The 72,089-nt window shown below is 37.0% G+C and overlaps 4 protein-coding genes and 1 long non-coding RNA gene across 10 annotated transcripts in view; 4 read left to right on the top strand and 1 right to left on the bottom strand.

The window, feature by feature from the left end:
* LOC130053687 (uncharacterized) overlaps window positions 1-78 on the top strand; it is a 1,021-nt gene extending 943 nt beyond the window's left edge. The window contains exon 2 of the mRNA XM_056161088.1: window positions 1-78. This exon is cut by the window's left edge and continues 498 nt beyond it. Within this exon, the coding sequence (XP_056017063.1) occupies window positions 1-78 (78 nt within the window).
* Window positions 79-4,392: 4,314 nt separating this feature from the next.
* Window positions 4,393-7,116, top strand: LOC130053020 (uncharacterized). Its single transcript, XR_008801455.1, has 3 exons — window positions 4,393-4,689; window positions 5,014-5,828; window positions 6,782-7,116. It is a non-coding gene; the product is annotated as an uncharacterized LOC130053020 (long non-coding RNA).
* A 3,203-nt stretch (window positions 7,117-10,319) lies between these two features.
* On the bottom strand, window positions 10,320-13,610 carry LOC130053688 (uncharacterized protein K02A2.6-like). Its single transcript, XM_056161089.1, has one exon. It carries the CDS (start codon window positions 13,608-13,610, stop codon window positions 10,320-10,322), a length of 3,291 nt encoding a protein of 1,096 aa, XP_056017064.1.
* A 1,008-nt stretch (window positions 13,611-14,618) lies between these two features.
* LOC130046534 (uncharacterized) lies at window positions 14,619-43,616 on the top strand. 6 transcript variants are annotated; one of them, XR_008801446.1, is made up of 5 exons: window positions 14,619-15,280; window positions 18,822-18,953; window positions 25,515-25,650; window positions 32,767-32,959; window positions 43,396-43,616. XR_008801446.1 is itself a non-coding variant. In XM_056159443.1 (4 exons), exons 2-4 carry the CDS (start codon window positions 18,919-18,921, stop codon window positions 43,576-43,578), a joined length of 354 nt encoding a protein of 117 aa, XP_056015418.1. In that variant the 5' UTR covers window positions 14,619-15,280; window positions 18,822-18,918; the 3' UTR covers window positions 43,579-43,616. The 6 variants fall into 6 exon arrangements, 2 of the variants coding, with proteins under 2 accessions (XP_056015418.1, XP_056015417.1); XM_056159443.1 differs by lacking the exon at window positions 32,767-32,959; XM_056159442.1 differs by lacking the exon at window positions 32,767-32,959 and having other exon boundaries at window positions 14,625-15,280; window positions 18,822-18,902.
* A 21,570-nt stretch (window positions 43,617-65,186) lies between these two features.
* On the top strand, window positions 65,187-71,852 carry LOC130053007 (uncharacterized). Its single transcript, XM_056159430.1, has 4 exons — window positions 65,187-65,273; window positions 65,824-66,034; window positions 68,518-68,663; window positions 70,732-71,852. The coding sequence occupies exons 1-4, from the start codon at window positions 65,256-65,258 to the stop codon at window positions 71,677-71,679; spliced, it is 1,323 nt and encodes a 440-aa protein (XP_056015405.1). The 5' UTR covers window positions 65,187-65,255; the 3' UTR covers window positions 71,680-71,852.
* Window positions 71,853-72,089: the final 237 nt, after the last annotated feature.

Here is a 72,089-nt window from a genome sequence, read left to right on the forward strand (position 1 = left end):
TTTGCTCGTGACTGTCCCAGTCCTCCCAATAAAAAGAGCAAACCGAAGAGTGACCCAAACGGAAATCCCCCACAGTAGCGAGCCGTATAGTGGAGGGTCAGGACAAAGGCTCAACAGACAACATTAAAAATAAAATTCAAAATGCAGTCAGGGACTGTCCGGTGACATCAGTGGAAATAAATGGACATAGTGTTGACTGTTTATTGGATACAGGAGCAGAGGTGTCAACAGTCTCAGAACTATTTTATAATCAGTTTCTACAGAAAACTAGTATAATGGACACTACCAAGTTTTTACGACTTACTGCCGCGAATCAGGAGCAAATTCCGTATTTAGGATATATAGAAGTGACTCTAAAAATACAAGACAGTGTGTTCAGTAACGTGGGCATGTTAGTTGAAACTGTGACAAAAGACCCAAATGCTATTCAAGTGATATTAGGATGTAATGTGTTAAAGAACATCAGAACTTCAGAACATTCTTGTTCGTTAATGGATAACCCAGTATGGAATAATGTCATGTCTGTCTTAACTTTAGCCGACAAGGAAAACTCTGTAAAAATTGGACTTGTTAAAGTTGCTGGTACAGAGTGTGTTAGAATTCCCGCTAATTCGATGAAAGTTGTCATGGGATATACAAGACAAAACAAGCGGAACGAACCCTACACTGCAGTTGTACAGGCTGTCACTGCAGAAAATGGATCTCTGCCGAGAAACGTCATGGTGATAGACACTCTTGGTATTGTTGGCAATGGAAGAATTCCTGTTAGGATAATAAACATTGGGCATGAAGACGTTTGGATTCAACCATAAAGTCGCATCGGTACGTTACACCTTGTTGATATTTTGAAATCCACAGAGGATGAATATGTTATTGACATTGAGAAATCTGAAATCAACATCCGTAGAGTTTCTACGTCGCCTTATACAGATTCATTTGATGTTGAAAACATTTTATCTGACTTGGATGTGGGACATGAAACATTCACAACAGAACAAAAGGATAAACTACGTGAACTGTTTGTCAAACATCATGATGTTTTCGCCAAAACTGACGAAGACTTAGGATATATACAAACTGTCACTCATCCTATTACCTTGACAGACGATCAACCAGTAAAAATTCCTCATCGTAGGATACCACCAAATCAGATAGTGGAAGTGAAACAACACATAGAAAACTTACTAAATCAAGGAATAATCCGAAAGAGCATCAGTCCTTACGCATCGCCTGTGGTGATAGTTAGAAAAAAGGACAATAGTATCAGACTCTGTGTAGATTATAGAGCTCTCAATACGAAAACGATAAAGGATGCATACCCTTTACCGAGGATAGAAGAAGCATTAGATGTGTTGAATGGAGCCAAATACTTCAGCAGCATAGATCTAATACAAGGATATCATCAAGTGGCCGTCAAAACTGAGGATATTCCAAAGACCGCATTCCGAGTAGGAACTGGAGGACTGTTTGAGTATGTGAGAATGCCGTTCGGTTTGTGTAACAGTCCGGCAATGTTCCAAAGACTGATGGAAGCGTGTCTCGGTGATGAAAACTTTGATATTCTTGTACTGTATTTAGATGACATTTTGGTATTTTCACGGACTATAGAAGAACACATTCTTAGACTGGACAAAGTGTTTACCAAACTTAAGTTACATGGACTTAAAGTGAAAATGTCAAAGTGTCATTTCTTCCAGAAGGAGGTTAGGTTCTTAGGACATATTGTGTCCGAGAACGGTGTTGCAACCGACCCAGATACAACAGCAGTAATCCGATCATGGCCCATTCCAGTCACCGAAAAACAACTACGTTCATTCCTTGGACTGGCTAGTTATTATCGTAAGTTTGTACAGGGATTTGCCAGTATCGCATCTCCTCTCCATTCTTTATTGTCTAAACCGAAAAACACCAAACTGAAATCCGAACAATTTCAAGCACTATGGACTGAAGAGTGTACTCGGGCATTCGAAACATTGAAAGAGAAACTTACGTCTGCACCAGTGTTGGGATTTCCTGATTTCACTCGAGAATTCATCTTGGAGACGGACGCTAGTCTTGAAGGTCTTGGAGCCGTTTTGTCGCAAGAGACACCAAATGGTAAAGTAGTGATTGCCTACGCATCAAGATCACTCAGAAAAGCAGAGAAAAACATGGAGAAATATAGTTCTATGAAACTGGAATTATTAGCACTCAAGTGGTCAGTTAGCGAAAAATTTCGGGACTACCTTCTTGGATCGAAATGTATTGTGTATACTGACAATAATCCGTTAAGTTATATCCACAAAGCCAAGCAGCGTGTCGACGCAACTACAATGCGCTGGATCGGAGAATTGGTTCAGTTCAACTTCTCGGTGAAATACCGTTCTGGAAGGGTCAATCGAAATGCGGATGCTCTGAGTCGACGACCTTTTTCATCGGAGATAGAAAGTGTTGTGGATACACTAAACAGGATTACGCAGAGTACATCATTGGAGGTGTTAAAGGGAAGCATGAACTATATTGGTGAAGAAGCAGCTAACGTTCAGTTGCGTTCCGTGTGTGCGACAGCTACATTACCTGAATTTATCCCAACAGACATTGCGGCACTTCAGGAACATGATCCGGTCTTAAGTAGAGTGCGTTATTGGATGGATCGAGACGATAAACCGTCAGTTTATGAATTGAAACAGGAGCACAAAAGTGTCAGGAAACTACTTAATCAAAGAGACAGACTATTTTTTGAGAACTCTGTGATATTCAGGAAAATTCAGAATGAAACAGGAGAACAGAATCAGCTTTTGCTTCCGGAAGTTCTTAAACAAAAAGTTCTACAGAGTGTTCACAATCATGCGGGACACCAAGGCATTGAAAAGACATATTCATTGCTAAAGAAAAGATGTTTCTGGCCAAGCATGCTACAAGATGTTCAAAAATGGTGCAAGTCCTGTGAGAGATGTTTGATAGGGAAGGCTCCCCTTCCTGCCATTAACCCCCCAGTCAGCAATCTTATGGCATACAAACCCTTAGAAATTCTCGCTATTGATTTCACAGTGTTGGAAAGGTCGTCAGATGGACGTGAAAACGTGTTAATTATGACGGACATATTTATCAAAAAGCAACAAATGTGGCAAAAATCCTTGTTAAAGACTGGTTTGTCAAGTTTGGCGTTCCAGCACGTATACATAGCGACCAGGGACGAAACGTTGAAAGTTCTGTTGTCCGAGAACTGTGTAATTTTTATCATATAGAAAAATCACGCACAACGCCTTATCACCCTGAAGGCAACGGACAATGTGAGCGATTCAATCGCACCATGCATGATCGCTTAAAAACGTTACCACCTGAAAGAAAACAGAGATGGCCGGAGTATCTTCCAGAGTTGGTTTATATATACAACTCCACAGTGTACTCATCTACGGGATACTCTCCACATTTCTTGTTCTTTGGTCGAGAACCTGTCTTACCGGTGGACTTCCTCCTTGGAACCAGGAATTCGTCAAGTAGTGATGCTAACGTACCTGTATCCTTTGATGATTGGTTAGAGAGCCACAAAAAGAGGATGTGTGAAGTCTACGAGTGTTCATCCGCTAACTTGAGGAAATCGGCTGAACAAAGGAACAAACAGAGGAACAAAAAGGCTACAGATTCATTTATTCCGATAGGAACCCGAGTTCTAAGGAACAACAGAGTTCTTGGACGCAACAAGATACAAGACACGTGGTGTTCCACTCCGTATAAAGTTGTGAAATATCTTGGTGATAATGTGTATTCTATTCAACTCGCGGATGGATCTGGTCTAATAAAAAACATCACTAGGAAGGAAATTTTAGACACCGATGAAAAAGTGACCGCTAGTAGTGATGATTCTGAGACGGAGGATTCAGATAGTGATTACATTCCAGAACAAATACAAGAAGTGATCCAGGCTGAGGAGTCGTCGAGTCATCGCAAATCAGACGAAGAGTTCGTTGAACCAAAACAGCCGCGCCGGAGTAAACGAACAACGGCTGGAAAACATTCCAATCCGTTTAAATTACCGCAAAGTGTCGTGTCGTCAAACTCTTGTAATCAGATTTCGGTCCAGAATTCAAACTTTAAGGAACTTAGTGATGCTAATGTGAATCTTGGTGTTACATTAAGCGCAACCCTTAGTGATTCTTGGACTAAACAAAGTCAGAATAGAGACATAGTTTAGAGTGTCTTGTGCAGAAAGAAATATTGTATATATTTTTAAAATTTATTTTGATGTCAATGTTTACATATTTTTAGAGTTGAAGTAAATTTTCCCATTGCTGTGGTAAGCAATGATAAAAAGTTGGGAGATTTGTAAGGGGAGAACATTTTTTATAAATAAAAAAAAAGAAATAAGTTGTATCAGATGGGATTCGAACCAGGTGCCGAGAGATGGTCGCGTGTGATGGACGATAGGCATTAACCTCTGCGCCATTGAGACTCTGCAACTACGTAGATATTTTTGGTATTCTGTGTGTCTGATTATTATTGTAAAATTAATTATAATTGACTTTGAAGAGTATTATATTCTATTAATTTTGGGTAAAAGTATCTCTTGTTGAGTTAAAATAATTTCGTGTAATATTTTTCACACTTATGAAGACGGTCAGTGATTGGTCAGTGTGTGTAATAATAGAACCTGCTATTGGCGGTATTTTTGCACGAGATACAGAACAACAAAGACGTGTCTGATGTTGTGTAAGTTTTTGGTGATATATTTGTCATTTTCAAGTACACAATAATTTGTCAGTGAATATTTTGAGTGCATAGATTCACTATATCGTGTGCAAGGTATTGTAAGAGATTCTTTGCTAAACAATGCTGTTAGGAAGCAGAATTCAATATTTAGCATTTGCTTTAATCAGACATATAGAATTGAGAACTAGTTTGTAGCTTAATGTTTTCTATTTATACTTAATGGGAGAATATAATTGAGTTTTACATACATGTACTTCGGTGACACAACGGTGTTTGAGTTATATGGGTGTTTCAGTATATTTACAGTGTTTATTTTATTAATAGGTCTAAATGTAGGTGATCAGTGTATTACGTTGACCTTGACCTGTCGTGGTGGCCATTTTTTTGGGCCGGATATTGCGTGCCTTGTTTAGGTTTGTGAACTTTGCGTATTTGCAATTGCTATTTGTTCATGTTGCTAATTATGCATGTTTATAATACATGTACTACATATGAATCCTTGCAAAGGAAATATGTTTGTATATATGATTGAGGTCAAGCAAATCTTGTACATTGGTTAAGTCACTAGAACAAATTATAATGTGTTTTTATTTATTTATGTTTATAGGAGCACTGTCATTGATTGATCACATTACACTACAACTGTGAATAAAAGGTGAAAAGAACTTGTGTGTTACAGAGATAAGTCAAAATCATGTGATTTTCAGCTGTTATGTTTCATTAACTTATTGACATTTTACGCACTTTAAGGTATTTATAATTAGATAGGTATTTCTTAGTGGTTTTTCTTTTCTTACAAGTGACTACGCTTGGTGTTTTAGAGATTATTCGGGAAACATGAAATGACGATTTGACACGTGTTTGACTCGTTCTTGTTGTATGTGAGTCTTTTCTTTTCTTATTTATTTATTGGGGGGGGGGGAGGTGGTGGTCTTTTTCTTTATATTTACTGACAGAAATTATGGGATTTGCTGTGTTAGAAATTTTTATTTTTTATTTATTGTTCTTTTTTCTTATATGTACCGACAGGAATTCTGGGATTTGCCGGGTGTATGCTCATTGTAACAGATTACACGGAGTTGTCACGGGGATGGTCCTTTGATTTGTGTTTGGCAGCATCAGTTTATATTTTGATTGAGGTAATTGTTAAAATTTCTGTAATGAACCTGAATAACGAGAAAGGTGGTTGTATTGAATATTACGTTTAGCGTTATCTGTAAATCACGCAGTAACACGATTGAACAACATACACACAAGATAAATTTACGTTAGTTCGCGATTGAGTAAGATTATACATTGTTTTCATGATTGATTTTAATATTTCTTTATTATTTTGCTTATTCTACCAATATGTTACACCAAGATAGTAAATTTAAGAGAGAGAGAGAGAGGGGGAGAGAGAGAGAGCGAGAGAGAGAGAGAGAGAGAGAGAGAGAGAGAGAGAGATCACCGCACTTACCGGCCTCAGATTGTGATCAAGTGAAGTTCGTTGCATTGCTTAAGAAGAATATTCATATAGGTGAACGATATATCATCTCTTATTCCAGACTTTGATAAATAGTGACTGTGACCAGACTCAATGACGGTTAGATCCTGTCTGTGTGTATGCTATATATGGTTGTGTATGTAAGCCATGTTGTCACTAAGATACACTATATACCAACACAATAAATTGATCAATATAAAATGAGTGTAACAGGATCTTTGTGTTCATCGAAAAAGATAAGATAAACCATACATATTCTAACACCTATGGAGAGGTTTATGTCGGCATTATACCTGCTGTCTAATCTTATGTACATATTTTCTATATATATACATGAATGAAATACTATTCATATATAATATCTCACCCCCCCCCCCCACCTAGGAGAAGTAAAATAAGTGTTTATTTGGTATATGCATACATACCAACATACATGCATACCAAGGATAACCCATGAAAGTTCGAAGTCTTGTTTCCAATGGGGTCCTTGGAAGAACGGATGTTTGCGCTAGGGTTCATTTGATAGAAATATAAGAATAGAAACTCTGATACAAATAATAACTGTTTTACAGTTAAAGATTAAATACATTTTTTTCTGTTCAATAGATTATCGCTGTCGTCACTGGGGTCATTGTTAATGCAGTAAGGTCATCAAACCAAAAATCCGGTAAAAGTCCGAAACAGTCCGAGGAGACGGATAACGGCGGGAATGTGTTCACGGGAAATGTTCAGACTGACAACCATTACAAAAGAAACACTCGGGCCGCTGATGATTACAAAAGAAATGCTCAGAGTGACACTGACTCCAAAAGTAACAGCCTACTTAAATCTGCTGAGGTGGCCATCATAGCAAGCACTGAGCTCTTCAAAATACCCAAATGGTGAAATAAAAACTGGTACATATTTCTTGAATAGTTGAGTGCATTGACTTCCAGAACAACCGAAAGAAACGCTTTCATTGGTTAAAAAGATAGTTCGTCACAGATGAACTTTGAGGCAGGCTTATTATATGAATGATTATCAGGGGAGGGGTTATTGATGTGAATAATAATCGGGGAAGGAGTTATTGATGTGAATAATAATCGGGGGGGGGGGGGTGATAGAGTGTTTGATTAGACCCAGACTCCATTCTGACATTCACACTGCGCGGGACAAGGTTAATCTAGTTAGCTTGGCCTCTATAAGGTAAATATTGGGTGATGTTACTCGGAACTTAATCTAAGAAGCCGTTTGTCAGATATACATGTACAATACAAACCTCGCAAGGTTGGGTAGAGTACGGTGATTGGTTAAAATGTTTTACGTTGTAACTGTGTTACTTAAATAAAAAATCAATAAAAAGGATAATAGAACAGAGCGATATATGTGGTCATTGTTATCATGTTTAGGTAGAAAGGAGAATTTGAAGGAAACTAACATTGGCCGGATATAACGTGTTTTGTAGGGAGCCTGCCTTATAATCTTAATGTGCTCAGGAAAAAAAACAAAACAAAAAAAACAAAGAAAAACCGGGGCGGACGTTTGTCCCATTACAAGGACTCCTTTTAATTCCCGAAATTCAACAAAAAAGGTATTTGCTAGCCAAATTTCTTTTTTCTTACAAAATTGAACATTTCACATACAAAGTGGCTTGATACTTCATGAGGTTTCAATCAGACGAAAGCGCCATTTAATGACCAGAATCTGTAGCAGTTCCTCTAGGACAGCTCGTGACGCCTCCTTAAGAGTGAAGAATTGTCGAATTCGGAGTAACACAGCTTATAAACAAACAATAGTAAAAAAAAAAAAAAAATGATTTGTTTGTTTCTTTGTTTTATGTTTCTCTCAGAATTTTTTTTTTTTCACTCATTAATCCCTTACCAACTGTAGTGTAGGTGAAGTACAACATATTTAGACTTAGTTAAAATCACCCCGCATACCCATCTTCACAAGTCAAGGGTTATTGATTCGTTAGTGCGAGGTAACGAATCAATAACCCTTGACTTGTGAAAATGCCCGCATACCCAACAAACTATCTGTAATTCCTTATATCTAAAATGAAAGTAAAAACTCGACATAAACATAAGTATACAGACAACCCAGGGCCGTAAATTACATGGAGGCGGAGGAGGCAGCTGCCTCCTCCAACTTTTGAGCCAAAAAAAATAAAATTTAAAATTCATTAGAATTTATGTTGTTTCCAATAACTAAGAACATGATACCTCCCTTAAAAAGCATTCCAAATCTTTCTTTTAGAATGAGTTAGTCAAGTAACATCTTAGAAGGCCCTAGAATCAAGGATTTTGCACGAAACGTGTTCAGTGTGCACAAAATGCCTAATTTCCTGCCTCCTCCAAATTGAAGGTTAATTTACGGCCCTGCATCCTGACAAGTTCTGGCAGATTTGCCTGCAATAGAGAAATGTTTTGTTTTGATGTTTTCCGCCACACTCAACAATTTTTCAGTTATCTGTTGGCGCCCAGATTTTATTGGTGGAAGAGAAAACCCAGATGCAATATACCTGGTCTCCACCGACCTTCCGAAAGTAAACTGACATGCTGATGTAGCAGGGAATGACATCAACGGTTGTCCGATTGCCCGAGGCAAGTGAAAACCCAGTTCGGACAAGTGAAACTCCATATACGCTTGCCCGATGGGGCAAGTGATATTTTTAGTAGGAAATGTGATTATTATGGTAATTGTGTTAAGCTTGATGAACATAAAATATTAGAAAGTTAAACCCAACTTCATATAGTGTTGTTTTCTTTACCGAATCGTCAGATTATAGCAAAGGCCCATTCTAGTAGATCGTACTGTATCACCAATTGACAGAGAGAGATAATTAAGATAATTAGAATTTATGGTTGACAGGCTTTTTAGAGTCTTAAAATATTTCAGACAACTAAGTTTTTCATTCGGACAAGTAAAACTTTGAGTTCACTTGGGGGCGGGGTCTTCCTCTACTTATGCTACTTTGCTTTGTTGCCATTTCTATTTTTAAAATGATACCGTCATCAACACTATTTCTAATAGTCGTACATACAACGTACATCTAGATGTTGATATCAGAGAAATTATATTCAATTGAATTGATAGCATATTATTCCGTTTACCTGATCAAGTTATAGGGCTAACGGCGGGTGTGGTCGGTCGTCATGGGATGCTTACTCCCCCTAGACATCGGGTCCATGCGCGGATCTAGCCCCCCCCCCCCCCCCCCCCCCCCTAGAATTTGCAAAGATATAAAAAAAAAATTACAGTATAACGATTTATAAGAAAAATGAGTTATATCACGGGTTCGATTTTGTGAAAAGGTCCCCCCCCCCCCCCTGGAAAAAAATTCTGGATGCGCGCCTGGAGTCCCACCTCTAGTCTATTTAGGGGTCCGTGTTTTCCCAACTCTCTATTTTGTATTGCTTATGGGAGTACAAGCATAACCAAATCAAAGAAACGCAATCCCAATATCTGACCATAAATTTGGTACCTGATAGAATTCAATTTCCACTGCGATCGTGAAACAGACAAGAGGTATCAAAGTTGATATCACGTGTAAAAATGCTTTCCCTACAGATCAACATTAAATAAAACAATAAAATTTCAATTATAAATTTGGAAATACATATACCAGATCTAAAGGAATAAAATAACAATGATTTTTAGAATCCCTACATATACGTGAATACAACACTTGTTCCGAAATGTTGCGGTGCCGAAACGTCCGGTACCGAAACCCCGTGATACCGAAATATAGTCATGTTTACACAAGATGGCGCTTGTAAAGTAGTACAGTATAACAGAATGCGTCTTGTCTCTACATCACTTTATTTCAGAATGCCGAGTACATGTTATTAAAGAGTATGCAAACACGTGGTTATCAGTGTGTGCGGTAAACAGGGATAATCTCAGAGTTTGATATATACAATGCATATACGTTACATCCCCCTTCTTTAATTATTCTTATTTTACATTATAAGAGAGTGAAAAAATACTGCAAAATTAACAAAGTGTTATGAATTAAATTAATAATTCAGAGTTATGATAAAAATAAGAACTATCTTTTGTCTTTAAAATATCGGGATATATATTTACACTATATATATATATATATATATATATATATATATATATATATATGAGGATTATTATGCCTCATCACTTTATATAATCACTTATACATTTTGAAGTCCTCGTATCGTTTCGGCAATTTAATTTCTCTGGTAGATTTCTTGGTCGAAGTCAGAGCATAATTGGTCTTATGTGCTGACGGTGGTTTATGATTTTCAATTGTAGTCTTATCTGCTGATGGTGGTGTGTTTTCGGCTGTGCTAACGGTCTTATCTGTCACTACCTCGTTATTTTCGACAAATGGCTTATTTGTGCAACGCAAATGTTTTCTGTTTCGTCGATAGAGGCGACCATCCTCCGTGATCACTTGATACGAGCGGATGTTTACTTTTTCGTTGACCTTTGCCTTCGTCCAATTTTTTTCATGTCCAAAAGGTCGAATTCTCACGGTTTCCCCACTTTTAATCTCTGGTAGGTCTTTCGCTGTGCGATTGTAGTAAAATGCTGATCTATGTTTCCGTTCTCTCAATCGCTCTTTGACATTTGGGGTTAGGGCTGGTTTCAAAAGTTCGGTTTTGATTGGTAGCAGAGTTCTTGTACGGCGTGCCATTAGTCGTTGAACTGCAGAAGTTCCAATATTTTCAGAGGGAGTATTTCTCCAATCTAATAGAGCGAGGAAAGGATCGCTTTTATCTAATTGGCATTTCTTCATTAGGTTTTTTGCAATTCTAACTGCATTTTCAACTTTCCCATTAGATTTTGGGTACAATGGCGATGACGTAGTATGCTTGAACTCATAGTTCTCTGAGAAATAAGCAAATTCCTTGCTATTGTAAGGCGGGCCGTTGTCTGAAATCAAAATTTCAGGAATTCCGTGTCTGGCCATTTGTGCCTTGAGTTTGGTGATGACTTCCTTTGATTTTTTATCATGTAGACGATCAATTTCAAAAAAATCGGAATAGTAATCAACAGTGATGAGATATTGTTTGTCATCAAATTGAAAGAGGTCAGTTCCAATTTTCTGCCATGGTCTATCGGGAATTTCATGCGAAATGAGAGTTTCTTTGCCTTGTTCACCCTGTATGGTAGCGCAGACTGGATATTCCTTGATAAAAGATTCGATATCTTTCATCATGTTTGGCCAATATAGTGATTCTTTGGTTCTACGGTAACATCCTTGAATACCAATGTGGCTGGAGTGTACCTTTTGAAGAATTTCACCTTTCAATGTAGGTGGAATAACAATGCGGTCTCCTTTGAAAATTAAACCATCCTGTGAAGTCAATTCGTCTCTGAATGTGTAGAAGATCTGTATATCGGGTGTCAGTTCATCTTGCTCCGTCCAACCATCTTTGATTGTTTTGTACAGCTTTTGCATTGTTTCATCACGCGAGTTTGCAGATTTGATTTTCTTTAGAGTTTCGGACGAGATGGTGACGTATTCACTCATTGTAACGGACTCTGCATCTTTTTCAGATTTTGCACGGTCGGTAATGGCGAGTACTCTGTCTTCAGAATCATGTCTTTGTATCTGTACAGTTGGCAGATAGGCTCGACTCAGTGTATCAGCAAGATACATTTCAAGACCTCGTTTGTATGTGATCTCGTAATCAAGCTTCTGAAGACGCAAGAGCATTCGTTGAAGACGTTTAGGAGCGGAAACTAAACTTTTCTTGCTGATGATTTCTAGTGGTTTGTGGTCTGATTCCACTTTTACTTTCCGTCCAAGTGTGTAATGCTCAAAGCGTTCCATGGCAAAGAGAACAGCGAGTAGTTCCTTTTCAATCTGTGCGTAGTTGACTTCGGTAGGCGTTAATGCACGGGATGCATATGCAACGGGTTGCTCATTTTGTATGAGACAGGCTCCTAGTCCGCGTTCAGATGCGTCACACTGTACCGTCGTCGGTAGGTTAGGATCAAAGAAACGAAGTATAGGACTCGTAGATAGTAGTTTTTTCAATTCGTCAAATGTTTTGCCATGTACAGCATTGTCCCACACAAATTCCGATTCTGCTTTTAGTAGGTCTCTGAGGGGTGCTGTTATCTCCGAGAGATTTGGCGCGAATTTCTGGACAAAATTTACCATTCCTAGTAAACGTTGTATGTCTGCTTTGCATTTAGGTCTTGGCATTTCAGTGATTGCCTTGATTTTTAAGGGGTCAACTTTGAGTCCATCGCTTGAGATAATGTGTCCTAAATATGACACGGATCGCAATTTTAGTTTCATTTTGTCTTTGTTGATTTTTATCCCTTTCTCCCTGCATCTCTCTAGCAAGGTAGATAATTTTTTGTCGTGATCACGTATGGCCTCGTCATCCGAGTTTCCACAACCGTATACGACTATGTCGTCATGAATCGCTTTGATTCCATGTATACCAGATAGAGCTTCATCCATTCTCCGCTGGAATTCTTCGCTTGCTGGTTTAATACCGAATGGCATGCGGAGCCATCGATATCTACCCCAAGGGGTTCCGAATGTTGTGAGAAAACTACTCTCATCATCGAGAGTAATATGCCAAAAGCCATCCTTGCAGTCTACTACAGAAAAAATTCTGGCTTGGCTTAGTTCTGGCAAAATATCATCTATAGTTGGTGTTGCATAGTGATTTCTCTTTAGCGCTTTGTTCAGAGGTTTGGGATCTATACACAGACGCATTTTCCCACTGGGCTTCCGTACAGCCACCAATGACGATATCCAGTCAGTCGGTTCTGTTACTGGAGCCAAAACGCCTAAATCTGACAGTCTGTCGATTTCAGATTTTAACGGTGCCTTCATTGCAATCGGGACTTTTCTTGTTGGTAGTTTTACTGGCGTAACTGATTTGTCAACATCGAGGTGTAATTTTCCATCCAGTTTATCCAGGCCATTAAATACGTCACTGTATTTTTCAATGATGAAGTTGCTTTGGGAGGCTGACTCAATGGCTGCTATGTTTTCTGTGTTGACAGTTATCATTTTCATTCCTTGTACAGCCTTTGCTCCGAGAATAGGATTAAGATTTCCTTCGACCACAACAATTTCTATGTTGTATTTTTTATTGTTTTTGGGGTTGCGGACGCTTATTCGCCGTTTTCCAAGGGGTTGGCATTCCGACTTGTTAAACATTACCAGAGTCATGTCTGCCTTTTGTAACATCCTGAGATAGGGGTCATTACATACTTCTTTGTAAATTTTCTCGGGTAGAACGTTTACGGTTGATCCGCAATCCAATTGGAATTTCACTGTATCATTTCCAATTTCGATTTCTGCAAAAATCTTTTTCTCAATGGCATTAACATTTTCGATCATGAGGATGAATTCCTCGTCACTGGATTCCTGGTTGACTTGATTTACATGTTCCCGTTTTGATTTCGGCTTTGTCTGCAGACATTTTGATGAAAAATGATTCATTTTATTGCACTTCCTGCATGTTTTCCCCATGCTGGACACAATTCCTTACGGAAGAGGTGCTCTTTACCGCAATATAAACATTCCTTTTGAACTTTTGTTTCTGGGACTTGTTTGAAATCTTTTCTGTGCGCTTGTGTTGTTCTCAGCGGTTTAGTTTTTCGCATGGTTTTGAATTTGACAGCGTGAACTTCCTCCATGGTTTTAAGTTGCGATGTTGACTTTTCGTTTGCTCTGCATATGTCAACGCATTTTCTTAGGTCCAGTTTTGCTTCTTGCAGTAGCTTTTTGCGTGTTCCATTGTCACGGATTCCAAGTACAATTCTGTCTCGGATCATATCGTTTTCTAGAGCATCAAATTTGCAGGTTTTCGCTAGAGATCTGAGAATTGCCACATAAGTGTCAATGTTTTCATTGATTTCTTGGTCTCGTTTGTAGAAAGTGTACCTTTCATAAGTTTCATTGGTCTGTCCAATGCAGAAGGATTCAAATTTTTCTAGAACTTTGTCTGTGTCTTTTTTGTCATCTTCAGAGTCAAACTGAAGACCATCAAAAATATCCAGAGCGTCAGCTCCGATGCAAGTAAGAAAGGTAGCAGTTCTCACCTCCTTGTCTTTTTCCTTGAGAGTAGACGCTGTTTCATAATTGCTCCAAATCCGCTTGAACTTTTTCCAGTTCGTGCACAGGTTTCCTTTAAGATCCAGTTTTCCAGGTATTGGAATGTTTGGATTCACAAAGACAGGAATAGAGGGAGCAGTAGCAGCATTATCTTCGTGATTGCTCATGGTGACAAATATCCAGAGATACACATACAGAAGTTTCACTTAGTACTTTTACTTCTGACACCATGTAAAGTAGTACAGTATAACAGAATGCGTCTTGTCTCTACATCAGTTTATTTCAGAATGCCGAGTACATGTTATTAAAGAGTATGCAAACACGTGGTTATCAGTGTGTGCGGTAAACAGGGATAATCTCAGAGTTTGATATATACAATGCATATACGTTACAGCGCTGAGATAGAACGATGTGACTGTTCCAACAACGAATTCTGTTTTGTCACCCAGCGGCAGTCTCACAGGACGTCATAACACGAGCATCACTAAGGCTAACCCCAAGATACACGTGCGTGCGGCTGATATGGATGAAACCACGTGCGAATCTCCAAGAAAGAAGACGAAACTATCGAACGAATCCGAAAGAAGACATGACAATGACTATGTAACTTCAACTGTGAGTCCTGCAGACCCGGCGATCCGTGAACTGCCACAGAAAACGAGTGAGTGGATAGGGGTACATTTATCGCAGATTCATGTGACTGTTGATGGCTCTGTGACGTCACCTTTATGTGTATTTACTTGTGGATACACGGATTTTTTGAGAAATAATGACACCCACACTCTACCTGAAGTTATTGCAGATATTTACGGATCTCGGGACCCTGAACTAGATGCGAAGTACCACTGCTGTATAAAAGCATGTACGGATGTGTTTACAATGGATGCTGATTCCATATTTAATGTACCTAAACAACAACTTCAGGAATTGATTGTTGAACTTAGAAAACCATTCCGTGAAACAGCTTTCGGAAAGTGGATGAAAAAATGGAAAAAGTTGTAGATAGTTGGAAAGAATGAAACAATTAAAGATTTTATTGCAGATGCTTGTGGAAGGTAAACGTATGTGTTGTGCACAGATACATATTTAATGTAGATATTAAAATTCAAGTTTGTGAACTCTGTCAGATAATGACTCTGGGGCTAGGGATACAGTCAAACTTTTAATATTGCAATTTATAAAAAGTAAAAACCTTTTGAAGAAACAAAACAAAAACAACTGCCTAAGAATCATACAAACAAAACGATTAATACAAGCAAATTGAAGATTCAAGATATTTTATTGACCAATCAAGAGCCCCGGACTGGTATTTTGTAAGAACTTGACATGGGGGCAGGGTTGGGCGGTTAAAACCGCCCTCGGTTTTAACCAGTGGTTTCAACCGTCCCGGTCAATACTCCCCAAGTGGTCAATACTGGTCAATTGTGATTTAAACTGTCCATTTTCCTATTTTTGTACATTTCTTAAAGATAGTTTAAGTCTTTGCATTCAATTGTTGATTAATATTTTTCATTAGATAATCAAATATAATTTCATAAGTTTAACATATTTGGTTTGCTGAAACTGACCACAATATCTTCAGTACCTACCAGAGGGTCACAGTTCTGTAGCATAGCTTGACGATTGGAGACATACTTCTGAATACATGTACCTGGACAGATTAAGAATAAAAGGTAGCTGGACATTACCTGAGCACAGAAAGCAGAGTTGACAGGTGTTAATAAGCATAGGCTGGGACCAGAGATGACCAGTGTGCCTGTTATTGTTATGAAAACATCACCAACCCACCCCCTCAAATGTTTATTCAACAGTTAAAATGAAGATTGATAAAACAATACTTATAGGTAGTTCTTGTTAAACTAAGGAATTTGAACAGAAACTTTGACATCTTCCCCAATCAACAGAGTCATTTGTACATTATTTATTTAATATTGTGACTTATAAGTATATTATAATCTGATAGTGTATGTTATGAATTACAGTATTTACCATAATGGTTACTTAAACATTTCAAATAAATAACACAAACTATATAATGACCAAATAATTTTCAATTGACCAGTTTTAACCAGTATTGACCACCGGCCCGGTCAATACTCATATTGACCACTTTTTTGCCAACCCTGCATGGGGGTCATGTATTACAAGACAGAAGATTCAAGTTTGTATGCATTCTGACCTTTAGGGTCGAAATAGGGGTTTATATTTGACATTTTATGTGGATCAGGTGACTGGTCTAAAACTTGCCATGTTTTCTGAGAACCCTGACTAATCCTAGATTATGCTGTTACTCTAGAATGTTTTAAACACATCATTCAAGGAATCATTATAAAATGTGTCAAAGCAGTACATCTGAAATTTACAGTAATCAATAGTAAAAAAACAAAACAAATAAGCCCCTCAAGTTCAGTGTGTTGATGTACGTATGATAAAAATCAGAATGTTTCTTTGTGTACTCTTACGATAAGGTTACAGCAAAAGCGATTGTTCATTTTCTACTGACCTTACCCTAATTTTGACTTGGATGTTAGAAGATAGAGCTGATCAATTTATAGTTTTGTTCTCGGACGGATTCGATCACCAGATAGCTCACTCGATATAGATTCAGGGGGCCTGGGTTTGAATCCCGGTCTGTTGTGATATAGATTCAGGGGGCCTGGGTTTGAATCCCGGTCTGTTGTGATATAGATTCAGGGGGCCTGGGTTTGAATCCCGGTCTGTTGTGATATAGATTCAGGGGGCCTGGGTTTGAATCCCGGTCTGTTGTGATATAGATTCAGGGGGCCTGGGTTTGAATCCCGGTCTGTTGTGATATAGATTCAGGGGGCCTGGGTTTGAATCCCGGTCTGTTGTGATATAGATTCAGGGGGCCTGGGTTTGAATCCCAGTCTGTTGTGATATAGATTCAGGGGGCCTGGGTTTGAATCCCGGTCTGTTGTGATAGAGATTCAGGGGGCCTGGGTTTGAATCCCGGTCTGTTGTGATATAGATTCAGGGGGCCTGGGTTTGAATCCCGGTCTGTTGTGATATAGATTCAGGGGGCCTGGGTTTGAATCCCGGTCTGTTGTGATAGAGATTCAGGGGGCCTGGGTTTGAATCCCGGTCTGTTGTGATATAGATTCAGGGGGCTGGGTTTGAATCCCGGTCTGTTGTGATATAGATTCAGGGGGCCTGGGTTTGAATCCCGGTCTGTTGTGATATAGATTCAGGGGGCCTGGGTTTGAATCCCGGTCTGTTGTGATATAGATTCAGGGGGCCTGGGTTTGAATCCCGGTCTGTTGTGATATAGATTCAGGGGCCTGGGTTTGAATCCCGGTCTGTTGTGATATAGATTCAGGGGGCCTGGGTTTGAATCCCGGTCTGTTGTGATATATATTCAGGGGGCCTGGGTTTGAATCCCGGTCTGTTGTGATATAGATTCAGGGGGCCTGGGTTTGAATCCCGGTCTGTTGTGATATAGATTCAGGGGGCCTGGGTTTGAATCCCGGTCTGTTGTGATATAGATTCAGGGGGCCTGGGTTTGAATCCCGGTCTGTTGTGATATAGATTCAGGGGGCCTGGGTTTGAATCCCGGTCTGTTGTGATATAGATTCAGGGGGCCTGGGTTTGAATCCCGGTCTGTTGTGATATAGATTCAGGGGGCCTGGGTTTGAATCCCGGTCTGTTGTGATAGAGATTCAGGGGGCCTGGGTTTGAATCCCGGTCTGTTGTGATATAGATTCAGGGGGCCTGGGTTTGAATCCCGGTCTGTTGTGATATAGATTCAGGGGGCCTGGGTTTGAATCCCGGTCTGTTGTGATAGAGATTCAGGGGGCCTGGGTTTGAATCCCGGTCTGTTGTGATAGAGATTCAGGGGGCCTGGGTTTGAATCCCGGTCTGTTGTGATAGAGATTCAGGGGGCCTGGGTTTGAATCCCGGTCTGTTGTGATAGAGATTCAGGGGGCTGGGTTTGAATCCCGGTCTGTTGTGATATAGATTCAGGGGGCCTGGGTTTGAATCCCGGTCTGTTGTGATATAGATTCAGGGGGCCTGGGTTTGAATCCCGGTCTGTTGTGATATAGATTCAGGGGCCTGGGTTTGAATCCCGGTCTGTTGTGATAGAGATTCAGGGGGCCTGGGTTTGAATCCCGGTCTGTTGTGATATAGATTCAGGGGGCCTGGGTTTGAATCCCGGTCTGTTGTGATATAGATTCAGGGGGCCTGGGTTTGAATCCCGGTCTGTTGTGATATAGATTCAGGGGGCCTGGGTTTGAATCCCGGTCTGTTGTGATATAGATTCAGGGGGCTGGGTTTGAATCCCGGTCTGTTGTGATATAGATTCAGGGGGCCTGGGTTTGAATCCCGGTCTGTTGTGATATAGATTCAGGGGGCCTGGGTTTGAATCCCGGTCTGTTGTGATATAGATTCAGGGGGCCTGGGTTTGAATCCCGGTCTGTTGTGATATAGATTCAGGGGGCCTGGGTTTGAATCCCGGTCTGTTGTGATATAGATTCAGGGGGCCTGGGTTTGAATCCCGGTCTGGTCTGTTGTGTTTCCTCCCTTCCTGTTACACATCTGTTTACAAAACGAATGAACGTCTATGTTTGTATTTTGCAGTATCCATGGTCGATTACAAGATTTTTGTGAGCAGTTGTTGTACATGGTTAGAAGTGACAACACAGACGTGACAGAAGGAATGTAACAAGAACTCTTCATGTTGTTTATCAGGATCTTTGATTTAAAAATAAGGTAAGTCATCATCTAAAATTAAACTCATGTTGCTTCTAGTATACATGATTACATAGATATTATCCAGGGCTCGAAGTTAACATATACAGTATGCCCATCAGTCTGTGTCTGGTTAAAAGTCTGGCTAACATTTGTTTTAGTCAGTCTGATGGGACTGGTTAATTTTCTAAAGCATCATTTTGGAAAATATACTTATTAATTTTTATACATTTGGCATGCTTCAATCTGTAGATACCAGATGAATCTGATTCGTAAATATAAATTCCACATTTAAATAGTGTTACAATATTGTCTGAGGCATATTGAGTTAAATTTCATTTTAAGTTAATAACATTAACGAAATATATTTAATTATTTCTGGAAAACTCTGTTGGACTGGTAATTATACCCCCCGCAACAAGTTGAGGGGGGGGGGTATACTGAAATCGGGTTGTCCATCTGTCTATCCGTCCGTCTGTAGACGCAATGGTTTTCGGGCTCTAAAGCATTATCCTTTCCACCTACCGTCACCATATCATATATATAAACTACCCATGGGATGAAGGTGTTCCCTTTCGATTTTGGGGTCAAAAGGTCAAAGGTCAAGCGCACTGGACATCGAAGTAGCAATATGGTTTCCGGGCTCTGAGGCATTATCCTTTCCACCTACCGTCACCATATCATACATATGGACTACCCATGGGATGAAGATGTTCCCTATCGATTTTGGGGTCAAAAGGTCAAAGGTCAAGCGCACTGAACATCGAAGTAGCAATATGGTTCGGTTTGTCATGCCATTTGTTTTTTACACTCAGAAAAGAGGTAGTTTATACCTATTACCAACACCCTTTGGGAGATTGGGGTAAGCGGGGGGTATTCTTAGTGAGCATTGCTCACAGTACCTCTTGTTTTTTCTGGAAAACTCTGTTGGACTGGTAATTTTTTCTGTGGACTGGTTGAAGTTATACCCATCAGTCCGGTTGGACTGGTGACATAAAAAGTTAGCTTCAAGCCCTGTTATCTAATTAACATGATACTATGTCATGCACATACTTTGTCCAGCATGGTTTATATGGTCTGGTGTTCTTGTGAATACTATCTCAGCAGGTGGGAACATATAATGTCCCTATTCCAGATGTTCTATTTTCTTCCTTATGTCCCTATTCCAGATGTTCTATTTTCTTCCTTATGAATGTAGGACAGAACTAATTGATACCCCAGCCATACAGCAAGCATTGTGATACTTGAGCTATAACTGAATTATTCTAAGAATGAATTTAGCTTTAGAGATGCAAAAAACAGTACAATATTAACAGTTTTAAATTAGCCAAATCCAATATATAGTTTCCACTAATCCTGTTGTGAACAATGCAAATTTGATCGTTTTAGCTCACCTGAGCCAAAGCTCAAGTGAGCTTTTCAAATCAAAATTTGTCCATTGTCTGTCGTCGGTGTCGTAAACTTTTCACATTTTTGACTTCTTCTCAAGAATTACTGGGCCAATTTCAACCAAATTTACACAAAGCATTCTTGGGTAAAGGTGAAGGGCTTTCAAGTTTGTTCAAATGAAGGGGCATGTCCCTTTGAAAGTTTCAAAGGGGAGATAATCACAACAATGCAAAAATAGGGTGGATGCGTCATTTAAAAATCTTCTCAAGAACCACTGGACCAGAAAAGCTGAAATTTACATGAAAGCTTCCTGACATAGTGCAGATTCAAGTTTGTTCAAATCATGGCCCCCTGGTGTTGGATGGGGCCGCAATAGGGGATCAAAGTTTTACATACTAATATATAGGATAACTCTTTAAAAATCTTCTTCTCAAGAACCACTGAGCCAGAAAAGCTGATATTTACATGAAAACTTCCTGACATAATGCAGATTCAAGTTTGTTCAAATCATGGCCCCCGGGGGTTGGATGGGGCCACCATAGGGAATCAAAGTTTTACATGTAAAATATAGGAAAAATCTTTAAAAATCTTCTTCACAAGAACCACTGAGCCAGAAAAGCTGAGATTTACATGAAAGCTTCCTGACATAATGCAGATTCAAATTTGTTCAAATCATGGCCCCTGGGGGTTGGATGGGGCCAAAAGAGGGGATCAAAGTTTTACATACTAATATATAAGGAAAATCTTTAAAAATCTTCTTATGAAGAAACACTGAGTCAGAAAAGCTGATATTTACCTGAAAGATTTCTGACATATTTCAGGTTTGAGTTTGTTAAAATCATGGCTTCCAGGGTTTGGATGGGGTCACAAGTGGGGATCAAAGTTTTGGATACAAATATATAGGGAACATTTTTAAATATGAGCCAGGGTGACTCAGGTGAGCGTTATGGCCCTTGGGTCTCTTGTTTAATGTAATATCTTAATTAAGGAGTGAACCAAACCAAAACTTGCAAAAGAAATAAAACTAAGCGGTTGAATTGAAATGAATAATGCCGTGAATTGTTTCAGCATCCTTAGATACACACTGGTAATTCAATTTGCTGATGTAGATGGGGTCATTAGGGCCTCTAATGATTCGATTGGTTAATTGTATATATTGTTTGATGGCCCAATCTTGAGAATTTTTCACTCATATGGAAACGTCATCATTGCCAGTGAAGGGCTGTAAAATTTAGACCTGATGCTCGGCACTTACAGCCTTGGATCAGGGAGGGATCTTTATCATGCCACATCTGCTGTGACATGCGGTTTTGGTTTTTTGTAGTCTCATCAGAAGGACTTCCCCATTTACTCTCATCTTATGACAAGCAAGGGGTACTGAGGACCTATTTCGACCCGGATCCCCACGGGATTCCTAAATAGAGTAAGCTGAGCAGAAATTCCTAAATTGAGTAAACTGAGCAGGGATTCCTACTATAATAAGCTGAACAGGGTTACCTAAATAGAGTATGCTTAGCAATGATACCAAACTAGAGTACGCTAAGCAGCGATTCTTAAATAGAGTAAATTGAGCAGGGATTCCTAAATAGCGTAAGATGAGCACAAATCCCTAATAGAATAAACTGAGCAGAAATTCCTCAATAATATAAGCTGTACAGGTATTCCTAACTAGAGTAAGCTGAACAGAGATTCCTAAACAGAGTGAGCCTTGAGCCAAACAGGGAGTTATAAATAACGTAGGCTGAGCAGGGATTACTAAATAGCGTAAGCTGAGCAGGGTTTCCTAACTAGAGTAAGCTGAGCAGGGATTCCTAAATAGAGTAAGCTGAGCATGGATTCCTGAATAGTGTAAGCTGAGTAGAGATTCCTGAATAATGTAAGCTGAGCAGAGATTCCTAACTAGAATAAGCTGAGCCGAAATTCTAAAATAGAGTAAGCTGAGCAGGGATTCCTAAATAGCGTAAGCTGAGCAGGTATTCCTAAATAGGGTAAACTGAGAAGGGATTCCTATATAGAGTAAGCTGAGCAGGGATTCCTAACTAGAATAAGCTGAGCAGGGATTCCTAACTAGAGGAAGCTGAGCAAGGATTCCTCTACTAGAGTAAGCCAAGAAATGGATTCCTAAATAGAGTAAGTTGAGCAGGGATTCCTAAATAGCATAAGCTGAGTAGGGAGTCCTAAACAGAGTAAGCTGAGACGGGATTCCTAAATAGAGTAAGCCAAGCAGGGAGTTCTAAATAGCGTAAGCTGAGTAGGGATGCTAAATAGCTAAATAGCATAAGAAGAGCAATTATTCCCAAAAAGCGTAGGCCAAGCAGGGAATCCTAAATAGCGTAAGCTGAGCAGGTATTCCTAAATAGACAAAGCTGAGCAGGTATTCCTAAATAGCGTAAGCTGAGCAGGTATTCCTAAATAGACAAAGCTGAGCAGGTATTCCTAAATAGAGTAAGCTGAGCAGGTATTCCTATATAGAGTAAGCTGAGCAAGGATTCATAAATAGAGTTAGCTAAACAGGGATTCCTGACTAGAGTAAGCTGAGCAGGGATTCCAAACTAGAATAAGCTGAACAGGGATTCTTAAATACAGTTGGTTGAGCAGGGATCCTAAATAGGTTAAGCTGATAAGGTATTCTTAAATGGCGTAAGCAGAACAGGTATTGCTAAATATCGTAAGTCAAGCAGGGAGTTCTAAATAGCGTAAGCTGAGCAGGGATTACTAAAAAGCATAAGCTGAGCAAGTATTTCTAACTAGAGTAAGGTGAACAGGGATTCCTGAATGGATAAGCTGAGGAAGGATTCCTGGATAGAGTAAGCAGAGCAGGTATTCCTATGTAATCCAATCAGGGAGTTCTAAATAGCGTAAGCTGAACAGGGATTACTTATTCTCGTAAACATAACAGGCATTCCTAAATAGAGTAAGCCAAGCAGGGAGTTCTAAATAGCGTAAGCTGAGCAGGAATACTACATAACATAAGCAGAGCGGGTATTCCTAAATAAAGTAAGGCAAGTTCCAAATAGCGTAAGCTGAGCAGGTATTCCTTATTAGGGTAAGCTAAGCAGGGATTCCTGAATAGTGTTAACTGAGCAGGGATTCCTGAATAGTGTTGGCTGAGCAGGGATTCCTAAATGGTGTAAGCTGAGCAGGTATTCCTTACTAGAGTAAGCTGAGTGGGGATTCCTAAATAGAGTAAACAGAGCAGGGAGTTTTAAATAGCGTAAGCTTTGCGGGGATTCCTAAATAGAGTAAGCTGAGCAGGTATTCCTAAATAGAGTAAACTGAGCAGGTATTCCTAAATAGAGTAAGCTGAGCAGGGTTTCCTACATGTAACTAGATTAAGCTGAGCAGGGTGATGTCTGTGCTGTAACATATGGACATCCAGGGAATGATTCTGAATCAACAGAAATATTTTTAACATACATCACAAGATTCAATATGGTCAGAAATAAATTTAATTCTATTTTAAGGTGGCTCATTACACCTAGGAAGAGTTTATGTTTTTAATTTTTTTTAATGTGTTTCGCCACATTCAACAATTTTTCAGTTAAATAGTGGCGCCCAGTATTTTGTTGGTGGAAGAGAGAACCCAGATACAATGTACGGTCAGGGAAGAGACCACCGACTTTCTGAAAGTAAACTGGGAAACTTTCTCACTTACTGGCGCGAGCGGAATTAAAAAAAAAGTTTATTAAATCAGCACAAAATGGTTTAATCATGATAGAGATGAAGATATGTAGTCAGTGCATTTGTCAAAAAGACCCAAAAATATGCAATTTTGGAGAGAAAGATATGATTTTCAATTTTTTTTCAGTAAATGACACAAAAGACACTGTATGATTTGAACTCGGGATCTGCGAATCTGCAACCTGATACCTTATCTACCGAGCTTCTTATATATACAAACATTTCATTTAACACAAGTAATTTCGCATAACATTTCAATCACCGTCTTGCGATATAGTGTCAAAAGATGTATAGGCCTTGATGTAGTGAACAATTTAGTTGAAATTAGATCCTTTGATCCGGCCACCTACTATTGCTACACAAAGATTGAGTGGATCAAATGGTCTAATTTTGATTTAGATCGTGTAGGGATATGAAACAAAACCATGCTGTGGTAGGATTTGCTTTAAATGTAATGCTGTAATAAAAGACAAAATTTAACAATTTACTAATTGAACACAATAATTATGAATTGTTAATGATTCGTCTCACCTTAGGAACTTTGTGTGATTCTTGTCAGTTTTAGCTCACCTGAACCGAAGGTTCAAGTGAGCTTTTCTGATCGCTTTTTGTCCGTCGTCTGTCTGTCTGTTTGTCTGTCTGTTAAACTTTTCACATTTTCGACTTCTTCTCCAGAACCACTGGGCCAATTTCAACCAAACATGGCCAAAAGTATCCTTGGGTGAAGGGCTTTCAAGTTTGTTCAAATGAAGGGCCATGTCCCTTTCAAAGGGGGGATAATCACAAAAATGCAAAAATACGGTGGGTTCATTTAAAAATCTTCTTCTCAAGAACCACTGGGCCAGAAGAGCTGAAATTTACCTGAAAGCTTCCTGACATATTGCACATTCAAGTTTGTTCAAATCATGGGCCCCTGGGGTTGGATGGGGCCACAATAGGGGATTAAAGTTTTACATACAAATATATAGGAAAAATCTTTAAAAATCTTCTCAAGAACCACTGAGCCAGAAAAGCTTATATTTACATGAAAACCTTCTGACATTGTGCAGATTCAAGTTTGTTCAAATCATGGCCCCCAGGGGTAGGATGGGGCCACAAGGGGGGATCAAAGTTTTACATACAAATATATAGTTAAAATCTTTTTCTCAATAACCACAGAGTCAGAAAAGCTGATATTTACAAGAAAACTTTCTGACATAGTGCTGATTCAAGTTTGTTCAAATCATGGCCCCTGGGGGGGTAGGATGGGGCCACAAGTGGGGGGGTCAAATTTTTACATACAAATATAGGAAAAAGCTTTAAAAATCTTCTTCTCAAGAACCATTGGGCCAAAGAAGTTGACATTTACATGAAAGCTTTCTGACATAGTGTAGATTCAAGTTTGCAAAGGGTAGTTTGGGCCATAATAGGGACTAAGGTTTTACATGCAAATATATATGGAAAGTCTTTAGATATGGGCCAAGGTGACTCAGGTGAGTGATGTGGCCCATGGGCCTCTTGTTTATTTTTCAGAGAACATGAAAACTTTTGGAGCTCAGATCCAGTGATAACTATTGGAAACCAGAATATCATTTCTGTCCCTGATGCCCTTATCTACCAAGCCGCAAAGAAATTGTCATCAAAAGAGGAAATAGTAGCAGTAGTGAAGGTAAGTTTTTTCTGATTAATTTATATCTGTCTGTCTGACAGTAGTGAAGGCAAGTTTTTCTGAGTAATTTATATGTCTATCTGTCTGACAGTAGTGAAGGCAAGTTTTTCTGAGTAATTTATATCTGTCTGTCTGTCTGACAGTAGTGAATGCAAGTTTTTTCTGATTTATTTTTAGTCTGTCTGTCTGACGATAGTGAAGGCAAGGCTTTGTCAGACTTTAGCTCACATTAGTCCTGAGAGGAAGGCTCAAGTGAGCTTTTCTGATCAAAACTTTCCGTTTTCTGCAGTTGTTGTTGTTGTTGTCGTAAATTATTCACATTGTCATCTTCTTCTTCTAAACCACTTGACCAATTTCAACCAACTAAATTGACACAAATCCTCCTTTGTTCAAACAAGGGGCAACAACCTTTCTAAGGGGATATATTAGCAAAATAGCAAAAATACATTGACAAATTTTAATAAAAATTTTCCAAAACCAATAGGCCAATATCAATTAAACATAGCAGAAATCACCCATGGATGAAGGGGATTAAAGTTTACTCACATGAAGGGTCATGCTCCTTTCAAAGGAGAGATAATTACAAAAATATGGTGTGTCATTTAAAAATCTTTTTCTCAAGAACCACTAGGCCAGACAAGTTCAAATTTACATCACAGCTTCTAGGCATAGTGGAAATTCTAATGTGTAAAAGTCATTCAAAACTTTTGTAAAATCATATAAAATCTTATCAACACCAATATAATGGTTCGACTGTTAGGTTGAGTTCAGCTACATATCTGAGATTGATAACTTTTCGTTATATTCACCTTGATAGGAGTTATGAGATTGATTACTGTTCATTATCTTCACCTTTATAGGAGTTACTTGTATGAGATTGATCACTGTTAGTTATCTTCACTTTTCATAAAGTGTAGATCAAATAAGACAAATTCTAAGAGGAGCTTGGTCTGCTCCATGAAGTTTTTCTAGAGGTATAACGTATATGAGGGATTAAAAACTTCACATTTTACAACTGAAGTGCTATGTATACATGTAGTCAAATCGCAATATTTCAGACTTGATAGGGCGAGAAAAAAAACCACCAGAACTTCAAAATATCAGGGGATTCAAGATGTTGAGGTTAAAGTACATAAAGAAAATGCAGTCAGGACTTCCATTATTATTTCCATAGAATTCAAGATATCGGTGTTCAAGATACTGAAGTTTAACTAGTCTAGTCAATCTAGCAAATCACCTCAAAGTAATTGCAACAGAAACAAACTCGACGGAATTTAATAAACAAAAGCGTGATTAACAACATACAAAAAATCGGACAAAAGCGGACAATGGGAAATATTTAAAATTGAGACTTAAATGTTTTAGTAAATCATCGATATTTTGTGGTGTTTACGGCACGCCGTACACGTAAAGGGAAGTAACTTAACTGTGACAGTCATCGGAATAAAGTTATACATGACGATCTAAAGTGCATGTAATAAAAACGCGATTAAACAGCTAAACAGTTGTATTAAAAAGGTGATTTTAAGACTTTCTATATACATACAATATTGCTCAGCATCTCATATTCTTTGCCGACTTCCATTCCCGGGGAACTTTCGCGAATAAAGCTTCAAAATATTTTGTTTGACCTTCTACTGAATTAATTTTAATTATAAAACACAATATTTACTTTAGAAGTTATGAATAATCAATTATAAATGAAATCTTAAAGAATCAGTGTCAATTTACAAGGGGGAATTACGGTTGTTAAAAAAGAAAGTATGGAAAGCCATTCGGGTTAAAAATTTCAGTTATTTTGTATCTTCATCATCTGAGCAAGCGTTTTGTATTAAAAACTTTTATAAAACTAAGTAAGTAAAGTATATTTGCTTTTCTTTTTCAAATTCAGGTTTGGGGAGTCATTCATGGGTAATAATAATGATAATAAAACATTGATAATATAAATAATAAAAATCAATGTAAGTAAGCACTTGCGCATAATATCATGATTTGATGGAAAATCGAGTAGTTACTCTTTCTAATTAGTCTTGGGCTCACGACCTGCGGAACCACATCTCGTAGCAGCATGCGAACAGCGCGCTAGACCGCCCGGCCATCTATTCAAGACAAAACTTGTTTTCGATGACGATGGAATTCTCGCCACGCTGGCACACGATCATTGAGAATGGAAATGGGATACAGTTATTTATCGTAAATTTTAGAGGATCATACAAAATGCACATTGTGTTTGAAATGTCTATATATAAAACACAGAAATAGCAACGAACTCTGAAATAAACATAACTGCCCTAAGGAACGAAATCAATGTCGGATGAAAATTTAAATTCAATTAGTTAGGGGGAGGGGAATAAAAACTCACGCAAATTTCTGTCATCCGACATCGATTACACTTTAGTGGAAAAGGGAAAAAGACAAGCGACTGTTGAATACCACATAATATTTAAAACATATTAATGAACATTTAATAGATTTAATGTACACTTTCATTTGTGAATAAACAGTAGAAAAGGTATACAGAGTGTTATTTATAATCGTACGTTTCTTTTCTTGTTATTCGATTAGTTTCAACATTTGTCATATTAAGTTTTAAAGGGGGGAGGGTTCTTGGTGAAAACTATGTGAACTTAGTTTTTTGTGAGACATTGAATTTTTGATCTTGCCCCTAAGTAAAGATTATCGTTAAAACCAGACGTCTTTTTAGGAAACGAAGTTTGTCAATCCTTGCCCTTTCTACATGCATTCACAGGATGCGACACAACGTCAAGACTGTTCGGCATCGGAACAGGTCCTGTATAGTCAAAATGTAGACAAATCGCGAAAAAATTCTGTATATGATTAGTTTTTAAATGGAGGCAGGCTACTGACAAACAAGTTGATGGTGAAGGGGTTTCAACTGTTTCGTTTAAAGTCAGCATTCCGCATATGGTCGTTATAACAATCTACTTTGCCAATACAACCTATCATTGGGTCAGATCTGTCTGACTTGTTTCATATAGATTGTTAGGTGGCCGTTTTCGGCAAAATGATATTGAATAAAGGTAACTCCGTTTGCCTTATTAAGATATATAGTTCACGGCAGGTGTAACCGGTCAACAGGGGGTGCTTACTCCTTATAGCCCATAGGCACCTGATCCCACTTCTGGTATATCCAGGGGTCCGTGTTTGCCCACCTCTCTATTTTGTATTGCTTATAGGAGTTACGAGATGGATCACTGTTCGTTATCTTCACCTTCCTATATGAGGATTTCATAGAGAAAAAGATATATTCTGGTGTCGATGTCATATCGACTTTGTACGATGAAATACCATAGAGACACTTATAGGATATTTGCTTTGTGAAGAATTGTCTAACACAATATCATTTTTATAAGTTCAGTCATTGCCACTAACTACTGACTACAGCTGCAGAAAAGGAGCACTGCAAGAATTTGTTAAGTCATAGAGTGGACTAAAGAAATGATTAATTTGGATCCTTCGAATTGGGGCTTATCACTGCTTTCAGCAATTCTTGTATCCGTTAAAACTAAATTACAAGTCGCGCCAGATAAACTTTTGAACGTTTTTCGCTGTAAATGCAAGGCAAATTGTGACACTAGCCGTTGTACTTGTAAAAACATGGACTGAACTCTACTGCAATTACTCAAATGATCACTTATATAATTATCAGGCACGTAGCAATAATGGCTCTACACCTTTTATCATTACATGCAAAGTTGATAAATTTTTACGTACAGAGGTCGATTTTTAGACAGATTGGTTGCCCTCCCTCCCTCCTTTTTTTTTTTTTTAAAAACAGCATTGTCGTGAACTGTACACAGTGGAAGTGTAAAATTGAACTGAGAGAACAACATTAGCCCCCCCCCCCCCCCCCCCCACCACCACCACCACCACCACCATCAAGGATTTTTATAACTTTGGATTAAAATTTACTTGTCAATTTTCAGGCAATATTGTGAAATTATCTTCACATCCCCCCTTCTTTACGATGCTGCGTGTCTGATTCATTTTGCTTTTAATTCTATGTGTCCATTGTTTTTAAAACAGATTACTCCGGAAATTCTCGGTATTAATTGCACAATAATTTGGATAGAACTAAACATCAAATACGGCTATAACCCCCTCCCCCCTCTTTCCCAAACTCTAGAACTTGACGAAGTGACGTATTAAAGATTTCTTTATAAAATCGAAGAAACTGAACCTTGTTTCGTCATAGATGTAGTACAAACTGTTAAAACTCAGCTTAATAAAGAATTTGGTAACATAAGCTTTCCTATACACTGTTTGTTTTAAAATACTACATGTATTTATGTGAAACATAGGACCGGAATGGTAAGCGCGCCTCCAACTTCCGATGTAAGGGGAGTAACTGCAAAAATGTAGGTCATCTTTTACAGACCATTTTTGAATGGGCACTTGTTTTGTGTTAACAGTTTATTTTAATGTATAAATCTTCATGTGGTAACTCATATATGCCTAATGGACAGAAAAAAGTATTTTCTTCCAAAATCCAGTTTTTAACGAATTTTGTTGGAAAATGAAGATTTCAGCCCAAAATTCGGCAAGGGAAAATAAATTTTGGTGCAGAAAAGTTTAGTTTTGTATTTGGACGTTTTATTCTTAAATTTATAAGATCAATGTCATCTCTTCTATAAAACAGTCATTTCCTATCATTTCTATTTTTTCACTATTTTTGTTTTAGAAAAAGGTAGGTTTTCCTACCTAAAATGGTATTTTTCATATATATTGCCAATAATCTATATATCTTACTTGTTGAGCAGTTTTTAAAATAAATCCTAACTTCAATTTTTTATTGTTAGACTCAAATGTATGACAAAATTTCCATCTTTAACAATTATATTCAAAAAAGCGAGATTTTACCCAAAAATTACAGTCAAGGAAAGAATATATTCTGCTGTAAAAAAATTAATCGAACATTTCCAGGTTGAAATTTGAGATATGAAACTTATTTTTACTGTATGTTACATAAAATGGACATTTTCTTCAATTTCCAGTTTTTAGCGATTTTCATGAAAAAGCACATCCTTTTACCCCAAAATTCCAATTTCCCCATGGAAATACAAAAGCCGATTTTTGATATGTTGTTTGCATGTGTTTTCTTGCATGAATAATCAAAATTTCATTTCTGTTGCAATTAGTTTGAGGTTTTGCTCATTTTTGAGCTAGATTGACTAGACTAAACTGTATGCATTTTCTACTGTGCTCTGGGGGAAGGGAATGAATTGAACCCATGTCCCCTTTCCCCCTCCCCTGTCTTTAACTGTACTGACATAGCTTCTACCAATGAAACAATAAAGATGTCTACCTGGGAAGAAAAGAAAAAGTAAAAAACTATAAAGTAATGAAGATCCCACAAAGGGAAATAGATAGCAAGCTGGTGTTATTCTGAAACTTTTTTTAATGATCCTCACGATGTTCCGTGTATCTTTTAGAGAGTGAATTAGAACAGTATTGCATTGTACAGAATCCATTTCTGTAACACAGAAATCCAGGCCAGGTTTGCCTTTGTCTATGGACCACTGAGTTTTCATGAAGACTGATCATGCATACCAAATTATGAACGGGGGGGGGGGGGGTGGGTGGGTGAGCAGCTGTTAGTTTTATGTGCCAAAAACAGATTTGCATTTTCTATTGCACAGAGCAATCCATCACTTCATCACTTGTATCATGACATCAAATCAAATAATGTAGCTGCACATATATATGCCCCCCCCCCCCCTTTCAAAGAAGATGCACCTGTTGGTCGATCGGTCAGTTGGTCAGTCGGTCGGTCAGTAGACCACATGTTGTCTGCTCAATATCTTGAGAACCATTAACTTGATGATAATGATATTTCATATGTGGGTTGGTTATGAGTAGAAAAGGACCACTATTGTTTTTCAGGTCAAAGGTCAAGGGTCAATCTAGTCTGGACATAGGAATATACTGTCCGCTCAATATCTTGAGAACCCTTTGCTTCAAAGACATCAGACTTGTCACACTGGTACATCCTAAGGAGTAGATAACCCCTATTGATTTTGAGTTCATATGGTCAAAGGTCGAGGGTCAAACTAGGCATAGGAATATACTGACCATTCAATATCTAGAGAACCCTTTGCTTGACAGACATCAATCTTGGTACACTGGTACATCTTCAGGAGAAGATGACCCCTATTGATTTTGAGGTCACATGGTCAAAGGTCAAGGGTTAAATGGACATTGGAATATACTGTCCATTCAATTTCTTGAGAACCCTTTGCTTCACAGACATCAAACTTGGTACACTGGTACATCTTCAGAAGATGATCCCTATTGATTTTGAGGTCACATGTTTAAAAGTCAAGGGTCAACCTGGACATTGAAATATACTGTCTGCTCAATATCTTGAGAACCCTATGCTTTACAGACATCAAACTTAGTACAATGGTGTATATTCAGGAGAAGATGATTCCTCTTGATTTTGAGGTCAGATGGTCAAAGGTCAAGTGTCAAACTGGACATAATAATATACTGCCCACTCAATATCTTGATAACCCTTTTGCTTGACAGACATCAAACTTAGTACACTGGTACATCTTCAGGAGAAGATGATCCATATTGATTTTGAGGTCAAAAGTCAATTGTTGAACTGGACATAATAATATATTGTCTCCTATATTTTAAAAATTATTTGCTTGATTGACACCATACTTGGTACACTGATACAGCATAAGGAGAGATGACTCCTATTGATTTTTAGGTCACATGGTCAATTCGCTCTTGACATAGGAAGATATTGTCTGATCAATATTTTGAATTGATGATACTACTATCAATTAAATGATTTGCGTGTATAACCCTTTTCAATTTTGCACCATGGGGGCATATGTGTTTTACAAACATCTCTTGTTCGTCTTGCCTTTGCTATGATCGAAATATATTTTCTAATAGATTTGGCTTGCAATATGTTAGTCCTTACACTGCATTATGCAGGGGATATTAAGACGGGGACAGAGATAAGATAAACCAATCAGGTTATGCCAGTTTATTATGATAGCAAACTCCCATGTTAAACGTCATGCATTGGTTAAAATGATATCAAAATCAGATTATTGAATAGATTTGACCTTGATGTAGGTGAGAAAGAAACACAGAAGCAGAAGACAGCGTATCTGAAGGAACAGCGAGAAACGCTGAGAAGATAACTCCTGATCTAAATCATCTCCACTCGAGCGTGACAGGACAACATGTTGGCGAGATGTTATCGATACTTCCCAGATCTGTTTTTGGTATCAATGACATCTATGGAATCATTGTCCAGGGAACAGAGGTGTGATTTTATTTTGTATACAATACATGGCTCATGCAAGCACTTTTAATTATTATGCCCCCCTTCAAAGAAGAGGGGCATATTGGTTTGCACCTGTCTGTTGGTCGGTCGGTCGGTCAGTAGACCACATGTTGTCCGCTCGATATCTTGAGAACCATTCACTTGATGATAATGATATTTCATATGTGGTTTGTTATGATAAGAAGAGGACCCCTATTGTTTTTCAGGTCAAAAGGTTAAACGTCAAGGGTCAACCTACTCTGGACATAAGAATGTACTGTGTGCTCAATATCGTGAGAACCCTTTTCTTGACAGACATCAAACTTGGTACACAGGTACATCTTAAGGAGTAGATGACCCCTATTTATTTTAAGGTTACCTGGTCAATGGTCAAGCATCAACCTGGACATAGGAATATATTGACCACTCAATGTCTCGAGAATCCTTTGCTTGACAGACATCAAACTTGGTACATTGGTACATCTTCAGGAGAAGATGACCGCTATTGAATTTGAGGTCACATAGTCAAAGGTCAAGGGTCAAACTAGGCATAAGAATATAATGTCTGTTCAATATCTTGAGAACCCTTTGCTTGACAGACATCAAACTTGGTACACTGGTACATCTTAAGGAGTAGATGACCCCTATTGATTTTAAGTCATCTGGTCAAAGGTCAAGGGTCAAACTGGACATAAGAATATATTGACCACTCAATGTCTCGAGAATCCTTTCCTTGACAGACATCAAACTTGGTACACTGGTATATTTTTAGAAGAAGATGACCCCTATTGATTTTGAGGTCACATGATCAAACGTCAAGGGTCAAACTCGACATAAGAATATAATGTCTGTTCAATGTCTTGAGAACCCTTTGCTTGACAGACATCAAACTTGGTACACTGGTACATCATCAGGAGAAGATGACACCTATTGATTTTGAGGTCATATAGTCAAAGGTCAAGGGTCGAACTGGACATAGGAATATACTGTCCGCTCAATATCTTGAGAACCCTTTGCTTGACTGACATCAAACTTGGTACACTGGTACATCTTAAGGAAAAGACGACCCCTATTGATTTTCAGATCACATGGTCAAAGGGCAAGGGTCAAACAGGACACTGGAATATTCTGTCTGCTCAATATCTTGAGAACCCTTTGCTTGAGAGACATTAAACTTGGTATACTGGTACATCATCAGGAGAAGATGACACCTATTGATTTTGAGGTCGCATGGTCAAGGCTCAAACTGGACATAGGAATATACTGTCTGCTCAATATCTTGAGAACCCTTTGCTTGACAGACATTAAACTTGGTACACTGGTACATCATCGGGAGAAGATGACACCTATTGATTTTGAGGTCGCGTGGTAAGGGTCAAACTGGACATAGGAATATATTGTTTGCTCAATATCTTGAGAACCCTTTGCTTGACAGACATCAAACTTGGTACACTAGTACATCTTCAGGAGAAGATGACTCCTATTGATTTTGAGGTCAGATGGTCAAAGGTCAAGGGTCAAACTGGACTTAGGAATATACTGTCCATTCAATATTTTTAGAACCCTTTTCTTGACAGACATTAAACTTGTTACACTGGTACATTCTCAGGCGTTGATGACCCCTATTGATTTTTAGGTCATATGATCAATCCACTCTTGACATAGGAAGATATTGTCTGATCAATATTTTGAATTGATGATACTACTCTCAATTAAATGATGTGTGTGTATAGCCCTTTTCAATTTTGCACCATGGGGGCATATGTGTTTTACAAACATCTCTTGTTTTATTTTGTGTTACCATACAAAGCTCAAGCACTTTTAATTATTATTTTGTGTTACCATACAAGGCTCAAGCACTTTTAATTATTAGTTCCCTACTGACGAAGTCGAGGGGACTTTAGGTTTGCGCTCCATCCATCAGTCCAGTTTTCTGACCTTGGTTTTTGTCCGTAGTTGTGCGTTAACAATTGAACATTTTTAACTTCTTAATAACTACCAGTCCAATTCTTTTCAAATTTGGTATGAAGCATCATTAGGACAAGGGAGACATAAATTGTAAATTTCAGGACTCCAGCACCCCTGGGCCCTAGGGGTGGGGCAAAAACTGCCCAAAATTGACAATTTTTTTTTAAAATCGTCTCCTCAAGAACCACACACATGTAAGAAAAACTAAATGCATAATGATATAGAGCACGAAGGCCTCTACCAAAATTGTAAATTTCATGATCCCCGGGGTAGGGATTCTGACCCCAGGGCAGGGCAAATCTTGTTATATAGTGTTTATGTGTAAAACATTCAAATTATATCCTCTTTAATGCTATTGATACTAAATTGAAAGTAAATAGATATTAATAAAGAAGAGGTACATTACCAAAACTGTAAATTTGATTATTCCAGGGGTTGGGGTTTTGGTATCAGGGTGGGGCCAAAATGTTCAGTTATTAAGTGTGTGAACAATAGACATTTTTAACTTCTTCTTGATAACTATCATTCCAATTCTTTTCAAATTTGGTATGAACATCTTTGGAACAAGAGGAACATAAATTGTAAATTTCAGGATTCCTGCATCCCTGGGGCCTTAGGGGCGGGGCAAAAACTGCCCCAAAAAGACCAATATTCAAAACTCTTTTTCTCAAGAACCACACACATGTAAGAAAAACCAAATGCATAGTGCTGTAGGGCAGGAAGGCCTCTATCCTACTTGTAAATTTTATGATCCCTGGGGTAGGGTTATGACCCCAGGGCAGGGCCTAACTTGTTTTATAGTGTTTATGTGTAAAACACTTAAATAACATTTTCTTTAAGGCTTTTGATACTAAATTGAAACTAAATGGATATAACAGGTAGTCTTTCACCAAAATTGTAAATTTGACTTTCCCCAGAGTAAAGATTTTGACCCCAGGGTTGGACCAAACTTAGTATATAGTATTTATGTATAAGTTTGCTGATACTGTATAAAATCTAAATGCATACTTAGTATTAGCAGAAAAGGATGTACAACAAATGGTGAATTTCACAACCCAGGGTTATGACTTTAAGATGAATCCAATCTAGTCATATCTTTTGATGTTTTAATGTTAATACACCTATTATTTAAAGCCTTTCATCAGTGTATGCACTTTTAAGGGCAGTGAAGTTTTAAGAACACATCTTGTTTTATACTTTTGCTGAACATTAGAATTTAGCTTAGATATTTAGAACAGGAATTTTTTTCTAGATTTCATAGCCCATGAAAGTAGTGATAGTTTTTCACTAGTATTTAGGTGACCGATAAGGCCTGTGGGGCTCTTGTTCTCTGTTCTAGCAGATATTTATTAGCTTTTCTGAGCCGAAGGCTCAAAGAGCTAATCATATGGCCTTATGTCTGGCGTGCGGTGTGCATCAACTTTTTGGGAAAAGGGCTATATCTCAAGAACCCCTTGGCCAATTTTTGTCAAATTTGTCACAGGGTATCCTTGGCCCAAGGGCTTATGACCCTTTAACAAGGGGAGATAATTAGGAAAACGCAAACAAAAGTAGTGGTTGCTAAAAAATTTTCTCAAGAACCACTGGGCAAATTATCACCAAACTTATGCATAAGGATGAGGATAGGTTGTAGATAAAAATTTGTTCAAGGCATCATCCTGGGGCAAAGGGTGTGATCTCAAGGTCACTTCAAAGTTGACTTTGAATTTTGTTTTGTTAAAACTTCGATATTTTGCGTAGTATAAGGACTAGGATCATCAAATTTTGTCAGTTGATGCATCTTAGGACCTAATATCATGTTGTCTCAAAAGTAGGTCATGGTGGCCTACTTTTTGAATTTCGCAGGTAATTATTATTAAATGGATTTTGATGCATATCTTTGAAATCATCAAAAGTTGTCAGTTGATGGATCATGGGACTTTGAAGTGTGTCATGTGAAAAGTATGTCACCATGACCTACTTTCTGAATTTTATGGCTAATCATTTATTAATACATTTTAGGTTGTTATTTCAGATACCGAGAGGTTTAGAATTATCAAACCTTGTAAGTTGATGCGTCTGGAGGCCTCGAAACATATTTATAAAAAAAGTAGGTCACAGTGACCTACTTTTTGAATTTTACAGACATTCAAATTTCAATTTTAGATGCATATTTTGGACACTATGAAAGCTAGGATCATCAAACTTTGTCAGTTGATGCATCTTGAGTCTTCAGAGTGTGTCGACTAAAAAGTAGGTCATCGTGACCTATTTTGGATTTTGACGGCTATATTTGATCATTTCAGATACTATTTGACTTAGAATCATCAAGCTTTGTCAGTTGATGGGTCTTGAGTCTTCTTAGTGTGTCGACCAAAAAGTAGGTCACTATGACCTACTTTTGGAATTTGAGGTTTATGTCTGAATATTTCAGATACTATTCGACTTCAATTATCAAACTTTGTCAGTTGATGCATCTTGAGTCTTGGGAGTGTGTCGACCAAAAAGTAGGTCACTGTGGCCTTCTTTTGGAATTTGACGGCTATATTTGAATACTATTTGACTTGTCAGTTGATGCATCTTGAGTCTTCAGTGTGTCGACCAAAAGTAGGTCATCATGCCCTACTTTTGGACTGTTACATTTAAATTTCCAGGTACTATTTGACTTAACATCATCAAACTTTGTTAATTGATGAATCTTGGTTAGTGAGAATTTTTGTCTATTCTACAATGTATCAGAAGAGCGATTCTAGGCCCATGGGCCTCTTGTTTGATATTTGGTATGTCACTTTGCCATAACAATTTACAGATCAAGTTCGAATTTCATCTCGGTCCATTGATTTTTCACTTAGTTATGGCCCTTGGACTTAGAAAAATAGCATGAATTATCAGTTTTCCAGACGATATTTGGTTGTGCTTGCAGATATTCATTTGATATTTGGTACATTGCTTTGCCATAATAAGTTACATATCGAGTTTGAATTTCATATTGGTTCTTTTATTTTCCATTAAGTTATGGCCCTTGGACGTAGAAAAATATCATGAATATTTTACATCCAAGTTTCTTATCTTTGTAGATAAGAATTAAGAATACTACACTCATTAAAACTTCTAGCATAGTAATACAACCATATAGCTAAATTATTCATGATTGATCATCTACATGTCAGTTTATTGACTTGAATAAAGACCTAAACCTAATTATAAATTTGTCTTTTTTCTTGGTCTAGTTTCTACTCGAATAGTAGTTGATTTCCAACCATTCCTATCCTGGTTCAGGCATGGGGTCAATTACATTCAAAGTAATCGATTATAATTACAGATTACATTGAAATTTATGATTACAAATAAAATTACAATTACATCTATTTTGAAATGTAATTGATTATAATTACAATTACTTTGAAAAGTAATCAATTACAATTACAGATTACTTTTAGATACTTTTGCTGAGCAAAGCTTTATCTTTACTACCGCAAGGGTCCTACAACTGAAAACATAACTGTAAAAAAAAAATTATCAGAACTTTATCTTAATGCACTATCAATTGACAATTCTGAACATAAATGATAAAGAGTTCATTTTGTCATAATGTCTTACTGAGGAGAAACTTTCAAGTTGCACTTAATGTTCATAAGTCGTTCAAAAGTTTGATCAGCAAGGCGGCAACGCTCTGGTCTAAAGATCTTTCCACCAATGCTGAAGAGGCGTTCAACAGGCACAGAAGATGCCGGAATGGTAAGGAACTTGCAGGCCATAGCAGAGAGGATTGGGGAGTTTTGCTGTTGGCTCTTCCAAAATTGAAGTGGGTCGCTTTCCATGGCAAGACAGGGTTGGGATAGATATCTGTTGACCTCAGTGCTGCTATCAGTTGATTTACTGAAGGAAGGCTCACCAGTTGTTGTCATGAAACCAAAGAAGTCCTCTGACTCGTCTGTCTTTGCTATATTAGCTGGTGGTGGTGAAACTACTTGTACGGGAAACTACTTGTACAATCCATTTGGACTAATTTTTGCATCTTTTCAAAATTTTAACAAAGTGAGTGACAGTGTGCCTTTATTAGACATAGTTTTGGAAATTCATTAAATGAATATTTTTCCTACGTCAAATGAATAACCAAACAAAAATGATACAATATCTAATACAATATCTGAAACAACACGTTACATAGATGAGCTGGGGTCTTGTGGACTGACTCTGATTCAATTAAGAATTTTGAAAATCTAAACCAAGACCTAGCTGTTATTTGTCTCATAATTAAAACCCACATATTATAAATATTCCAGGTACTCTAGGGAACTTAGATAATAGCACCCAGTTTTCAATGCACAAGTTGTTTGTTTAGTATCTGTCAATTAGTAGAAATTCACCCATAGAGATCAAGTGTATCTAAACTGAATTCCAAGAAAGACAACCATGAGGTTTCTATTTCTTTTTCATTAATGTAAATAAAAGGTGTATAAAACCTTCATCTTCCGATAGACATTTTTGTTGTTGTTTTTGTTTTGTGGTTATGAAGGTTGGATTACCTCATCAGGAAATTTAATCAAACATTAAAACTTGATAAAACAAAGGTGAAATCTATAGGCTGTTCCAAAAACAAATATGGGGGAGGGTTACATGGCCTGTTTAAAATTAATGAAAGTAATCAAAAAAGTAATCTAAAAATAATCATGATTACAGGGTAAAATTAATGTAATCGATTACAATTACAATTACATGTAATCTAAAAAGTACACGATTACAAATTACATTCGATTACATGAAAAACTGTAATCGATTACAGCAGATTACGATTACAGATTACGATTACCCCATCTATGTCCTGGTTCCCCAATTTTTCCTTTTACCATAACCTACATAATGATCTTTGAATATTGTTGTGGTACAGTAATTTTTGCAAGCGGTAAGGGACTATGTATTGCCATGCAATACTGTCAGAATGCTTGTTTTATTTTGTGTTACCATACAAGACTCAAACACTTTTAATTATTTTATTTTGTGTTACCATACTAGACTCAAGCACTTTTAATTATTTTATTTTGTGTTACCATACAAGACTCAAGCACTTTTAATTATTTTATTTTGCGTTACCATACAAGACTCGAGCACTTTTAATTATTTTATTTTGTGTTACCATACAAGGCTCAAGCACTTTTTAGCTCACCTGAACCAAAGACTCAAGTGAGCTTTTTTGATCGAAATTTGTTTGTCGTCATTGTTGTCAGCGTCCTTGTAACTTTTCTGTCCGTAAACTTTTCACATTTTCATCTTCTTCTCCAGAACCAGTGTCAATTTCAACCAAACCTGGCAGAAAACATCTTTGGGTGAAGGAATTTTAAGTTTGTTCAAATGAAGGGCCTTGCCGCTGTCAAAGGGGAGATAATCAAAAAATCTTTTACTCAAGAACCACTGGGCCAGAGAAGCTGACATTCATATGAAAGCTTCCTGAAATAGTTTGTTAAAACCATGGTCCCCAGGGATAGGATGGGGCCACAGTATAGGTTTACATGTAAATATATTAGGAAAAATCTTGTCAACAACTACTGTACCAGAAAAGTTTATATTTACATGAAACCTTCCTGACATAGTGCAGATTCAAGTTTCTTAAAACCATGGCCCCCGGGTTGCTGGCACGGTGGGGCCACAATAGGGGATCAACGTTTTACACACAAATATATAGGGAAATCATTACAAATCTTCTCAAGAACCACTGGACCGGAAAAATTTATATATACATGAAAGCCTCCTGACATAATGCAGATTCAAGTTTGGTAAACCATTGCCCCTAGGTGTGGGGTGGGGTCGCTAAAGGGGATCAAAGTTTTACATACATACATGTATGTATAGGGAAAATATTTAAGAAAAAGTTTATATTTACATATTATGTACATGAAAACTTCCTGACGTAGTACAGATTATACTTTGTAAAAATCATTGCCCCCAGTGTTGGGGGGGGGGGCACAATAGAGGATCAAAGTTTTACATAGAATTATATAGGGAAAATTTTTAAAAATCTTCTCAAGAACTGTTGGTACAGAGAAGTAAATATATTTACATAAAAGCTTCCTAAAATAGTGCAGATTCAAGTTTATAAACATCACACCCCTCTGGGGTAGGATGTGACCACAATAGGGGATCAAAGTTTTACATACAAATATATAGTGAAAATCTTTAAAGATCTTCTCAAGAACCACTGGGCCAGAAAAGTTTACATTTACATTCTGACATATAATACAGATTCCAATTTGTAAAACCATGCCTCCCTCTACCCCCCCCCCCCTTCCACTGTTACAATACAAGACTTATTTAAAGCTTGGAGGGCATTTTAGGAATAGCTGTCTAGTTGTGAAGGGAGATGGAGGTGATCAACAGATACCTTAAATCTAGGCGGTCACTCTTATCAAAAGATGGTCACTCTCACTCATTATCTAATCTAGATGGTGACTCATTGTCAAAAATAGACGGTCACTCATTGTCAAATCTAGATGGGCATTGTTGTTGTCGATGTAAACTCTCCAGAACCACTGCATCAATTTTAGTTAAACTTTGTACATGAAGGATGAAGGGGATTCAAGAGGTGAGAGGCCGTGTGATTTTTAGCGCGATGCTCTAACCACTTGGCCATGGAGGCCCCCTTCTTGGATGAAGGGGATTCAAGTTTGTTTAAATGATGAAGGGCCATCTCCCCTTCAAAGGGGAGATAATCACAAAAATGTAAGAATAGGGTGAGGTAAACTAAAATTTCCTTAAGATCTACTGAGTCAGGTAAGCTTCCTGACATAGTGCAGATTCAATTTTGTTAGAATCATGACCCCCGTGGTTAGTTGGGGCCAAAATAGGGTATCAAAGTTTTACATGCTGATACAATGTATATAGGAAAATATTCTTCTTCAGAACCACTTGGCTAATTTCAATCAAACTTGGTACACAACATTCTTGGGTGAATGGTGAAGGGGATTCAGGTTTGTTTAAATGAAGTACCATTCTCCCTTTAGAGGAGAGATAATCATGAAAAGGCAAAAATAGGGTTGGGTCATTGAACTTTTTTTTGTTTACATAGGTTAAATGTAAAAGTAAAAGTTTCATTTTCAGCAGATTTTTCCATTTACAAGTGAATTATGAACACAATTAAACAGTTTTTATACGCCCGTCTTAAGACGGGACGTATTATGGTATGGCGTTCATGTCCGTCCGTCTGTTAGCTTTTTCGTGTCCAACCCTTAACTTAAATACTACAAGGCCTAAAATCATCAAACTTTCTCTGTAGATACATCTTGGGTAGAAGGTGTGTCGCACATTAAAACCAGGTCACTGTGACTTTTCATTAAGAAGATATGTCCATATATGGCAAAAACTTGTCCGGCTCATAACTTGAAAACTATTAGACCTAGAATCACCAAAATTGGTCAACTAATGCATCTTAGGTAGAAGGTGTGTCACATCCTACTTTAAGGTCACTGTGACATTTAATTAAGGTGATATTAAAAAATGTTTTAATGGGTACAATCTATACTGTTAACAATATGTGACGGGTGTATCATATGCCCTGGCGGTGCACTTTATTAATTTAGTGTTTGGCACTTCCCGTTTTTGTTTTAAACATATTTTCTCTTAACTAATCTATATGTAAACAAAAACAAGGCACAATAGTTGTTCACATAACAAAGAAATGAGAGTGCTGTATATCTATCGTAACTCAATGAAAGACGTAAACATGTTGCTGACCAATAGAAATGGCATAGTTAAGCATTATAAACATTAAAGGGGCATTAACTGTGAAATTGGTGGCAACCATATTTTTTCAAAATCTCTCGATGGCAAAGGAATATATATTGAATGACTAATAAAAACATTTATTCTGTACAAAAAACAAGAGAAACCGAATAAAACTACGTTAGGTAACCAGTTTTACTGTAAAGAAATATATATCGAAGATTTATTGTATTGCTAGACAATGATTATTTAATTACCAAAATGACCTATATTCATATGTCTATTTTGAGGTTAAAAAGTGTTTGAAATAATTAGATACTGGTGTTATTACTGAAATATATGTTATAGAGCATATTTTATTGAATTCGGTTTTTGGTGACAAAATTGCAGCAAATGCCCCTTTAAAATGTGGAAAAAATAAGATTTGAATTTTTTTAAGTTCAAATTATGTCCATGCCCCTTTAATCAGATTGTCAAAATGGTAGTCTTGTGTGTGAAAGGTTGGGGGTTTAACACAAAGGAAACATTAATTTTGATGATTTACAGAATCACTGAACACAATTTAAACACCTCTTACTGAAGTCAACAGGAAAATTAATGAAATTGTAGCTCCACTGATAAGAAATAACAATTTCTTTTGAAAATGAAGAGAGAGAGAAAGAGAGAGAGAAAGAGAGAGAGTCTCGACATTTCAATACACACATTTCTGGTAGTTTGTCAATTGAACATATTTACATGTATGGTATCTTTTGAGATATTGAAATATATTTCAGGTGACGATTGCTTTCCTGAGTGTTGGAGAAGAGTATTATAGAAATCTGAAGGAAGGATCCCTACAAAAGCTGTCATCTGTAGTAAAGTACAGCAGGCCTTATAACTACCTACACAAACGTGAAAGAGAAAATTTTATCAAGACATTCGTGGACATGGGAGTACTATCGGATAATTTACAATGATTTGTTATTCTTTAAATTAAATAAACAAGTTTATTTTTGTTGTGTAGAACAATTTTTGAACTACTGAATACCCCGTTTACTTGATGTTGACAAACGCTCTGTTGTGTTATGCAGTTTTGAATGAGCAACCCTCAGTAGGTGTAGAAAAATAAAACCATTTAAAGTCTGAGATGTTTATGGTGAAACAATAGGAGTTGTTCTCTTGGTAAGAGGGTAAGGACTGGAAACAACTAAAATCTTTAGATTTAGTTTATGGTGTGCTGTTCTCTGGTGGTCATTTTTTCATCTAAATGGTCAAGCATAACTGGTCAACTTTTATGTTAAAGTTCAGTTAGTTTATTAAATACACGTACCATGGACATTATATGCATGAAAGGTGAAGATAATGAACAGTGTTCAATCTCATAACTCCTATAAGGCCAAAAAAAAAATTATGTTGGTTTCCACTTTCCCTTCCTACCCTAAAAATTTCTGCCGACCCTAACACATTTTTTTCCCATCTGTAGGATTTTGCAAATGTCATCACTACAATATTGACTTATTTATCAAATTATTTTTCATGCACTAATACTAGAGAGATTCCAAAACACAGAAACAGGTTTTGTTTACAGTAAAGTGAAGAAATGTATTGCTTCATCATATAAATTTTATTTGATTACTATATATTCACTTTATTTTATTATTTTATGCATAATAGAACACTAAATCATTAGAAAATTATTCAACCTATAACCTACCAACCCTTAAAAATTTTGAGGTGAAAGTGGAAACCAACATTTTTTTTTTTTGGCCTAAGCAATACACCAATGTGAAAGAGAAAATCTTATCAAGCCATTCATGGACATGGGTGCACTGTCAGATAATTTACACTCCCATACCGAAATGAGTTATAACTAAGTTATAACTAAAGTATAACTTAATTATACCTAGGCCTTGAGGTACAAAAAAGTTATAACTAAAAAGTAACTTTTCTGGACTTAACCATTTTCATGTATAACTAAAGTGTAACTTTTTGAACTTTGTCATTTTCATGTATAACTAAAATGTAACTTTTCTGGACTGTGTCATTTTCATGTATAACTAAGGTGTAACTTTTTTAACTTTGTCATTTTCATGTATAACTAAAATGTAACTTTTCTGGACTTAGCCATTTTCAAACATATCCAATATTTATGTACCAGTTTTGGGACTTTGTCATTTGAGGGTGGGGGTTACCAATACTTTTTGACACTTTCATAGTAATTAACTGAATGTTAAAGACCTATCTCATGACCCTTTGGTCTGTGAAAATGTAGGTGGAGCCCAATCTAAACAGATGTTATTTACCTGGAGTGACCAGGGTCTACCAAGGTGTTAATTGCTATATCCCATGACACTCTAAGAAATACAGACAAAACATGGTAGAAATCTACCTGTCCATGCTGTCTTGATATACACAGGACCTGTCTCAGGGACCTCTGCAGAGTTTCTGTGGTCATAGTGTTTGAATAATGGTTGTATTCCTACATGTAAGGGTAGATGACACACATTCTACACCCACCCCCTCTCTTTCAGTCATTGACTCAATGAATAATTTCTGTTATAAATATAGAGGTATAAAAAATTCATGACATAAATTATTTCAATAAGTTATAAGTTTTAGAAATTATTGTGCAAATTATTGTTTGATTTCTGATTCATGTTGGGTTGTTTTTTTTTTAATAAAAACTCGGGTTTAAAAATGCAAGAGACATTTTCCAACCACAAAATACTGTGTTCATTTGCAAGGGAATGGCAAATGATCTGTTGTATAATGCAATTCTTATTCATGTAGACAAAGTCAAACACATTTAAGGAGGTATGCTACACCAGAGAAATTTGATAATAATAATAATATTTATTCATATAGCACCCTATATCACTATAAATAATCTCTCTAAAGCGCTGCACACAATAAAAATGATACAGCATGTTATAAACGTAGTAAAAGGAAATTATAATAGCACTAAGACAGATAATATCAAAACAATGCTAGAAAAACATCAATAATGTGAAGTAAAATTACTAAAATCTAAAAATGGTATGCATGAAAAAAGTTCCACGCCGTACAATCAAATGATATAAAATACAATAGTTGAAATAAATATACAATTATACACTTGAAAAAGTCATGTTAAAATGATGGTAAAGAAACCATAAAGATTTAACCACCTATAATAACTAATAATATGCAAGTCTAAAAAGATGTGTTTTTATAGTATGTGATATGGATACAAAGTGAAGGATATGTGCAACAATATTTTGAAATTGAAAACTTCCAAATTTACTTTATTTAGTCAAAAAATGCAGTTTACATTGAAAGCAATCTGAGAAAAATTTAAAACCCCTGCTGGGCTCGAACATGCAATCTACAGTTTAGCAATTGACATGCTAACCTACTGAGCTACTCAGCTAGGCAAGAATTAATGAAATTAATTGACAAATATTGCTGGTTTTTAGATTTTCACCCATGTTTTAAATGGAAATCAGTCATTATGACAATATAGAGTACCTCCTTAAAGTCTGAGAAAACTAACTCATTGTGTTTAATGATGGTCACTTTTGATCATAGAGAAACAATGAAGATTGTTTCCTAGGTAATCGACACTAGAAACAAAAAATGAAATTCTCATTTAATTGGGGGTAAAGAGATCAACTGAGAGTGTCAGACCATTTAGATGAAGAAAAGGGGATGAACTGAGAGTGCCAATTATAGGGCATGAATTTACAAATGGAACAACAATTTCAATGATATTCGTCTAGATATATGTACAAAAAGGAGGTATGTTGAGGTCTTTAGAAATGGTATCAACATTCCAATAATAAAAAAAAGTTAAAATCACCATTAAAATGAAGGAAAAGAAAATCACCATTAAAATGAAGGAAAAGGGGCAACTTCAAATCATAACAAGAGTTGTCAGACAACATAGCTCGCCAGGAAGTATGACTCTATTTAACCTATCCCTTTAGTTCAAAAGGCTAAAGTTTTTAATATGCCCGTCATTAGATGGGACATATTATGTTATGGCACTGTCCTGTGCGTCTGTTCTGCTGGCTGGCTGGTCGTCCATCCGTCCGTCCCAGGTCATGTTTTCAACTTTTTTCTGTAATGAATGCATGTACAACTTTGAAATTTGGTCACAATATCTCTCTCAAGAATTGTAAGAGTGAGTTTGCATTTCAGCTGGATTGGTCCATTCTTAACCTACTTCAGGGCTACAAGTAGGTCAAACAGTTTTCCGGACTTTCTTTCGTTACAGATACAGATATTACTCTGACATTTACACATAAACTTCCTTTTAGAGAAATACGAGTTCAGTTTGCATTTCAGCTGGATTAGTCCGTCCGTCCGTGACCTACATTAGGACTAAAAGTAGGTCAAACAGTTTTCAGGGCTTTTTTTTCCACTACGGATACAGATATTGCCCTGATAGTTAGTCATAGGCTTCCTCTCGGAGGACTACAAGTTCAGTTTGCATTTCAGCTGGATTGGTCCATCCTTGACCTACTTTTTTGAAAAAATAGGTCAAACCGTTTTCTGGGCTTCTTTCCATTACGGATACAGATATTACCCTAATAGTTAGTCAAAGGTTTCCTCTCAGAGGAATAGAAGTTCAGTTTGCATTTCAGCTGGATTGGTCCATCCTTGACCTACTTTTAGGAAAAAATAGGTCAAACAGTTTTTTCGGCTTTTTTTCATTACTAATACAAATATTGCCTTGATATTTAATCAAGAGCTTCCTCTCAGAGGACTACAAGTTCAGTTTGCATTTCAGCTGGATTGGTCCATCTTTGACCAACTTTTGGACTAAAAATAGGTCAGAGAGTTTTCTGAGCTTTATTTTCATTACGGATAGAGATATTGCCCTGATATTTATTCAAAGGCTTCCTCTCGGAGGAAGAAAAGTGCAGTTAACATTTCAGCTGGATTGGCGCACTTCGACCTACAGTACTTTAGGGGTAGAAGTAGGTCAAACAGTTTTCCAGATTTTTTTGGTATGGTCACATGTATTGCTCTGAAATTTAGTCACAACCTCCCTCTCAGAGAAATACATAATCAGTTCACATTTCAAACATTTCAACTTAATTGGTGCGCCATGACCTACTTTAGGGCTAAACATAGATCAAATAGTTTCCTGAACTTTTTATCATCATAAATAGATATTGCACCAACATTTTGTCACCACCTCAATCTCAGTGAAAATTGAATACATAATCAGTTCACATGTCAGATGGATTGGTGCACCATGACACACTTTACGGTTTTACTATTCAGAATGTGTGTTGTATCAATTCAGAGTGCACAATATGCTTCTAGGCTGAATTTCACTGTCTGACGGGAGTATATTGTACCGTTTGCGGTACTCTTGTTTTAACAATAGGTCAAAGTCCAAGGTTACAAGGGCAAAAGTTCTGATATCATATCAAAGGCCTGGGCATGAGGCATCTAAATATGAAATATCAAATTCTTATCACGTTGAATCAAAAGATATAACCAGGGTTATTTTTGAAAAGTATGTTAAAGTCCAAGGTCAATAGTTTTGGTAACAAAAGAAATATCTTCTAATGAGGCATCTATATTTGAAACAGTAAAGCCCTATTAATCTAGATTCAAAACATATAACCAAGGTTAAAGTTCAAGGCATAGTTCATTAGGTCAAATATCTTCTACCAAAACAAAGGTCTCCTCATGAGGCATCTATATGTGAAATATCAAACACTAACCTCCTTGGTTCAAAAGATATAGCCCAGGTTAAAGCTTTTAAAAAGTAGGGTCAAGGTCATTATGTTAAAAGTCTTGGTACCACAACAAAGGTTTCTCCGTGAGGCAACGATATGGGAAATACCAAAACCCGATCCCTTTTGGTTCAAAAGATATAGCCCAGGCTAAAACAATTATTCCTGAAAGTGTGACGCCTAGACCGGAGTGATAACAATAGCTCCCCGGACAGTCATCTTGACGAGCTAAAAATCACCATTTTAACGACAGAGAAAACACAACCTGTCGCACAGTCTGGTCTGAAATCTACAAATGATACACCGACATTTCAATGATTTTACACCATTTAATCTGACACACCGACATTTCAATGATTTTACACCATTTAATCTGACACACCGACATTTCAATGATTTTACACCATTTAATCTGACACACCGACATTTCAATGATTTTACACAATTTAATCTGACACACCGACATTTCAATGATTTTACACAATTTAATCTGACACACCGACATTTCAATGATTTTACACAATTTAATCTGACACACCGACATTTCAATGATTTTACACAATTTAATCTACAAATGATACACCGAAATTTCAATGATTTTACACAATTTAATCTACAGACGATACACCGACATTTCAATGATTTTACACAATTTATCCTGCAAATGATTTTTAAAACCGTTATAATCACTATCGGAATGAGATTAAAAAATGGCACACTCTTTACAATGATATCGCATAACTTAAATTTTCAAAGAAAATTAGGCTGTCAAAAAGATATTGAAATGATAAAAAGTGGTTATCTGAGGGTGACAATCATAATTTTGACGATGGATTTAAAAATGACATCAAACTGTCAATGTTTTCACGGTACATTGACATTACCAAATATCATTTAATGTATTTCTTGTATACAAAACTTCTTTGATGTACAAATACCGTGTAGATGAGGTGGGCGTGCTGGGCTCTTTTGTCCTCTTGTTCCGGATACACATACCCTTGTAAAATTGAAGCGGAGTAAGTTCTAAGAAATACATCATTTTTTTTCACCACCCCCTCCCACCCCCATCCTTTTCAGAAGAGAATTATTCAATGCCCAGCCGTGGAAAGGATACAGTGGAAAGTCGGAAGGAGATGGTGATTAATAATTCTGTGACTCCGGTGTATATGAAAATCGTGCCGGGTATATTTCAGATACATGAGTAGACATGAAGGTAGGAACTTCGGCGCTTTACGCCTGGATACTTCACGATGTTCATACTCTCCTGTAATTTCAAAAATGAAAATTATTTCTTACATTTATTTACAATTTACTGTCATTTCTGTCGGGTAACTCCCAGCCATTAGAATGGACGTTCAGTATTTATCACCAATCACATGTGCATTGTTCACAACAGCTCCGCATTCATAAGGAACTGGCTACCACTACAATTTACAAAGAAAGGCAAAAACTAAATGTACATGCTTGTGTGTATGTTAATTACAAGGCCTAGGTCACACGACAAAATGTAAACGGCGCTATATTGCCCAATGATTGACATGCCCGATTTGTTGGCCCCCAAACACACATCTCTTGACCACACTGGTGAACGGCTATCCTACTACTTGTGTGTGGACAATCATGATTTTCATTTTATTCCATTCGCTTATCATCAAATCTTGCTTTGGATATGTTATGAACGAGAATCTAAGGGACAGTGAACCTTTAACCTGTGTGAACAAGGTAATAGAAAAACTTACCGTTTTCAATTTTTAAACATTCTGTTTTAGGTGAACTATATACAGCGTAATAAAAGAACATAAATCAGAGGTGCTCTAAATCAAAGAAATGCTAGGTGTTAACGACTCTCTTTTATTTGATTATTTATTTATTTATGCCCCCCCCCCCTTCGAAAGGATGGAGTATTTTATACAGGTGTTGCACGCTCAATATCTATAGAATCTTTTATTTGACAATTACCAAACTTGGTCAAGGGTTGCCCTTAGAGAGTAGATGACGCCTAGTGATTTTCAGATCCCAAGATTTAAATTAAGTCAAGGGTCAAACTGGACATGCTAAAATAGTTTGTGCTCAATGCCTTGAGAATGCTTTGCTTGACAGATATTGTATTTGGCACACTGATTTACCTAAGGAGTAGATGACCTATATGACAGATATTGTATTTGGCACACTGGTTTACCTAAGGAGTAGATGACCTATAAGGAGTAGATGACCTATATGGATTTAGAGATCACAAGGTCAAGGGTCAAACTGGACATGACAAAATATTGTCCACTCAATATCTTGATAACCATTTGCTAAACAGACATGGAACTTGGAACAACGCTTGTTCTAATAAGTATAAAACCCGTATTGATTTTGAGGTCACTATGCCAAAGTATAAAACCCGTATTGACTTTGAGGTCACTATGCCAAAGTATAAAACCCGTATTGATTTTGAGGTCACTATCCCAAAGGTCAAACTGGTTAGGGTGAAATCGTATTATACAGAGAGTACATAGTAGTGAGATATTTTTCATTCAATATTTTGATAATGATTTGAATGACAGGCATATAACTTGGTATAGTGGTTCAACTGAAGTTACGGCTCTGGATATCTAGGCTAGGATGAAATCGTATTATACAGTTTATTATAGGAATAGAGAGGGCCTTTACACATTATACGCTCTGGATCTCTAGGCTAGGATGAAATCGTATTATACAGTTTATTATAGGAATAGAGAGGGACTTTACACATTATACGCTATGGATCTCTAGGCTAGGATGAAATCGTATTATACAGTTTATTATAGGAATAGAGAGGGACTTTACACATTATACGCTATGGATCTCTAGGCTAGGGTTAGGAAACAGAGTACACAGTTTATTATAGGAATAGAGAGGGACTTTACACATTATACGTTCTGGATCTCAAGGCTAGGATGAAATCGTATTATACAGTTTATTATAGGAATAGAGAGGGCCTTTACACATTATACGCTCTGGATCTCTAGGCTAGGATGAAATCGTATTATACAGTTTATTATAGGAATAGAGAGGGACTTTACACATTATACGCTATGGATCTCTAGGGTAGGGTTAGGAAACAGAGTACACAGTTTATTATAGTAATAGAGAGGGACTTTACACATTATACGTTCTGGATCTCAAGACTAGGATGAAATCGTATTATACAGTTTATTATAGGAATAGAGAGGGCCTTTACACATTATACGCTATGGATCTCTAGGCTAGGATGAAATCGTATTATACAGTTTATTATAGGAATAGAGAGGGACTTTACACATTATACGCTATGGATCTCTAGGGTAGGGTTAGGAAACAGAGTACACAGTTTATTATAGTAATAGAGAGGGACTTTACACATTATACGCTATGGATCTCTAGGCTAGGGTTAGGAAACAGAGTACACAGTTTATTATAGGAATAGAGAGGGACTTTACACATTATACGCTCTGGATCTCTAAGCTAGGATGGAATCGTATTATACAGTTTATTATAGGAATAGAGAGGGACTTTACACATTATACGCTCTGGATCTCTAAGCTAGGATGGAATCGTATTATACAGTTTATTATAGGAATAGAGAGGGACTTTACACAGTATACGCTATGGAGCCCGAATTACATGTAGGTCACGTTAGGGCTGTACATTTTTACACTTTTTGTGTACTACATTTACAGTCCATACATAGTTGTGAGCAAGTGATGTAAGTTATCATTATGTCCGCGGACCAATCACAAGTGATGTAAGTTATCATTATATCCGCTGACCAATCACAAGTGATGTAAGTTATCATTATATCCGCGGACCAATCACAAGTGATGTAAGTTATCATTATATCCGCGGACCTATTGTAAGTGATGTAAGCGAACATTTTACATGAATCATATCACTTTGAGTATTTTTATACAGTGTGTTATATTGCTTAATCACAACCATGTGTACTATGAGTTATAAATGATGAGAAACAAAGGTGAATTTCAAATGACATTCATTTTATATTGTTTAAAAAGCATTATTTGATCCCAATGTTGGAGTTTCAAATATTACAAATAGTTTCAAATCAGTCTATTCACATGTAAAGACGTCTTCGCTGGGGAAGGAAGACGATACATAGTGTTAAGAAAGGCTTGGGATAGTAAGAAAGGTTTGGGATAGTAAGAAAGGTTTGGGATAGTAAGAAAGGTTTGGGATAGTAAGAAAGACCAGGGATAGTAAGAAAGGCCAGGGATAGTAAGAAAGGCCAGGGATAGTAAGAAAGGCCAGGGATAGTAAGAAAGGTCAGGGATAGTAAGAAAGACCAGAGATAGTAAGAAAGGCTAGGGATAGTAAGAAAGGTCAGGGATAGTAAGAAAGGTCAGGGATAGTAAGAAAGGCCAGGGATAGTAAGAAAGACCAGGGATAGTAAGAAAGACCAGGGATAGTAAGAAAGGCCAGGGATAGTAAGAAAGGTCAGGGATATTAAGAAAGGCCAGGGATAGTAAGAAAGGTCAGGGATAGTAAGAAAGGTCAGGGATAGTAAGAAAGGTCAGGGATAGTAAGAAAGGTCAGGGATAGTAAGAAAGGCCAGGGATAGTAAGAAAGGTCAGGGATAGTAAGAAAGGTCAGGGATAGTAAGAAAGACCAGAGATAGTAAGAAAGGCTAGGGATAGTAAGAAAGGTCAGGGATAGTAAGAAAGGTCAGGGATAGTAAAAAAGGCCAGGGATAGTAAGAAAGGCCAGGGATAGTAAGAAAGACCAGGGATAGTAAGAAAGACCAGGGATAGTAAGAAAGACCAGAGATAGTAAGAAAGGCCAGGGATAGTAAGAAAGGCCAGGGATAGTAAGAAAACCAGGGGTAGTAAGAAAGGTCAGGGATAGTAAGAAAGACCAGAGATAGTAAGAAAGGCTAGGGATAGTAAGAAAGGTCAGGGATAGTAAGAAAGGCCAGGGATAGTAAGAAAGACCAGAGATAGTAAGAAAGGCTAGGGATAGTAAGAAAGATAGTGTGTCGATAAATGAATTTTATTTGTATATCAGATGTAGATATTTGCTCCAAATCTAAGTCCGTTAGAGACAATCGGTCATGATATAAAATACGTTAATGGACAAAATGATTGAAAATATTCGTAACTGTACTTTGGAATTTGCCGTAGAGTAAAATGTTTCAAATCTAAAGTATCCGTGAACTCCGTAGACATCATCAGTGGCATGAATAAGAAATAAATAATATAATTGTTGACGTGCACGTACAGGGCTGATATATATAATTGTTGACGTGCACATACAGGGCTGACACGTGACCTAGGTAGTTACATGTTTATGACCATCATATCGATTTTTTATTCTGCGCTGTGGGTGACAATTTACTGACCTGTATGGATAAGGGAATGCACTAAACTCGGCATGACTGATTGGATTGATAATTTGGGTCACACGATATAAGACAAACGCCAATACACTTCTAAATCGTTCATCATTTGTTTTGTAAATACTAAGTACCTGTAGTGTTCACGAAATTTTGCTAAGTGTCTGTTTATTAAATTGATTGATTGAATGTTTATTTGTGCGTCCCATCGAGTTTTGTTTTACTCACATTGTAACGTGACCAGCTAGAGATGAAGTACCACAAATTTAGACCTATGCTTAGTGTTCAGAGCCATAGCAGTAACGGTTCTTTATCGTGTCAACGCCTGCCACGACACGGGACCTCCGTTTTTAAGTTCATATCCGAAAGACCCGATATTCTCACTTCTAGATGCCGAGCGTTTGGTGAAGGAGCTATCACTACCTATTTTGACATGACAGGAATGGGACTAAAATTCACGACCTCCCGGTTACGCTCTACCACTGAGCTAACGCGAGCGGATAAGACCAGCTAATTTTGAAGAAAAGCATCAGATTGGTTACTATGATTTTATAAGCATTCTTAATTTAAAGTATTGCATAGGAAACATACAGGTATTGTTATATGACATATTTGGTGTATTGTTTAAAATTTGCTGTTTTTCGCCACATTTAACAATTGTTCAGTTATCTGGTGGCGCCCAGTTTTTATTGGTGAAAGAGAGAACCCAGATTTAATGTACCTGGGAAGAGACCACCAACCTTCCGAAAGTAAACTGGAAAACTTTCTCACTTACCGGCGCGAGAGGGATTCGAACCCGCTCCGAGCAGACGTGAGAGGCGTGTGATTTTGAGCGCGATGCTCTAACCACTCGGGTATGGAGGCCCCTCATATTTGGTGTAAAAATAGAAATGGATGTTACAATGTTAAATACATATAAAACATTAATACCATCATTTGTATAAGAACACTTGGAAGTTTTCAAAAATATGAATGTATGAAATGTCATTCAAACATGAAAATAAACGAATGCAATATGGAAGTTTTAGGTGCATTATAATAAACACATTTTTTTAAAGAAAAAATAAATAAATGACACTTATCATAAATGCAGGTTTTAGAAATCCAAGTGTGATTGATATACATGTCCATTAAATAAAAGCGAATCTACCTCTTCATTTCCCATGCGTTAAATTTCTGATGAGAGACCTGAGACATAAAATATTGCAATCATATATATCATCTGTAGCATATTGGAACCAAACATAAATCTATTTACCACGAAGACCATTTTAATCTTATCGACAAAGTAATATAATTCATTTCTAGGAGTTGGTAAATCGTTTCAAAACGATTTTAACAAGAGGCCCACAGACCGTATAGGTTACCTGAGTATTAGTTAAAAGTATCACTAGTCCACAGTCCTTATCAGTCACCTGAATAGTAGTTAAAAGTATCACTAGTCCACAGGCCTTATCAGTCACCTGAGCATTAGTTAAAAGTATCACTAGTCCACAGGCTTTATCAGTCACCTGAGTATTAGTTAAAAGTATCACTAGTCCACAGGCTTTATCAGTCACCTGAGTATTAGTTATAAGTATCACTAGTCCACAGGCCTTATCAGTCACCTGAGTATTAGTTATAAGTATCACTAGTCCACAGGCTTTATCAGTCACCTGAGTATTAGTTAAAGTATCACTAGTCCACAGGCCTTATCTGTCTCCTGAGTATTAGTTAAAAGTATCACTAGTCCACACGCCTTATCAGTCACCTGAATAGTAGTTAAAAGTATCACTAGTCCCACAAGCCTTATCAGTCACCTGAGTATTAATTATAAGTATCACTAGTCCACAGGCCTTATCTGTCTCCTGAGTATTAGTTAAAAGTATCACTAGTCCACAGGTTTTATCAGTCACCTGAATAGTAGTTAAAAGTAACACTAGTCCCACAGGCCTTATCAGTCACCTGAGTATTAGTTAAAAGTATCACTAGTCCACAGGCCTTATCTGTCTCCTGAGTATTAGTTAAAAGTATCACTATAGTTCACAGGCTTTATCAGTCACCTGAATAGTAGTTAAAAGTAACACTAGTCCCACAGGCCTTATCAGTCACCTGAGTATTAGTTAAAAGTATCACTAGTCCACAGGCTTTATCAGTCACCTGAGTATTAGTTAAAAGTATCACTAGTCCACAGGTCTTATCTGTCTCCTGAATATTGGTTAAAAGTATCACTAGTCCACAGGCTTTATCAGTCACCTGAGTATTAGTTATAAGTATCACTAGTCCACAGGCTTTATCGGTCACCTGAGTATTAGTTAAAAGTATCACTAGTCCCATATGCCTTATCAGTCACCTGAGTATTAGTTATAAGTATCACTAGTCCACAGGTCTTATCAGTCACCTGAGTACTAGTTGAAAGTATCGCTAGCCCCAAGGGCTGTGAAATTTATGATAATTTTCTTTCTGTTTTGGGGTGTTTTTTTTTTTTTTGCATATCTTGGGCTTACAGCGAATGTGACCGGTCGACAGATGATGCTTACTCCTCCTAGTCGCCTAATCCCACCTCTGGAATGCCCAGGGATCCGTGTTTTCCCAACTCTCTATTTTGTATTGCTTATAGGAGGTATGGGATTGATGACTGTTCGTTATCTTCACCTTTCATCTAAGCTAAATTCTAAATTTCAGCACCAGTAAACATGTTTTGTTAATTAGAATACAAATCCCCCCGAAAGTTTCTTTATAGATGAAAAACTTTACATAGTATATGTTGTGTCAACACTAAATATTTTGGACACGCCTTACGTCAGAACACTGGTTTTACGAAGTTCGTAAGGTTGGTTCACCCCTTTCTACTTTTTCTAAAAATACATTTTGCAATTTTATACAGTATTAAAGAAGTCTTTCAAATTAACCAATAACATACGGGTAACAAGTATAGCTTTTTTTAAAGTGTTCCTTCTTTCCGAACTATCTTCTAAAGAAATATTATAGAAGCATTCTATAATTATATATATGAAATAAATGAATGTATGTATGTGTACTAGAAGTTAATGCAAATATAGTGCAAAGTACTTTTTTTCGCACTTGTACATTGTTGATATGATTTTTCATTAAATTTCACTGCAAGACGTGCGTGAAAGCAATTTTCAAGGTAGCGAGTTTTTCTAAGCGCGGAAGTTGTTGCATGTACCTACAATAATAAAACTCGTGTTCTGTTCACTGGACATGGTTTTATAGAAATTGAATATGGAAGAGAATTTTGACCTTAATGTTTAATTGTTTATACAACCATTCTATAAATTGTGACAGGGGTGCTGTACTAGTTTTAACAATCGTATATGAGCATGCATATAAATAAACCTATCTGTCAATAAATATAATCATATATTAAAACTGACTCAAAAGATTGCAAATGTCAGTCACATTTAATGTAATAAAGTTTTTTTTAAAAAAACCAAAGAGACGAGAATGCATTTACTGTTCGTTTTCTCATTCTTTTTAAAAATTGGGGAGGCAGGGAAGAGTTTCTTTGATTCTGAAACATGTGGGTAGGGGTATACATCAAAGTCAGATCATGTCAGATTAATGAAAAATTATTTTTCCCTTTTATGTCAATACTTGTATTTCATATTGTTGTAGTTAATAAATTATTACCCTAAATTACAGTGTACATGTAATATATAAATGCTGGTGCTAGTGCACAAAACATGCTCTGAGCAGGTTCCCCTTTTTTGCTTTGATTTTCTCTCATTTGGGCTAATCCGCACCACCCCAACACCACCACAGTACCAAACATGGGGATTTAGACACTGTGCACAATCAAGAACCTCAAGAACCCTATCTACCTGTGATAGTATAAATATGAATTTCTATATGTATTTATTCGTTTTGATATTTTTCATTGATCGTTTTGCTAAATACAATTTTAAAATTCAATTTACCGTAAGTTCAATTGCGCATCTGGATTGAGTTGGCTGAGTAAAGTTTTCTTCTGTTATCTCATTGGTTCTTTGATTTCATTGGTCATTTCATATTTCTTTATCCAATAATAGTCTTTCAGTATATGTATAAATCTACCGCGCTTACCTATGTAGTTAGAGCAGTAATACGTTTTGAAGAATTACAACCAGCTGATATCTTCCGCATCTTATGGTGTGTTATTTCTATTTAAGTATATGTTTCATTTCCATATAAATAACTGATATACGTAATTATTTTGATTGCAAGTTAGTTACTTTATTGTAATTTTGCTTTCAAAGTCGTAATGATTATATGCGTCTGTAAGATCTTAATCTAAATTATTTACAGAACACATGTACACATTTTTATAAAGTATAGTATTATGTTTCTAAAACGTTTACTGTGGGTACAATTTACAATTGTCATATTTCAATTATGTATTTCTTTCTTGATTTGTAATAATATGTATACGGTGTGACCGTTGGGCCGAGTAATGGTCATTGGAGTGTCCCAAGTGGTAATCATAATTCCGTTAAGTATGGTAGGTTATGATTCATTTAAAAATATATATTTTTAATGAAATTTTCCTTGCGCTAAAAACCCAGTAGCATCTCAATATTAAAGGGGTTTATATGGGGACAACAGTTTTACAGGATCCGCCTATTCATTGAACGCGGGAAATAAAACACAAGGCGACGTAAACTGTGTATTGTGACGTCACATTTAGCCTCAACCTTTTTCTCTTTTTCAAATCAAACAATTATAAACAACAATAATACATTCCGTATGCAGTGAAAAAGGCCATTATAAAACTAAATAAAATTAACCAATAAATTCAAAATGGTAAAAATGTAACCGTAATTTTATCGTATATTCTTATTTAAAGAAACTCATGAACTCGTTCATCTATTTAGTCATATTACGGTTTTATATGTAATTATTTGCTAAAACCTGTTACAATGATAATTATACTATTCACTTTGAACAAACTGGGTGTTTAAATTAGGAATTGCACGTCAGAGTCTTCTATTATTGGCATTCAAAATAAAACACAAATAACTGTTGAAGCAGGTAATGAAAAAATAAATGGCGACGCCCATATGGATCACGAAAATTTCAGTGAACGTACATGTATATAGGGATTATCTCTTTTTCTTTTGCTGATTTTGACTTTTTTCTTTTACATACGTGTTACCTTTAGAGCCTTGCTTCGCGGACGGGCCTTCAGCCCGTCCGAGCTTCGCTCGGTATTATTAATCTGTTATTGTAGGTCAATGCCTTAATTTTCTATTGAATAAATTAATTAAACCAACATCTGCCTTCCTGCTCGGTTACATACCCTTATCAAAAATCTACCTTTCATATGGGGCCATCCACCTTCCATCTCAGCTAGAGACATTTTGCTGGACCATGCATGTTTTCACCGGAATTTCTTCAGCAACTGACCACGTGTCTTAGTTTCGTATTTGCACTCATCTATATTCTAGGAATCATGGTGACACTTACATGTTGTAAATCAATATTTTTATTAAGCACTCAGCTACATTTGACATGCATCCTAAAATTATTGTATACATTTTTACACATGTAATATCACTTCAAATATGGCGTAATATCATACATTTTCACTTCATGTATTTTCCAACAGTCACTGTCGAGAGGAAATATATATTAACGGAAAAAATAACTGCAAGTTCGGTTTTGTAATATAACTTTTAGACTGCACGTGGAGAAAATTTAATTAGATTTGGCACACAGCTACCCCCGTGTACTATGGCAATGTTCTTTAGGTAAAATACAGCCGAACGTGACCCCACTCAACGCAGTATGCTTTCATAAGATTTTTCAAGAAACCATATGTGCTGGTAAACCATTACAAATCGAACATTGGAACAATACATATCATCTACACAACATTTCTTTTCGATTGATTGTACCTTGTTCAACGTTCCTCTCGAGAATTTTTCACTCATGGAGACGTCAAAAATACCGATGAAGGGCTTGAAATTGGCCTATGCTTGGTGCTTACGGCTATTACGCAGTCAGGGTTCTTTAGCGTGACACACCTACTGTGACACGGGACATCCATTTTTAAGGTCATATCCGAGGACCTATGGCATTCACACCTGATGCCGAGCGTTTGACGATGGAACTGTCACCGCCTGTTTTAACGACTTAGGTCTGTCGCGGTCGATATTCGAACCCCGACCTTCTGCATGCGGGGCGAAGTGATTGTTGAGCAAAATGCCGCGGTTGAGTGAAATCGATAATGTAGGAGCATTCGAATAGTCATGTAGCCCAGCAATAGTCTGTGTAGTTTGGCATCTTAGAGCCACAGTGAGTTTGGGTGACCGTCTCAGGAGCGGACGCCCGCGCGTTACGTCGCGATGTCAAGATAGAGGCATCCCTCTCTCGCCCGTCCGTGACATTTCAGACGGCGACGGAGGTGGCATGCCAATTTGTCAGCACTCATGTCCAAGAATAAGTAGAAATCAGATGCGGGCGTTTTTTTAAGGCCACGACGTCCCTATGTAGATGCACCACTTACGCAAAGTCGATGTCAATGTCGATTGCAGTGGCTGCTTGCACATCCACCTAATTGTGTTTATCGACCTCGTGGTGAGCGATATTCTAACGTTTGCTGACGGAAAGCGACACATTCGATGAAGGGTCTGTTATGGTATGGACAGGGATATCTCAAGGCGTGAAAATACCTCTTGTCCTTGTGGCAATGCTACAGCGGTAACATATCGGAATCAGGTTTTGAGACCACACGTCCTTCCACTTATCTATCAACGTAACCGTACGTTGCAGAATGACAACGCGAGGCCTCGTGTTTCTATGAATTTTCGTGACTTTCTGGCTAAAAAAGTCTCAGTTCTTGATTGACCACCATACAGTCCAGATTTGTCCAGATTTGTCCCCAATAATGCATTTGTGGGACGAGCGGAACAGGAGGGTTAAGTTGGTTAGATGTATATTGTTTAACATTCTGTTTCAGAATTTTCACTCATGTAGACGTGACCAGTGCCGATAAAGGGCTCATTGTTTGTTTACATTTCACAAAAACCATGCATGATACCAAAGTTCTATCAGATTAGCTAACTAAAGTTTGCCCTTGTAAATAGCTGCTGCTGTAAACCAATCGCAACAATACTGCATCAGGTATGCATGTGTACTCAAAGCTGTGGCGTCGAGCATAGTAGGTCTACATTGGTAGCACTACAGCGGGTGATGTCTCAGAATGTACGAACTGTTTTTGAAGTTACGGAGAACAAACCAAATAATTCATCTGTATACAAATTTTTAAAAATTCTTAACTGGTTTTGAGTGACTGTAAATATTAGAAATCACTGCTTTTGTCTAAGAAGTTCGTTAGCCACGATACTTGCCAGTGTGGATAAAACTCGTGGTTTCTTTACTTATCTACAGTGTGGATAAAACTCGTGGTTTCTTTACTTATCTACAGTGTGGATAAAACTCGTGGTTTCTTTACTTATCTACAGTGTGGATAAAACTCGTGGTTTCTTTACTTATCTACAGTGTGGATAAAACTCGTGGTTTCTTTACTTATCTACAGTGTGGATAAAACTCGTGGTTTCTTTACTTATCTACAGTGTGGATAAAACTCGTGGTTTCTTTACTTATCTACAGTGTGGATAAAACTCGTGGTTTCTTTACTTATCTACAGTGTGGATAAAACTCGTGGTTTCTTTACTTATCTACAGTGTGGATAAAACTCGTGGTTTCTTTACTTATCTACAGTGTGGATAAAACTCGTGGTTTCTTTACTTATCTACAGTGTGGATAAAACTCGTGGTTTCTTTACTTATCTACAGTGTGGATAAAACTCGTGGTTTCTTTACTTATCTACAGTGTGGATAAAACTCGTGGTTTCTTTACTTATCTACAGTGTGGATAAAACTCGTGGTTTCTTTACTTATCTACAGTGTGGATAAAACTCGTGGTTTCTTTACTTATCTACAGTGTGGATAAAACTCGTGGTTTCTTTACTTATCTACAGTGTGGATAAAACTCGTGGTTTCTTTACTTATCTACAGTGTGGATAAAACTCGTGGTTTCTTTACTTATCTACAGTGTGGATAAAACTCGTGGTTTCTTTACTTATCTACAGTGTGGATAAAACTCGTGGTTTCTTTACTTATCTACAGTGTGGATAAAACTCGTGGTTTCTTTACTTATCTACAGTGTGGATAAAACTCGTGGTTTCTTTACTTATCTACAGTGTGGATAAAACTCGTGGTTTCTTTACTTATCTACAGTGTGGATAAAACTCGTGGTTTCTTTACTTATCTACAGTGTGGATAAAACTCGTGGTTTCTTTACTTATCTACAGTGTGGATAAAACTCGTGGTTTCTTTACTTATCTACAGTGTGGATAAAACTCGTGGTTTCTTTACTTATCTACAGTGTGGATAAAACTCGTGGTTTCTTTACTTATCTACAGTGTGGATAAAACTCGTGGTTTCTTTACTTATCTACAGTGTGGATAAAACTCGTGGTTTCTTTACTTATCTACAGTGTGGATAAAACTCGTGGTTTCTTTACTTATCTACAGTGTGGATAAAACTCGTGGTTTCTTTACTTATCTACAGTGTGGATAAAACTCGTGGTTTCTTTACTTATCTACAGTGTGGATAAAACTCGTGGTTTCTTTACTTATCTACAGTGTGGATAAAACTCGTGGTTTCTTTACTTATCTACAGTGTGGATAAAACTCGTGGTTTCTTTACTTATCTACAGTGTGGATAAAACTCGTGGTTTCTTTACTTATCTACAGTGTGGATAAAACTCGTGGTTTCTTTACTTATCTACAGTGTGGATAAAACTCGTGGTTTCTTTACTTATCTACAGTGTGGATAAAACTCGTGGTTTCTTTACTTATCTACAGTGTGGATAAAACTCGTGGTTTCTTTACTTATCTACAGTGTGGATAAAACTCGTGGTTTCTTTACTTATCTACAGTGTGGATAAAACTCGTGGTTTCTTTACTTATCTACAGTGTGGATAAAACTCGTGGTTTCTTTACTTATCTACAGTGTGGATAAAACTCGTGGTTTCTTTACTTATCTACAGTGTGGATAAAACTCGTGGTTTCTTTACTTATCTACAGTGTGGATAAAACTCGTGCTTTCTTTACTTATCTACAGTGTGGATAAAACTCGTGGTTTCTTTACTTATCTACAGTGTGGATAAAACTCGTGGTTTCTTTACTTATCTACAGTGTGGATAAAACTCGTGCTTTCTTTACTTATCTACAGTGTGGATAAAACTCGTGGTTTCTTTACTTATCTACAGTGTGGATAAAACTCGTGGTTTCTTTACTTATCTACAGTGTGGATAAAACTCGTGGTTTCTTTACTTATCTACAGTGTGGATAAAACTCGTGGTTTCTTTACTTATCTACAGTGTGGATAAAACTCGTGGTTTCTTTACTTATCTACAGTGTGGATAAAACTCGTGGTTTCTTTACTTATCTACAGTGTGGATAAAACTCGTGGTTTCTTTACTTATCTACAGTGTGGATAAAACTCGTGGTTTCTTTACTTATCTACAGTGTGGATAAAACTCGTGGTTTCTTTACTTATCTACAGTGTGGATAAAACTCGTGGTTTCTTTACTTATCTACAGTGTGGATAAAACTCGTGGTTTCTTTACTTATCTACAGTGTGGATAAAACTCGTGGTTTCTTTACTTATCTACAGTGTGGATAAAACTCGTGGTTTCTTTACTTATCTACAGTGTGGATAAAACTCGTGGTTTCTTTACTTATCTACAGTGTGGATAAAACTCGTGGTTTCTTTACTTATCTACAGTGTGGATAAAGCTCGTGGTTTCTTTACTTATCTACAGTGTGGATAAAGCTCGTGGTTTCTTTACTTATCTACAGTGTGGATAAAGCTCGTGGTTTCTTTACTTATCTACAGTGTGGATAAAACTCGTGGTTTCTTTACTTATCTACAGTGTGGATAAAACTCGTGGTTTCTTTACTTATCTACAGTGTGGATAAAACTCGTGGTTTCTTTACTTATCTACAGTGTGGATAAAACTCGTGGTTTCTTTACTTATCTACAGTGTGGATAAAACTCGTGGTTTCTTTACTTATCTACAGTGTGGATAAAACTCGTGGTTTCTTTACTTATCTACAGTGTGGATAAAACTCGTGGTTTCTTTACTTATCTACAGTGTGGATAAAACTCGTGGTTTCTTTACTTATCTACAGTGTGGATAAAACTCGTGGTTTCTTTACTTATCTACAGTGTGGATAAAACTCGTGGTTTCTTTACTTATCTACAGTGTGGATAAAACTCGTGGTTTCTTTACTTATCTACAGTGTGGATAAAACTCGTGGTTTCTTTACTTATCTACAGTGTGGATAAAACTCGTGGTTTCTTTACTTATCTACAGTGTGGATAAAACTCGTGGTTTCTTTACTTATCTACAGTGTGGATAAAACTCGTGGTTTCTTTACTTATCTACAGTGTGGATAAAACTCGTGGTTTCTTTACTTATCTACAGTGTGGATAAAACTCGTGGTTTCTTTACTTATCTACAGTGTGGATAAAACTCGTGGTTTCTTTACTTATCTACAGTGTGGATAAAACTCGTGGTTTCTTTACTTATCTACAGTGTGGATAAAACTCGTGGTTTCTTTACTTATCTACAGTGTGGATAAAACTCGTGGTTTCTTTACTTATCTACAGTGTGGATAAAACTCGTGGTTTCTTTACTTATCTACAGTGTGGATAAAACTCGTGGTTTCTTTACTTATCTACAGTGTGGATAAAACTCGTGGTTTCTTTACTTATCTACAGTGTGGATAAAACTCGTGGTTTCTTTACTTATCTACAGTGTGGATAAAACTCGTGGTTTCTTTACTTATCTACAGTGTGGATAAAACTCGTGGTTTCTTTACTTATCTACAGTGTGGATAAAACTCGTGGTTTCTTTACTTATCTACAGTGTGGATAAAACTCGTGGTTTCTTTACTTATCTACAGTGTGGATAAAACTCGTGGTTTCTTTACTTATCTACAGTGTGGATAAAACTCGTGGTTTCTTTACTTATCTACAGTGTGGATAAAACTCGTGGTTTCTTTACTTATCTACAGTGTGGATAAAACTCGTGGTTTCTTTACTTATCTACAGTGTGGATAAAACTCGTGGTTTCTTTACTTATCTACAGTGTGGATAAAACTCGTGGTTTCTTTACTTATCTACAGTGTGGATAAAACTCGTGGTTTCTTTACTTATCTACAGTGTGGATAAAACTCGTGGTTTCTTTACTTATCTACAGTGTGGATAAAGCTCGTGGTTTCTTTACTTATCTACAAGCTTAAGTTTGAATCGAATTGCATTGTAAAGCCCGTGTATGGTGTTATTTATTGTAAAGCCCGTGTATGGTGTTATTTATTGTAAAGCCCGTGTATGGTGTTATTTAGGCTCTTAAAAGTTTCAAAAGGTCATTTGTCTAGATGCTAGAATAGGGAACACATATTTATCATAGTCTTAATCTCTTTTAGAAATTTATGCAAGGACATCCCAGGATAAAAGGTCCACGCTCTGTACATGATCGCATCGCTATTGTTGGAGCTGGCCCCGCAGGACTACACATGGCGTACGAGCTCAAGGTATGGTGACATATGTCATTAACACTTGCTTAAATAAAGCAGATTTATAGATTGGCATCTTCAAAATATGAAGACATTTCATATAATCTGGTGCAAATTTTTACGTAATACACTAAAGGAAAAATGACATGGGATGATTACTCCTCCTAGACACCTGATCCCACTTCTGGTGTGTCCAGGGGTCCGTGTTTGTCTGATCCCACTTCTGGTGTGTCCAGGGGTCCGTGTTTGCCCAATCTTTTCTTTTGTATTCCTTATAGGAGTTATGAGATAGATCACTGTTCTTCATCTTCACGTTTCATGTTGGTATAATCGTAGATTATTTTCATATTGCTGTCTTTGTAGATTTTAATTGATCTATTTTGGTCGAGTATTATGTATTAATTAGGGTATTGAATGGCGACATGCTTTTACCTCTAAATAAATAACAAATGTACTGCAATCGACAATTAGTACAAGCTTAAAAGCTTGTGAAAAGGAATTTATTTGTTATAATTTCGATGATAGTTTGCATGTTATGAGTAACATTATGGTTTTTTTCTTCTAACAGAGGCGTGGTTTCCATAACATTGTAATCTTTGAAAGTCGACATGAGGTAGGCGGGAAAACAACATCGAGACTCTACAGGAACGTGTGGCATGACCTCGGAACAATCAACTTAGCAGTCACCTATGATAAGACAGTAGCTCTACTGGAAAAATTCAACACAGGATTCGACATCATACCTAATCCTCCAAGTTCCATTTGGAACAATAGACACGGTAGGCGAATAATGAACAATAGACATGATATGCGAATAATGAACAATAGATACGGTAGGCGAATAATGAACAATAGACACGGTAGTCGAATAATGAACAATAGACACGGTAAGCAAATAATGTGCAAATAGATACGATGGACAGTGGTGATTTGAGTGTTGATTTGTTTTAAAGATATCTCTAGACATTGGGGAAATGAAATGTTTGGTCTTCTCAAATGATAAAAGGAAAATTAAGTACAATCAATTTACATCCACGCGACCTACTCATTCATTCCTCAATTAAATATTACTTCAATGATACCGTGTTTTGAACTGACTTCAGTCATAGATCTATAATTCAATTTTAGTTGTAACACGCAATATGATTGGCTGACCACACTGACAAAATTAGTTTATATTGTAAAATATAACTTACTATGGGGATGCGCCCCCTTGACAACCCAAAAATGGCACTACTTTGTTCAAATTGCACATTGTAGCACCGTCTATGAAGTAGAAAATCGCCTGAAGAAACAGTGCAGAATAAAATAAACTGCACCACGTTACATTATATCTTACAATAAAAGTCAACATTAGCTTCTTTCCTTAAATGCTGAAACAGTAGTCTTAGAACAATGATTTTGAGTACGGATTACTCCCTTTACCCGTTTATAAAGGGCTCACAGCGGATGTGACCAGTCGACAGGGAAAGTGTACTTCTCCTAGGCACTTGATCCCACCTCTGGTATATCCAGGGGTCCGTGTTTTCCCAACTCTCTATTTTCTATTGCTTATAAGAGTTATGAGATTGATCAATCTTCGTCATCTTCACCTTGCATATTTAAAGACAGTGTTATATCCAACTTATATTGTATAGGTCAAATTTAGTTATATGAATGGTGAAGATAACGAATAATGATCAATCCCATAACTCCTATAAGCAATATGATTGATATGGGTTGAGGTAAAAAAAAATATATTATACTTACATAAGGGTTAATGTTAAGAATTGCCGGACATATACCGATTAATCTTGAGAATTTGGGGACTAACATACAGATTAATGAGTCAAAGGTGGGATCGGGAGGAGTAAGCATCCCCTGTCGACTGGTCACATCCGCCCTATATCTTGATTAAGATATATCGGACTCACAAACATAATATATCTTGAAACTTTCTATCAACACCAACTGTCGCGGTGGTCTCAAGGTGGAGCCTTCACCCCGCATGCAGAAGGTCGATGTTCGAATCCCGGCCGCAACAGACCTATGTCGTTAAAACAGGTAGTGAGAATTCCATCGCCAAACGCTCGGCATTAGATGTGAATTTCACGGGAGATGACATTAAAAACGAATGTTCCATGTCTCAGTAGGTGTGGCACGCTAAAGAATCTTCAATGTTCGTAAGCGTCGAGCATAAACCTAAATGTGCAACCCTTCACCGTTATTGGTAACGTCTTCATATGAGTGCAACTTCCCGATAAACAAAATAAAATCAATCAAAATATATTGCTATTACACCGTTTCTGTTACGTCATAAAGTGGTTGAACTCTCTCTCTCTCTCTCTCTCTCTCTCTCTCTCTCTCTCTCTCTCTCTCTCTATCGTACGTGGAATACTCGGTCGAACTTTAAGAGGTAGGATACAATTCAGGATTACATACATATCTTTACGATTCATTCGTGTTTCTATCAACTTATATAACTATTTTGAACAGTTTCCATTCTACAACGAATGTATCGGACAGGGATCGTGGTCTCTGGAACTCTACAAATGACATTTGCTTGAACTCACAAGCGCTTTGAAACGGATCACACATCTACCTAAAATTTATGTAACCCCACCTCCTTACAGACGGAAACACAGGTGGTTATGGACGAACTTCCGGTTCCCTTCTTGTATTTTTGAAAGTTCAATTCCTTGGGTATTTCAGGATATCTTTGATAAACTATATAACTTCAGAGTGTGAGTGTATCTATTTCAATGAAATACACAAATGTCTCATGGGAACCGTTGTTAAACATGGCATAGATACATGTATCAGCGATCATAATATATGAACAAAGTCTGCAACTCAGCCAGCTAATGGTAATCGGGTGATCTCGTCTCGGGTGTTCTATTTCTAAAAATAGTTGGCTGCAACAGAAATATCCCAGCATCACAACTTCCGTTCGTTGTAGCACGAAATGAATAGCGGCGCGATTAAAACGATGAAATTGAACGGCGTGAAGTAAATATTGCGCACCAAATAGCGGTGGATTTAATCTATGATTCATCAGTAGATTTAGAGCGACCGTTCTTTTCGGTTAGTGAGTGTATTAATAGTGGGTTTTTTTTCAATTGGATTTCTCAGAGAGACGTATTTTTTTCCCCAAAATGTCGCTGGCTGGCTGAGTTGCATACCATTTTCATATATTATGATCGTTGATATGACATTTTTAAAAACGGTTTCTATGTGACATTTGTGTATTCCTTCATTACAACTGCAGTTTTGTGTTTTGTAGAGTTTAATTCCGCCTTTGAAGCTTTCTCAGTGTCGCTACCGAAGTTATTAGAGGCATCTGAGCGATATATTGCTTTACATAGATGTTTCTTTGGCACCTATGATGGAGAACTGATGCCTCGACCATCTCCAGATATTCTATACAGGGTAAGGCCATCATCACATATTTTGTAGTATAAGTAAGGCAATATGCTCAGATATTCTATAGCGGGTAAGGACATCATCACATATTTTGTATAGTGTAAGTAAGACAATATTCTCAGATATTATATACAGAGTGAGGACATCATCACATATTCTGTATAGTGTAAGTAAGGCAATATTCTCAGATATTTTATACAGAGTGAGGACATCATCACATATTCTGTATAGTGTAAGTAAGGCAATATCTCCAGATATTATATACCGGGTAAGGACATCATCACATATTCTGTATAGTGTAAGTAAGGCAATATTCTCAGATTCTCTATACCGTGTAAGGACATCATCACATATTCTGTATAGTGTAGTAAGGCAATATTCTCATGTATGAAGGTTAGTATAGACTTTCACATATCACCAAATGTTCTGTGTAAGGTAGGGGGGACTGTAACATATTCTCAGATACTGTAAACCAGCATTTATTGGCGATATACTTTTTCGCTATTTACTAGTGGTAAACTGGTACACTCCCACTACTTTTGGCGACCTAGATAATTTTGATTAATAATATCCATTGTGTCGTTAACAAAAAATATTCGTTACGATCATATTCTTGTGAACCTCTCGAAAATTTCACACCCACCAATACAAGGTGGTATACAGTATGTTGTATGTGTTGCAGATTCCAGGGCTCTGTGTTTGTACAATTCCCTATTTTGTATTGCTCATACGAGTTATGAGATCGATCAATGTTCGTTATCTTCACCTTTATAGGAATTATGAGATCGATCACTCTTCGTTTTCTTCACCTTTATAGGATTTATGAGATCGATCACTATTCATTATCTTCACCTTTCATTATGAGAGATTTTGTATATGGTTAAGTATAGATTTATAATTTGTATATGGTAAGTAGCCATTTATAAAATTATATTATGAGATTTTTTGTGAAGGGTAAGTAAAGATTCTCTTATATTCTATATAGGATAGAAATGTACTATCATATATTCTATATAGGATAGAAATGCAATCTTATATATTCTATATAGGATAAAAATGTACTCTCATATGTTCTATATGGGTTGAAAATGTACTCTCATATATTCTATATAGGATAGAAATACACTCTCATATATTCTATCTAAGGTTCATAAGATTCATCACTGTTCGGCATCTTTTTCTTTATCTCTAAAAATATTACTCGCTATTCTACGTAGTTCGTATATTATAGGGTTTTTGAACGTATATTTTTTAATATTGGCCAAGTTGAATTGGGAATTAAAAAATCGTGATCTTGTGAGCATTTTTCAAATCGAACTTGGCAAATATTCAAATCAATATCAATACCTCATTGATTACGTATGCTAAACCACGTGTATATTCGTTGTTTTCTATTGATGATTCATTCATTTTCTCGTCGAGTTGGGAACTTTAGCAACGATTGATGTAATACTACAGTTACAGGCTTTTTCAACGCTCATCTAAATACATTGGTTAAAGTTGTTAAGTGCTTCGAATCGACAATAATATTTTCTGCTCCTTAATTGTAAATCACGATCGAAATATCGAAGAATAGATGAAATATGGAGATCAGTTACCAGATTTAACAAATTGATAGCTGATTCGAAGTTTGTCTGATAGCAGGGGACAGTTTCACTCTATACGCCCGTACAACATTCTTAGAAAATTAAAATATGCCATATTTAAAGTGATATTGTATGCGTACAGAAAATTGGTGATTTTCTAATTTCCCACTGGCTATTTTATCCTCAGACACTGAGACACGTAATACAATAGTGTTTTCCTGCAGTTTGGGTGCTTGTGTGACAGTTGGTAATCAACCTTTCAATATCGGTGTACTTAAGAATAACACAAAGGAAAACAACTATTGGGAAACTCGAATATTTGCATATTGCGGTTTTTCGGGTATTTACAGTGCGGGATTTTAAGCCTCAGCAAAGCCCCGACACTAGATCTAAAGATATGTAATGTGTGTTATTTATATTTTCTTTAACGGCTCGGGTTTCTTTCAATACTCACAGTTCTTTGATCAGTATCTTGTTTTCTCCCTTAGGTCCGTGGTACCATTGATGATTTTCTCGTAAGATACAACCTCACAGACCTACGACCGTTATTTTTCATTGGTTTTGTAGTGAATGCGTACGGTTCCCTGAATGAGACATCGGCGCTGTATGCATTAACATTTGTACCCCCAGCAGTGGTTCGGTCCTTTCTAAGACCTGACAGGGGACTTTACCGTCTCCGCGGTGGCTGGCAAAATCTATGTCGTGAAATATCTAGACGAATAAACGTCGAAATTAGATTCAATGTGAATATAAAACACATTCACAGAGAAAACGGAATTCGAATATTGTTCCAAGAAAAACATTTCCCTTCACTGCATGTGGATAATTTTGATTTTCTTATTCTTTCTCCATCAATGAATTCCTTATTCGGTATTATGGATTTCAATCCACGTGAATTAGCAATATTTACACACTTGCGAAATTTATATTTCTTGAAGTCGATTGTTAATTCCATCAGTCCTGGTAGAAGAGCTCTTTACCCACGCGAAGTGTTTCTATATGATTTACAACGTGAGCAATACTCTGTTTATGTATCTATCAATCCGCATCAAGTCGAAAATAATGTGACTGGCCTTGACTATCAGCGAGGGCGACGGGAAAACACCGATAGAGATGGCAGTACGTATGAAACAAGTGTATATCATCAGTTTGGGAAAGCTAATCCTTGGAAGAGAGACGTAAATTCTGACATTCAAAGAAATCTTTTTCAACATCTAAAAGATTTCAACAAAGGCAATCCGGAATTAGTCGAGCAAGTGACGTGGTCATATTACTTTCCAAATTTCCCACCGGAAGCTATAACTGAGGGTGCATTGTGGGATGTTTTAGATATGCAAGGAATGTATAACACATGGTACATAGGATCATCTGTATCTTTTGAGTCAATAGAAAGTGTCTTTGAGTATAATCATTTATTGATGAAACTGTTTTTCTGAATACAAACTCGTGTAAACGATACGTAAGAATATTGAAAATGCCAGAATTATGATTTTATTCTGTTGGTGTTGATTTTCTTTTGAAATATATGTCGCATTGTTTTCATTCAGTAATGGTACATGGCATTGTATGTTCTTTTGATGACTGAGAATAATAAATGATTCATAGTTTGCACAATGAATGCCATTGAAGTGATAATGAAATAGAGCTTGAATACTGTAAGCTTTTTAAAATGTTAATGCATATTCCTATTGTTGTAGAGAAAGAAGAGCTAGATTCTGACCAAATTTACTGTTTTCTGAAGTTTTGGAAATTTGTTTGGTTTGCTTTTTATACTGTTTAACGGTGATGGACAAATGAAGGACACTATCTGTAGCCAGTTTGATGTCACAGGCAATTATCATAATCA

This window comes from Ostrea edulis, chromosome 3 (assembly GCF_947568905.1).
Source record: "Ostrea edulis chromosome 3, xbOstEdul1.1, whole genome shotgun sequence".
In the NCBI taxonomy this organism is placed as follows: domain Eukaryota; kingdom Metazoa; phylum Mollusca; class Bivalvia; order Ostreida; family Ostreidae; genus Ostrea; species Ostrea edulis.

Excerpts from the sequence above, each read along its gene's own strand:
- LOC130053688 (XM_056161089.1), bottom strand. The coding sequence starts at position 13,610 with ATGAATCATTTTTCATCAAAATGTCTGCAGACAAAGCCGAAATCAAAA.
- LOC130046534 (XM_056159442.1), top strand. The coding sequence starts at position 18,865 with ATGGTTAGAAGTGACAACACAGACGTGACAGAAGGAAT. Across the intron at positions 18,903-25,514 it reads ACAGACGTGACAGAAGGAAT|AGAACATGAAAACTTTTGGA; the intron begins GTAACAAGAACT and ends TTTATTTTTCAG. Across the intron at positions 25,651-43,395 it reads AAATAGTAGCAGTAGTGAAG|GTGACGATTGCTTTCCTGAG; the intron begins GTAAGTTTTTTC and ends AATATATTTCAG.
- LOC130053007 (XM_056159430.1), top strand. Across the intron at positions 66,035-68,517 it reads CATTTGGAACAATAGACACG|AGTTTAATTCCGCCTTTGAA; the intron begins GTAGGCGAATAA and ends TGTGTTTTGTAG. Across the intron at positions 68,664-70,731 it reads CTCCAGATATTCTATACAGG|GTCCGTGGTACCATTGATGA; the intron begins GTAAGGCCATCA and ends TTTCTCCCTTAG.